The sequence below is a fragment of the Procambarus clarkii genome, chromosome 20 (genome assembly GCF_040958095.1).
Source record: "Procambarus clarkii isolate CNS0578487 chromosome 20, FALCON_Pclarkii_2.0, whole genome shotgun sequence".
NCBI lineage: Eukaryota > Metazoa > Arthropoda > Malacostraca > Decapoda > Cambaridae > Procambarus > Procambarus clarkii.
Genome location: NC_091169.1, coordinates 18,456,117 through 18,528,205, shown reverse-complemented (window position 1 = coordinate 18,528,205; position 72,089 = coordinate 18,456,117). Strand labels below are relative to the sequence as shown.

The 72,089-nt window shown below is 39.7% G+C and overlaps 2 protein-coding genes and 1 long non-coding RNA gene across 6 annotated transcripts in view; all 3 read left to right on the top strand.

Annotated features, from left to right (window-relative positions):
- LOC123755259 (kynurenine/alpha-aminoadipate aminotransferase, mitochondrial) overlaps positions 1-10,133 on the top strand; it is a 14,942-nt gene extending 4,809 nt beyond the window's left edge. Inside the window, exons 4-11 of one of the 2 annotated variants that reach the window (XM_045737710.2) lie at positions 1-32; positions 2,271-2,402; positions 3,508-3,657; positions 4,181-4,360; positions 4,472-4,598; positions 5,845-5,894; positions 7,071-7,229; positions 9,450-10,133. The exon at positions 1-32 is cut by the window's left edge and continues 158 nt beyond it. In XM_045737710.2, coding sequence (XP_045593666.2) covers positions 1-32; positions 2,271-2,402; positions 3,508-3,657; positions 4,181-4,360; positions 4,472-4,598; positions 5,845-5,894; positions 7,071-7,229; positions 9,450-9,527 — 908 coding nt within the window. In that variant the 3' untranslated portion in view covers positions 9,528-10,133. Of the gene's footprint in view, positions 33-2,270; positions 2,403-3,507; positions 3,658-4,180; positions 4,365-4,471; positions 4,599-5,844; positions 5,895-7,070; positions 7,230-9,449 lie in introns of both variants that reach the window. The other variant, XM_069327636.1, reaches the window with a different exon arrangement.
- A 5,720-nt stretch (positions 10,134-15,853) lies between these two features.
- LOC123755368 (probable methylmalonate-semialdehyde/malonate-semialdehyde dehydrogenase [acylating], mitochondrial) lies at positions 15,854-39,417 on the top strand. 3 transcript variants are annotated; one of them, XM_045737925.2, is made up of 11 exons: positions 15,854-15,978; positions 19,865-19,996; positions 22,024-22,173; positions 24,611-24,689; positions 26,016-26,170; positions 30,308-30,520; positions 30,873-31,024; positions 32,574-32,850; positions 34,152-34,331; positions 36,141-36,239; positions 39,050-39,417. In XM_045737925.2, the coding sequence occupies exons 1-11, from the start codon at positions 15,946-15,948 to the stop codon at positions 39,149-39,151; spliced, it is 1,572 nt and encodes a 523-aa protein (XP_045593881.2). In that variant the 5' UTR covers positions 15,854-15,945; the 3' UTR covers positions 39,152-39,417. The 3 variants fall into 3 exon arrangements, with proteins under 3 accessions (XP_045593881.2, XP_069183736.1, XP_045593882.2); XM_069327635.1 differs by lacking the exon at positions 15,854-15,978 and having other exon boundaries at positions 19,929-20,052; XM_045737926.2 differs by lacking the exons at positions 15,854-15,978; positions 19,865-19,996 and adding an exon at positions 20,084-20,108.
- An 11,127-nt stretch (positions 39,418-50,544) lies between these two features.
- Positions 50,545-54,272, top strand: LOC138366892 (uncharacterized). Its single transcript, XR_011229228.1, has 4 exons — positions 50,545-52,614; positions 53,518-53,674; positions 53,790-53,888; positions 54,100-54,272. It is a non-coding gene; the product is annotated as an uncharacterized lncRNA (long non-coding RNA).
- The last annotated feature ends 17,817 nt before the right edge of the window (positions 54,273-72,089 follow it).

The window sequence follows — 72,089 nt, the reverse complement described above, 5'->3', positions numbered from 1 at the left end:
AAAATCCCGTCTACAGTGGCGTAATTTCTTTGGTGAGTTCAACTCTAGGTTCCACTTGTGATGGACGGTAGAGCGACGGTAGAGCTTCATGCAGGTCGGTGTTCAACCCCCTCGAACGGCCACAAGTGGGTTGGGTAGCATTCATTCCCCCCCCCCCCGTCCCATCTCAAATCCGTATCCTGATCCTTTACGATTGATATATAGGCGTAATGGCTTGGTGCTTCCTCCTCGTAGTTCCCCTTCCATTCTGTGTTCTGAGCTGTGGCTTGGGCTTAAGCTCTGCAAATTTATTTAAATTCAGGGTATAATTTCATGGTGTAAGTTTGTTTTTTGGGGGAATATAAGCCTCACCGCTTCGTTTCTTTTTATGTTCTGGCTGCAATGGTGTACGCAGGCGATGAGTCACAATAACGTGGCTAAAGTATGTTGACCAGACCACACACTAGAAGGTGAAGGGACGACGACTTTTCGGTCCGTCCTGGACTATTCTCAAGTCGATTGTGAGAATGGTCCAGGACGGACCGAAACGTCGTCGTCCCTTCACCTTCTAGTGTGTGGTCTGGTCAACAATGGTGTACATATTACTAGTACGTACTAGCTTCCAGTAGATAAAATGCTAGTAAGTATTGCAACCATTTGGTGCAATCTACCAATCTGTACTGTTGAATCCACCCAAAAAATTACTTATTGTACTATTAATTTTGTAGGAGGTGGAAACAAATCCAAACCAAAACATTCCTAGGCCTAATGTAGTACACAAATGTACTATTATGGTCCTAAGATTAAGGACTAATATTTGGTCTTAAGATATTAGGCTTAGGATTGCTTGGACAAGCTAGGTATTTTATGTACTTTTTAAAATTAATCGAATTCCTTATGGGATAATTCAATCGTTTGACCAACTGTCTGCAATGATGAACACTACAATTTTAGGAGGATCAATTGCATGACTCACCATGGCAAATGGGAGGAACCTTTGACAAGCCGCCGGCTTCCTGTCCTCGTCGAGGCCACTAGGGTTAGTGACCCCTCAGGTAAATCAGGTTTAAGGATGTGATAGAGGAAATTAAGATGGAGCTACTAGTGCCAGTATCAATATTAGTGACGTCAGTACTAGTAATTGATTTTGATTTTGAAATAAATTAATTTGTATTTATTGATGTTGAAGTCGAGTGGCCACTATCAGGTCATTCTTGCAGCCTATCTTATTGCTATTCTCTGCACTTTCTCTTAAAAATTCTTATCTGCAAACTCCACAACAGGATTAATCTTCCAATGAAGGTTTGTACACGTTTCAAACCAACACGATTCTCAGTACTGACCCTTGAGGGACGCTGCTTGTTGCTCTTACCTCACCACACACAGAAATCACACTTGTGGATTTGTTCAATTGATGCATCACGTTAGTGTGATCTCTGTGTGTGATGATGTAAGGGCGAAGAGGGAGAACGGCCTATTGACATAGCTCGGGTGCAGGGGGGAGTTGTGTAAAAGCCTGGTTTGTGCCTCGGAGAGGCTACGGGATCCAGTAAGTTCAGTAGAACTTCGGTTTCAACCCTTTTAACCCTGTCGTAGCTCAGTCGATTAAGGCAGTGTCTGGGATGCTCCCGGACGCAGGTTCGAATCCTCATCACGGCCCTTGTGGATTTGTTCGTTAGCAAATTGTTCAGTATTTTGGAGGACATTGATCCAGACAATTTCTTCAAAAGACCTTTATTAACTTTGCTTTCTCCCTACCTCTTGAGGGGTTTCTTTTTTCCCAGTTTATTTCTTGCTGGTTGAAGTTACCCATTATTAACATTATGTTATTTTTGGGATGTTGTTACTATTGTATAAAGCTAACGTCAACACTCCTGTTGTTATTACCACTTGAGTTACAGCCAGAAAATCCATGACCGTATGAGGTATCCACTTTTCATTTCTCCTTCATTAGGAGTGCTTTTCCACGTCCATATATTTCAGGCCTGTTGCTTCGTATCACTTGGTATCCTCTTGATTATATTGCCTCCATTATTAATGCCATTATTTTATTGGTACCATGATCACTAATTATGTCAAAAGGCTGGAATACTTTACACTTTCATTAAATTCATTTGTATTGTTGCTGATTCCATCTTCATTTATGTCAACTTGAAGAGTAACTTTAGAATTCTTGCGTGGGAGCTCGCACTTCTGATCATTGGTGAATAGATTGCTGTCAGTAGTAAATGATGGAGTGGGAAGGTTAAGGGGGCAAAAGTAGGTGTAAAATAATTTAGTGCGGCGTATAGTTTCAGCCATACCTCCCGAAGTGGCTGACTGTTGAGAGCGACAATGATGGCATGATTCCCGACTCCCTGAGAAGTGCTCTCTCTCGCTGGAAGCCGGAAGATATGTACCACAACGATGATGGATTACCAAAGGTTAGATGTAGTGCTGATGGTGACCTGTGCTACTTGAAAAGTACCTGTACTGTACCTTTTGTTACATTAACGTTAAAAACCATAAAATTATTGTAAGCATCTATGGAACTTTCTCCGTAAGAACATAAACAGAACCAAAACAGATGAAATGCGGCGACGCTGCAATTTACCTTACGACCCTTACGGATTGTAACCGGGATTTACGAAGCATTTGTACAATGACTTACGAAACCTACGTATCTTTCGTTAATCGTGGTGGCTTCGTTTACATTTATTAGTTTGTGCTCTGAAACTAAAAGGAGGCTGTTAATAATAACCTCGAATTGTGAGGTTCCGAAGCTCGTAAACTGTTTAATAAATGTAAACAAAGTTTAAGGCGTGATTAAGGAAAGATAGGCTTCGGAAAAAATGTAAACAAATATGATGTGATTAAGGAGAGATAGGCTTCAGAAAAATGTAAACAAAGCTGGCGTGACTAAGGAAAAATAGAAAGATAGGATAGGAAAGATGTATAGGCTTCGTAAGTGGTTGTGTAAACGCTTAATGAATCCTAGCCCCTGAGCGGAAATGGGTCGGTTCTGTTGCATATGAGTGGGTTGTGCTCTTTGTTTCAGCCACGATATTGTGTCTTAATTATTCTCTGCATAAAAGAATGGTACGTTATTCAGCATCTAGAATCATTATACTTCCTCTGCCTCATTTTCTCCCACTTGTGAGTACTTTATACCTCACAGTTAATGAGGACTATCAAATAACATAATTTGGTAATTATTCTTGTTTTAAAATCTATAATTTTATTGCAGTGGAATTCATTATAATTTAACAGCAGTTTTTTTTTTTTAAGATTTTTGTCTCAAACTTGTCTTGATAGAAAGGTTTAAAAAGATCTTAATCACTTTTTTGTAATCCAGTAACACTATGCACAGAGTGGTGTGTGTTGCAGGATCAAGCAAGCCTCCATCAACTATCAGGTTGTGTTGTACCATAGCTTACATACGCTACAGAGGCTACAGACAAGCCTACGATAAATACGAAATTGTGTTGCTAACTGAACCTACGTCCACTACCAGATTGAGTTGCTGCCCAAAGTCACGTTCTCTTACAGTTGCTCTACATAACGCCAACTGGCTCCAACCCGACCGGTACTGTGGTCAGCGAGACGAGAAGAAGAGAAATCTACGCCATTGCCTGCCAGTACAACCTGCTTATTCTCGAGGACGACCCTTACTACTTCTTAAACTTTGCTGATGATCAGGCGAGTCGTGCTAGTGCCCTTGTGTGCGGTGGTAGAGTAGGTAATGGTGGTGGTGGTTGTGGGAGTGGTGGGGGTGGTTATGGGTGCTGTAAGCATAGGGGGTTATGGTGATTGAGGGAAGTTGGGCACCAACCAACGCATAGAAAATATGGATGTTTGTGAGCCGCAACTTTTCATAGTACTCCTTATTTTGTCCGTTGGAGAATCATACCGTGCACAATGAGGTGCAGTATTTGAGAAGAGAGACTGGAATAGTGGTTAAGGTGGTGGGTGGTTTAATGGTGGTTGTGGGATGTGGTGGTGGTGGTAGTTAGCAACGGTGTGTGTTAATGACAGGCAGAGCAGAAGGTGGTGATGGGGTAGTTTTGGTGGTGCTGGTGGTAGTATAGATAGTGAAGATAGAGATGACGAATGATGTATTCCAGTGCTTACCTATCAGTGACTAGGGAGAATGAAGTCTAGTTCATTAGACAGACAGACAGACAGAGATGCAGCCTTCAACGAGATGTGTTTGTTTTCCTAGGTGGCGCCACCCTCGTACCTGAGCTTGGACACGGAGGGACGCGTGGTGCGCTTCGACTCCATGTCCAAGATCCTGGGGCCTGGCTACCGTGTGGGGTACGTCACGGGCCCCAACTTCCTCGTCGACAAACTCCTCAACCATCAGCAGACCTCCACCTTCCATGCCTCTGTCTTGGCCCAGGTGTGTTGATGTCGGATGTCTGGGTAGTGGTTTGATCGTCGTGTTGCTTGGGTGCTGAAGGTGTCATCAAGGTGTTGCAGGTGTGATACAAATGTTTCTGGTGTTGCACAGGTAGTGTTGAGCGAGGTGCTGAGGACATGGGGAGAGGAAGGGTTTCTTGCTCACGGCCAGAGAACGATGAAGTTTTACCGTGCCCAGAGGGACGTTATTCTCAAGGCGGTCGAGAAGCACCTCAAGGGTGAGTCGTGCTTGAGCAGTAACTGTGTTTGGTGTTACATGGGCTTAAGGACTATTAGCCTCTGGAGGGTTATTGAAGCCTATCACCCTTTTGATAGGGTATTATGGCCTATCATCCTCTGGAGGGTTATTATTAATGCCACCTCAATAGCTTACTGACCAAAAAAGAAGTATACTTTAATCTTAAACATAGCCCAGGACTAAAGAAAATTTTCAGTGAATATACACCAAGAAGGGAGTATAAGTGTATACTGTATATCCCTTAAGTAATTCCATTCATAATTATTGGTATATTTGGAATTTATTTACAAATTCAAGTACATTATTCATTTAAACAAGTGAAAATTAGCAAATATAGTCAGTTTTTTTTAATACATTCTCTTGTTAATAATTCTGCCTGATTTCGTAATTCGTGTAAATGATTTTTTACAATATAAATATATGCTTGCGTTAGTATTATCAGATATTATCTTGATAAGCATAGTTGTGTTTTATATCAGTCTCTACATAAAAATGAAAATATTTTAATATATATATATACAAATATATATATATATATATATATATATATATATATATATATATATATATATATATATATATATATATATATATATATCCCCCTGAAGGATTCGAACCCTGACAGCCTGGGCTCCATGCCCCTTGGCGTGTCCAGTACTGTTACCACTAGGCTCCCTGACTGTACAAAAGAATTGGAAGTCATCTGACCCTTAACCCAATTCCCGACAGCACTCAGTGACCAATTGGGCACAGATATTTCATCAAATCACTTCATCATGCTGGGCATGGTTCAAGCTTGACGCACAAATGATATTCGAGTGGCCCAAGGATGAAGATGTGATATGATGAAATATCTGTGCTCAAAAAATCATCTAGCATGTTGGGGCAACGTGAGTAACACACATGTGAACAAACTTGAATGGTCCCCAAGCCAATATGCAACCGAAAACTCCTCACCTCTGAAGGATTTGAATCCAGACAGCCAGGGTAGGGTGTCTGGGTTACTCACGTGGCCCCAACGTGTAAGGTGATTCGGTGAAATCTGTCCCCAAATTGATCAACGAGTGCTGTCGGGAATTAGATTAAGGGTCTGACGACTTCCAATTATTTTAACATTTGTTGCGGCCTAGTGGTGAAAGTACTTGACACGCTAAGGTGTATGGAGCCCCTGGCTGTCTGGGTTCGAATCCTTCAGTTCGAATAACTATCTTATTTGCTGTTGACAGATTTATGTGAATGGGAGGTGCCGAAGGGCGGCATGTTTCTATGGGTCAAGGTTAGTACTTTGGGGAAGCAAGCTGAAGGCCAGTTAAGGTTAGTAATACTGAGACGCAATTAACAAAAGTTCAAAGTAGGTAGTTTGCTAGTTCCATGGAGGCAATTTGCTAGCACACGCCTTATATATTACCGGGCAATTTGTTCCTTGAATCATTTCAGTTCAAATAATTTATTCATAAATGTTTGTACTTTCACATTTAATAAATATTTGTACAGTCTTATTTCATAAATGTTTATACATTCATATTTCATAAATGTTTATACATTCATATTTCATAAATGTTTGTACGTTCATATTTCATAAATGTTTGTACGTTCATATTTCATAAATGTTTATACATTCATATTTCATAAATGTTTGTACGTTCATATTTCATAAATGTTTATACATTCATATTTCATAAATGTTTATACATTCATATTTCATAAATGTTTGTACGTTCATATTTCATAAATGTTTATACATTCATATTTCATAAATGTTTATACATTCATATTTCATAAATGTTTGTACGTTCATATTTCATAAATGTTTGTACGTTCATATTTTATAAATGTTTATACATTTCTATGTCATAAATAGTTGTACATTCTTGTTCACAGTCCGGTATTTATCAGAATTACATTTAAATTATAATGATTTTTCATTTCAATAATTAAGTTTATCAAGACTGCGTTTTAGTAATAGTTGCACCTCTAGTTCTTAGTTTTTATTGGTGAAAATAAAGTGTTTGTATTAAACAATTGATTAAAACGCCCTAAAAAATCCCTTTTTAACGCCAAAAACTTATCTATAATCCATCATAATATTAGTAAATGATGCTCTTAGATCCGTCAAATTGAATCTGATTTTCCAGAAATGGCGAAATTTTACGCTCTTGGATTTTACCACGTATCTTATATTCCTCCACATACGTCAATGTGGAATGCTCTAAGTTCTCCTTAACTTGTCCATGAACCTTTACTGACGTCAGTAAAGGCAGCTCTCAGATCATGCAACGTTTTTATAATCCTCACCAACACCAGAAACCAATGCTCCTTAAATTTGGGAGGGTAGAAATAGCCTGAGCCAATGAGATGCATTTTATTGTCTCAATAAACGTACTTGTACTTGAATGTTCCTTAATCCCACAAGGTATCTATGATCCTCCACTAACGTGAATGCTTGAAACAGGTGAAGGGCGTCTCAGACACGACAGAGATGACCCTCAAGCGCGCTCTGGCCAGACAGGTCTCCGTGATGCCTGGGTCGGCCTTTATGGCTGACCGTACCAAGCCTTGTCCCTACATCAGGATCTCTTTCTCGTCTGCTACGCACCAGGAACTGGAAGAGGTAGGATATTTTATTGACATCAGGGGGTCTCGTAATACAGTTGGCTTGGTTCTCGATTCACAGCCGCGGGTCCTGGGTTCGAGTCGCCTCCCCCACAACTACTTGTCTTAGAAATGGTTGTGTCCTTTCACCTAATGCTTTGTTCACTTAGCAGTAAATAGGTTCCTGGAAGTTAGGCAACTGTTGTGGGACATTATCCTGGGAGAAGTCAGTAGTTCGACCTTAGAGGGAACTCGATACAAGCCTAAACTATATATATACACAGGATTCCTATCTCCACAATGAATTAATTTAAAAAAAAAACTAAATGAGTTTTTGCCTAACCAGAGTGATTCAATTAGGTCGTATTACAGTGCGAATGATGTTTTATAACCAGTGCTGCAGGGTAGAATATAATTCATAAAAGGCAAAGAGTCTAATGTGGAGATAAGAACACATGTCTTTCATTTGGTTACACTCTACAACATCAGGTATCGTGCATGTTTTAATTTACGAATTTGTAAATAGTTGTGTGCTTTACTGCACAGAACTGTCAGAAAAGGCATAGAACTCAGTTGATTTGAGATTCTGAATATGACTGTCATGAGCTTCTAGTGTTATACATCTCAAAGTCACAGTGTTACAGGTTTGTATTAAACTGATGGGTGTATAATGTATAATACACGTCTTTCCCCAAGAGAAATGCAGTTCACAATTTTATCAGGATTAAGAGAGACATTAATTATATCAGGATTAAGAGAGACATTCAGTTTCGTAAGATTATTGGCATAACAACTGAGCCACACACTGTAAAGAGTTATTATTTTTGTAGAGGATTGAGAGAAGAATCAGAGCTGTTTACAATGGATCTCAATTTAATTTGGGGGGGGGCATTATTTTTCACAGTTTGGGCACAAAAGTTAGTATTAAATAGAATTGTTCTCTCATAAATAGAAGGTAGTCTTAGTTCCTTTCTCATGTTAAATTTTTTTTAGTTGTAGGAGAACCTAGGCATCATTTTGCACTATATCTAGGTCTTGTAATTGTTTAGGAAAAACTACAAGGCCTAAATGTAGGACTTGTAATGTAGGCCTAGATGCATATAATAATTATATCAAGTTAATGCTAAATCCTTTGCCTACGAGAGTCTTGATATAACATATGATCCATATAATATAATACTGGAAGCATATAGGGTGTTTTAGCAAAGTAGTCTACACTTCCCCGGCTCACAATCGAGGTATCTGAGTTCAATCCCCGGGCAGGACAGAAACGGTTGTGCCCGTTTCCTTTCGTTTGGTGCCTTTGTTCACCGTACTGTTAAACAGGTACCCGAGTGTCAAGCAACTGTTGTGGGGTTGCATCCTGGGGGAGTTCAGTAATTGAGTTATTGTGATCTCAATAAGCCTAAGTACAGGCTTCCTGTCCTCCGACAGTAATAATATTTATTATTAAATGCCTCCTATGGGCCAATAGGCTTTGTTTAGTTTACGCCTTGTTCTTATGTACTACAACTTGGTTTGTTACCATCATAGGACTGGCTTCCTGCAGGGTCGGAGTTCGATTCCCAGAGGCCCGAGTCACTGCTCCTTCACTCTGGCTACCTTCCCATTTGTGGGTAGCTGTGGAAATCTTTTTTTTTACACTATCGCCCTCCACCCTGGGTTTGGGAAAGAGGGAACCCAATAAAATATCCACCTAAAATAATATATTAGGTTTCTTAAAGGCAGAAATCTAAAAAAAAAAAAAAAAAAAAAACTGCGGGGTTTAAAGCGATTAACTTGTCAAAGTGTCCTTTATTTGTTTGCACGAGGAAATATGATCGTTTTTTCCCCATCGTCGAGAATGTACTTAGGCTTATCGAGCATGTACTTAGGCTTATCGAAGTACTCTCTTCCCCCTTGGATAACTGTACTGACCCAGGATGCCATCCACAACAGTTGCCTAACTCCCGGGTGCATATTTACTGTTAAGTGAATAGTCGTGAAGTGAAAGGACGCTTGCCCAACCGTTTATGTCCCTCTCAGAGATTGCAGAACCCGGGTCCCGCGAGTGGGAGTCGAGGACCTAGACCACTGTGCTAACTCACTACCCTCTCCTCTCTTGGATAGTATTTGCATTCATTTGGACACTAATATAAATAAAATGTTGATTTTTTTAAGAAGTAAAATTGCGCGTTTTCGCAAATTTTTTACATTTCTTCATTAAACTCGTGTTATTTTACACTTTCTCTTTCCACAGGGGATTCGGAGACTCGCTCTGGTCATTAGAGACGAGCTGAAACTACAGAGCACTTACGAGCAGGGAAAACAGCAGTAAAGCCAAGTTCAAGTATGTTTATTGAGACAAGAAAGAAATGCATCTCAAAGGGATAGAGTAGCTTAGGCTATTTCTACCCCCCACCCTCCATTAGCAGTAAAGCCACTTCTGGTTCCTCCCAACTCGTTCTTCGGGATGTGCTCGTTCCAACTCCAGCCGATCACAAGGAATCAATGGTTTTGTTTTTACGGAATCGACAAAGACTGTTTCCTCAAACATAAATGAATATATCAGAGTTTAGTATATAGTCGGGACTATGATTAGGTGTTTTGATTCCGTTGGTAATTATTTTGTCCTCAGGCTATGTTCATTCCATCCAGCGGCCGATCCCAAGGACATATTCATCAACTTTAACATGCTGTTCATGCAAATTAAAAAATTTCCCACATATAAATTTGTATTATTATATAATGGAAAATTGTGTATGTTTAAGTTAAGTTAGGAGTTTAGGGTCTGTTGGCAATTAATTGTATTTGTAATACGTGGTTGATGCATTTACCAACCCGTCCTCAGACCAAGTCAATTCCATCCAGTGGTCGACCCCAAAACCCAATCATCAATTTGAACATGTTGTTCCTTCACAATAAAAATTTTCTCAAATATAAATTAATATTGTATAATTTTAGCATACTATGCATATTTAGGCACTGGTTTGGTTAGGTTAGGTGATTAGGTTCTGTTGGCGATTATTTGTGTTGCAACCCATCCTCGACTCAAGTCCATTACATCCAGCGGTCGACCCCACAGACGCATTCATTTTTACATGCTGTTCATTCAAAACGGGAATCTTCTCATATATAAATTAATAATATAATATATTAGCATATTGTGCATATATAGGCATAGGTTAGGTGTTTAGGTTCTGTTGGCGATTATTTGTATTTGTAGTACGTGGGTGAAGCATTTATAGCGTTGTGATTCGAACAAAATTCGTCAGTGAAACACTTGTTCCGGATATGTTCGAACGTCAGCAGTTGTGAGTCGTGTGTAAACCGCTTTTCATTCATAAACAGGGGGTTTGGCGGGTGCATGGAATCACTTTTGGATCTTTGTTTGGAGGACGGGCTGTTTATAGCGTTGTGGTTCGAACAAAATTCGTCAGTGAAGCACTTGTTCCGGAAGTGTTCGAACGTCATCAGTTGTGAGTCGTGTGTAAACCGTTTTTCATTCATAAACAGGGGGTTTGGCGGGTGCATGGAATGGACTTTGCCCATTGTTTATGTTCATGTTCATGTTTTTGCAAATGTCACTCCTATTTTCAAAAACGGCGGAAAGAGCTAGGCAGAAACTACCGTCCGGTCAGCTTGACATCACACACCTGTAAGTTCATGGAGAGAATCCTAAAGGAAGGAATCATTCAACATCTCACAGAGAACAATCTTGTAAACTCAACGCAACATGGGGTTGTTAAAAATAGATCCTGCAATACTAACCTGCTCACATTTCTGGAAACGGATACCGTCTATTCAGACAAAGGACTTCCGGTAGATGTAGCTTACGTGGACATTGCTGAATCTTTTGATACGTACCACATGAAAGACTAGCAAGTAAATTACAGGTACATGAAATAAATGGGAGAATACTGGAATGGGTAAAACAACGATTAAAACAAAGACAACAAAGGGTTGTGCTAAATGGGAATGAATCTGATTGGGGGAAATGTGGTGAGTGGGGTGCCACAGGGGTCCGTTTTGGGGCCAACCCATTTTGTCATATACATCAATGACATAGATGAGAATATTACAAACTATATCATCAAATTTGCAGATGACACTTAAGATCTATGGTAAAGTGGGAAGGGAAAATGATATTGAGACCTTACAGAGAGATTTATATGAATTCGACAAATGGTAAGAGGAATTTCAAATGCTTTTTAATGTCGATAAATGCAAAATCTTTCATGTGGGGCAAAACAATCCACGTCACACCTACCAAATTAACAGCACTACCCTACAACAGATTGATGAATAAAAGGACCATGGAGTCAGAGTCCATCATTCATTGAAAATTGCACAAGTGACAGCGGCAGTAAAAGAAAAAAGCTAACCAAACCCTGGAAATAATCAAGCGAATCTTTACCTTTGGGGAAAAGAAAATAATCATTCAATATAAATCTCTGGTGCGCCCCACCTGGATTATTGCATACAGGCATGGAGACCTTATCTTCAGAAAGACACAACTACTCTGGAGAAGGTGCAACACCGGGCAACAAAAATCATTCCAGAGCTAAGTAATCTCTCGTATCAGGAGAGGTTGAAGACCACAGGGCTAACAACACTGCAAACCAGGCATGACAGGGCGGATCTCATCGAACCGTAAATATACTGAACAATTTAGAGAATGTTGTTCCGGAAAATTTATTCAAAAGGTGAGATGTAACACGAACGAGGAGCAACGGTTTCAAGCTCAACAAGCCACAATGTAGGACTGAGAACAGGAGATGCTTTTTCAGGGGTATAAACCCATGGAACCGCCTACCCGCCGAAGCTGTAAACACCAAGCTTCTGTTTGGTTTTAAAATACAGCTTGAAAAGATTCTCAGGGCAATTGAGGGGGGGGGGGGGACCTTAGACAAGCCACCGGCTTCCTGTCCTCATCGAGGTCACTAATATTAGTAACTATCAGGTAAATTCACATGGGCTCTAGGAAACTAGAACCGCGAACCCCACGAGTGTGAGGCCGAAGATCTATCGACTGGGTTATATTGAGTAGTTTTTATAAAGATAAAAATAAATAATAACAATAATATTAATTTCATTTTCCTGGGCCCTAGAGTGCAGGCGTGCTGGGCCCTAGAGTGGCCCAGGAGAGTGGGCCCTAGAGTGCAGGAGTGCTGGGCCCTAGAGTGGCCCAGGAGAACATTTTCCTAGAGTGGAGTACTGCTGCACAATGACAGCCCATTTCAAAGCTGGAGAAATTGCTGACCTGGAGAGCGTGCAGAGATCCTTTACTGCTAGAATCCACTCAGTAAAACATCTAAACTATTGGGATCGACTAAAGAGCCTAAATCTGTACTCCCTTGAGCGCAGGCGGGAGAGATACATAATAATTTACACGTGGAAAATATTAGATGGTCTGGTCCCAAACCTGCACACAGAAATAACATCACATGAGACCAGAAGACATGGCAGGATGTGCAGAATACCCCCGTTGAAAAGCAGAGGTGCAACAGGTACTCTGAGAGAGAACTCTATCAACATCAGAGGCCCGAGACTGTTCAACACGCTTCCGCTACACATAAGGGGCATAACTGGCAATCCCCTCACAGTGTTCAAGAGAGAACTGGATAAGCACCTCCAAAGGATACCTGATCAACCAGGCTGTGACTCATACGTCAGGCTGCGAGCAGCCGCGTCCAACAGCCTGGTTGATCAGTCCAGCAACCAGGAGGCATGGTCGACAACTGGGCCGCGGGGACGCTAAGCCCCGGAAGCACCTCAAGGTAAGGTAGGGCCCTAGGAGATTCGAACCACGGATCCCACGCGTGTTAGGCAGAGGCTCCATCCATTCAGCTATGAGTAGTCTTAATAAAAATAGATTCCAAAAGCAACTACGACTGCCCAGCTGGAATTTTCAGCTTTCCTTGACTACTACTGAATCTCAGAGGAATTAGTGAACTACTCCCGCGTCACCTGGAAATACACATTTAATGTTTATTTTCACGGAAGTGTGGATCACAATTTAATAATAATAATAATAATAATAATAATAATAATAATTATTATTATTATTATTTATTTATTTATTTATTTATTTATTTATTTATTTATTTATTTATTTATTTATTTATTTATTTATTTATTTATTTATTTATTTATATACAAGAAGGTACATTGGGTTTGTGAGAATACATTGGATAGTACAGTAATTGCACTCTTGTAAAGCCACTAGTACGTGCAGCGTTTCGGGCAGGTCCTTAATCTAACAGATAATTTTAAGTAGGTAAATTCTATCAGAATTAATAAAATGATAACAAATACATTGCAAGAAAAAAAATGAGATGAGAGATATTAATAAGTATATTAAAGCACATTGGTATATTAAAGCTCTGATTGATTACATTGACAGCTTGATTGGTAATTTAAACAAGATTAATAGACACCATACAGCAGATTGACAGCACATATAAAAAGACAGCAATGATCGCAATGATAAAGATGTTCAGATTGGGTACATAAAGATTGGGAGATTGGGTAGCAATAGATACAGTGCAGTTTTAAAGCAAAAGGTAAAAAACTATTAAGATGAAATTAGGTACTTTTTAGTATTGTTTTTGAATGATGCAAAAGTTGGACAGCTTTTCAATTCAATAGGGAGTGAGTTCCATGGACTGGGTCCCTTTATTTGCATAGAGTGTTTACACAAATTAAGTTTGACTCTGGGGATATCAAAGAGATATTTATTTTTGGTGTGGTGATAATGGGTCCTATTACATCTGTCCAGGGAGAGTTTCAGAGCAGGATTTGCATTTAAGAACAGGGTTTTGTAAATGTAGTTGACACAAGAGAATTTGTGGAGTGAGATTATGTTTAGCATGTTTAGGGAGTTAAACAAGGAGGCTGAGTGTTGTCTGAAAGCAGAATTTGTTATTATTACACTCGCCTGGCGTTCCGCGAGCGCTATGTCATGGGTTCGTATCCTGGCCGGGGAGGATTTACTGGGCGCAATTCCTTAACTGTAGCCTCTGTTTAACGCAACAGTAAAATGTGTACTTGGATGAAAAAACAATTCTTCGCGGCAGGGGATCGTATTCCAGGGACCATAGGATTAAGGACTTGCCCGAAACGCTACGCGTACTAGTGGCTGTACAAGAATGTAACAACTCTTGTATATATCTCAAAAAAAAAAAAAAAATTATTCTGATAGCAGATTTTTGCTGGGTAATGATGGACTTGAGGTGGTTTGCAGTGGTTGAACCCCATGCACAGATACCATAATAAAGATAGGGATAGATTAGTGCATAATATAGAGAGATGAGAGCAGAGTTAGGTACATAATATCTGATTTTGGAGAGTATACCAACTGTTTTAGAGACTTTCTTAGTTATGTGTTGTATGTGGGTACTGAAGTTGAGTCTCTTGTCTAGGAATAGGCCAAGAAACTTTCCATCATTTTTATTGCTAATGTTTACATTGTCTATCTGAAGTTGAATTGCATTTGTAGATTTGCTTCCAAATAAGATGTAGTAGGTCTTTTCTATGTTAAGTGTTAGTTTGTTGGTTGACATCCATAAGTGGACTTTTTTTAGTTCATTACTAACAACATTATTTAGTGTATGTGGGTTGGGGTTAGAGTAGATGAGAGTAGTATTATCAGCAAACAAAATAGGTTTCAGAATGTTAGAGACGTTAGACAGATCAGTGATGTAAATAAGAAATAAGAGAGGTCTCAAAATGCTGCCCTGTGGCACTCCAACGGTTATTGGTAGAGTGGGAGAGGTTATATTATTGATGGCTACACATTGGTGTCTATCACTAAGATAGGATTGGATATAGTCCAGTGTATGGCCTCGAATTCCATAATGATGGAGTTTACGTAAGAGGTAATTATGATTAACAGTATCAAAGGCCTTTCTCAGGTCAATGAAGAGTCCAATCGGAAACTCATTTTTGTCAAGGGCTGAGTAAATTATATCAAGGAGACTAATAATTGCATCGTTGGTACTCTTTTGGGAGCGGAAGCCAAACTGACAGGGGCTAAGAATGTCAAATTTTACGAGGTAGACGTAAAGCTGTTTGTAGATAATTTTTTCAAATATTTTTGATAGTATGGGTAGGTTAGATAATGGTCTATAATTGTTTATGTCTGCCGGATTACCACCTTTATGAACTGGTGTTACTCTATAATAATAATAATAATAATAATAATAATAATAATAATAATAATAATAATAATAATAATAATAATAATAATAATGCCGAAACATTGCTGCAGTTTAAAATCCAGCTCAGTAAAATCATTAGGACTTTGACAAGCCACCGGCTTCCTGTCCTCGTCGAGACCACTAGTGACATTGTGGGCCACTCGAGTAAATTCAGGAAAAATCAGGTTGAATTTAGCGGGTAAAGGGTTGGGCGAGGACACACCTCCTTCTCCACCAATCACTTCGCAGCATTGCTTGCCAAGGGGCCTCCGCTGCTGCTGTGCCAAACGTAAGTATTATATAAAGCTTTTGCCTTATTTCTTTTCACAAATAATATTAATACCTAACCTTTGGTATATAAAATATAGTATAAAAGATTTACAACACATTAAATTATATTATAAAGATATGAAAAAGATAAAATATTATGATAATTTTTTGATGTGACTTTAATTGTTTACAGTGCGTTCTACAGCAGGCACCCTGAGAATCAGCTGTTGTCGGCGGGAGGCGGAGGCACTTACTGGCACTTACTGGCACTCACTACTTGTTGCAATGGCGACCACACGGCTTCTTCAGTCCTTTAAGGTACTGTGAATACTAAATGCATCACTTTGTTATTATTCATTTTTATTCTGCAATGTAGTCGAGGTGAAGAGGCATCCTGTAGCTCAGTAGTTTACGTCCTCGGCTTACACTCGAGCGAGCCGGGTTCAACAGGACAGAAGTGGTTAGGCACGTTCTCTTTCACCTGATACCTCTGTTCACCTAGCAGTCAACAGGTACCAGGGAGTTAGGCAATTGTTGGCATCCTGAGGGAAGGTCTGTAGTTGGCTTGACCCTGACATTAAAAATCATTAAAATCTCTTCTGTGATAGGCCTATATAATGTGTTTCAACAATCTATGGTAATAACCTTTTGCTATTAAAGAAAATGTGTTGGATATCTGTGGTAAGTCTTCTTGGTAATACTGTATATATATTCTTTTTTGCTTAATTTAATCTCGTCAAGATTTTGTAATTTAGTGTCGTTTAAGAGTAGGGGTCTAATACCTGAGAAACGTTTGAAATTTCTCTTTATCATCACAAAACCCAACTCAACCTTCAATCCCCCAACCTAACTCAACCTTCGATCCCCCAACCCAACTAAACCTCCAATACCCAACCCAGTCATAAAACCCACACCTAATCCAGCTTCCATCACCCAATCTCTAACCCTTAATCTCCAGCCATATATCTTCACACCCAACTCATCCCCTACAACCTCCAAACTCAAACTTGCACCAAAACTATCCTAACCAAGTTGAACAGCATAAAATGGATAGAATACAACGAATAAAAGTTGTTGTTTTAATTTTAGTGTGTATGAGGTGCGTGTGATGTCATAATTGTATTGCCAGCACAGGCTTTGGTTCCTGCTGGTTCAAGGATATCAAGGGTAGTTGTGCTGCGTCATTAATACTCTTGAAAACCACCCTATGCTAGGCAATCCCAGGGCCAAGCAAAACTAATAGAAATGATTTTATTTTATAGATCTACTGCATTGAGGTGTGTGATAGTACTAACGTAACTAGGTGGCATCTTGGAATCTATTTTGGAAACTGCAACATGTAGTTTTGGAAAGCTAACTATAGATAATGCACTACATAATGATAAGTAGGGGAAAAGAGAGAGAGAGAGAGAGGGATAGTGTGTGTGAGAGAGACAGAGAATGTGAGAGTTCTCACAGAGTGAGAATGTGCTAGAGTGAGAGACTGTGTGAGAGAATGAGAGAGAATGTGCAAGAGAATGTATGAGAGTGAGCGAGTGTGTGCAATAGAATGTGCAAGAGTGTGAGTGAGAGAATGTTGAACGAGAGAATATTGAGCAAGAGAATGTGAGAGTGAGTGTGTATGGGTGTGAGCGAGAGTGATTGAGTATGAGAGAGTATATGAGAATGAGTATTTACTATTTTTGCTATTAGCTCTTGGACCCCACCTTTTTAACCAATCTATTTTCCCCTATTATTCCTACTACATATATTTCTCTCTAACACACTCATGCGCACTCACACACATCCCCAGGAAGCAGCCCAGAGCAGCTGTCTTAACTCCCAGGTATTAATTTACTGCTAGGTGAACAGGGTATCATGGTGAAAGAAACTGCTCATTTGTTTCTGCCTTGGCCAGGAATTGAACCCGAGCCCTTAGGACTATGACCTCTGAGCTCTATCCATTCAGCTGTGTTGCCCCCTAGTGTGAGAGACGGAGGGAGGGAGGGAGGCTGGGCTGGGCTGGGCTGGGCTGGGCTGGCTTGGCTTCAAATAATTGAGGTTGGATAATAGCTCTTGCTTGTACAGTACCTATTCCTAATATGATAATTGTTTAGTTTCAAATAATAATTTCACGAAATAAATGTGTCTAGGGGCAGGTTTCAGATGAGCTGATGTAGGATAACAGCTCATCCTTGCAGTTTCACTAATGAATGAATCCTGGTAATAGGCAAAAAAAAAAGTGACTGCAATTGGGGGAGAGATAGAGTAAGATAGTTTGATAAGGTGAGAGAGTAGGTGTAATAGGGAAAAATATGCTTAAGTGGGTGTGAGAGACCAGTTATAAAAGAGAGTTAGTCATGAGCTGTGTGTGTGTGTGTGCATGAGCTGTGTGGAACAATGTTGCCTTGTTGATGCGGCTAGTGACTCAAGGTCATGTGGTGCTTCAGGATGTTAGGAGGTGGTGATCATACCTTCAATTTTGGGGGATCTGATATTCATATTTCATATATACAAACAGATTTCCAGGGTCTGGCTATAGTGTACATTATCATGCAAAGCAAAATGATATATTAGTCACTAAAATAGGGGTTATTAGGGCCTTCTTGTCAGGCCAGTGGGGGAAGTTTTGCAACTGATGGGTATTTTTTCTGTTTATTCTTGTTTATGCTCTTGATATCTTGAGTTATGCTTATGTGTCTTGTATTCATCATACTTAATTTCTCTTAAGATTGGCTGGATTGTAGTGGGTATGTCGGCCACTGGGCTGCCTCAAGCTGCAGCTTTTTAGATCAAGTTCTTACAAGACAAGCCTGGCAACAGGCCAGGGAGGGAAGAACTCGAGAACCCACTCCAGGTGTACTCCTAGATATAAGAAACATTGTCTATACATAAGTTGCCGAGATACAATAACATTAAGTTGTATGGTATAAGTCAAAATTGTACTACTTGGCACAGTCAAATTTAGTTTATGATGTTTCTATTAAGCAACATGAGCTAACTTGGCTTAAGTGATATTGTGGGATTTGAGCGTTCAGTATATAGGACCAAATTAAGTTTTTTTTTTTCTAATTGTGGAATCATTTGAAAAAATGCATTTCACTGGCTTTTGTAGCATGGCTAGTGATATATCCAGTCCTGCACCGGACCCAATTTATAATGCATAATCAAAACAAAAAACATGCAAAACCTTATGTTTATCTCATCCTGCTTGTCTTGCATGCAATTTCTTTTAAGAGAGAAATATTTATATATTTATTTATAGTATGTTTTTGTCCAGTTGCTGAAGAGCATACATGTAGAAAAATGATATTACGTGTTTACCAGTGGTTGCTATTTTCTACTGCCCGGGCTTGTCCTAGAGCCATGCTCGGCTGATGATAATTGAATCTCTGAGACCGTTTCTTGCATTGGGCAGTAGGTGCATGTATCTTTTATATCCCGGATGACTCGGCACTTCGTGTTAGGATAATTAACAAATTATTGGTTTAGTTATATGTTACTTTTACCTTAATAATAATAATAATAATTTTTATTATTATTTAGAAATACAGTATACACAAGAGCATATTACAGTGATTAACACGGACAGAAATTGTTTATTACATAAAGCCACTATTATACAAAATATTTCAGTTATGTCAACTTTGATTTATGCCGTGCCACAATAAGGGTGATGGCTTCTTGAAGTAAAAGATGTACATGATTGTACCCTATAAATATTTTTCTTTTCAAGTCGTGTTAGTGTATATCACTGTGAAGCTTATGATTGATTCTCCTGCACATAAACACTTTAACTTTTTGTATTTTCCTGTACCCTGTATAAGTAAATACTGTATCATGTTAACTACATTATCATATGACCATACAGTACTTTTATGTACTTTCGAGCCTGGCCCTAGGCCGGGCTCGGAGAGTAGAAGAACTCCCAAAACCCTCTCCAGGTATGCTCCTGGTATATACAGCACTATATATATTAATTATGAGACATACCTGCTTGTTACTTTTAGGATTTGCCAAAAACACTGTGATTATTGACCGTAATAAAAATATTGATGCATTGCTGTATCATGTAGGTATACAATATAAATTAACATATATATGTTTTTTAGAAATATATATTAATTTTTGTTTTTATTATTAAGGTTTATGATACAGCAGCACTATAGTTAGAATAGACTATTAATATGTAATACATGTACTGATGATGATTTTTTTTTTTCAGGCTATCCCAAGACTGAGTTTGTATAGGAATTATAATGCTGGTGCGGAAACCACAAAACTCTTCATTAATGGGCAATTTGTTGAAAGTATAACTAAAGACTTTATTGATGTCCACAATCCAGCAACGAATGAGGTGAGCAATGCTGTCGCGTATTGTATATTGATGTCCATAATCCAGCAATGAATCAGGTAAGCAATACTGTCGAGTATTGTATATGGATGTCCATAATCCAGCAACGAATGAGGTGAACAATGCTGCTGAGTATTGTATTTGTTAACAAATACAAATATAAATAATGATGCTTAGTTTAGTTTAGCATTACTTATTTTTTTTAGAAGCTTTCATGATTTTATAGCTAAATTTATTGTGGCTCAAACTTCTTGTTAATTATGTTAAAAAAAAAGAGAATAAAAGACATATAATATCATAATTTTATTATGCGGGTATTTTAAATTTCCATATTTTTGACACCCCTCAAGATTGTTTCAGATGTTCTTACTGTACCCAGCAAGTGACTTGGCATAGTAGCGCAGTGGTCTATGTCCCCAGCTCGCAACTGAGGGACCCGGGTTCAATCCCTGGGTGGCACAAAAATGGTTGGACATGTTTCCCTTTCACTTGATACCTCTGTTTGCCTAGCGGTAAAATAAGTCCATGGGAGTTAGGTGGTAGTTGTGAGTAGCATCCTAGGGGAAGGTCAGTAGTTTGCCTAGAGGGGATATCAATAAGACGAAGTACAGGCTTATTTGTGTCTTCATGGTTGCTCTTAAAATATTTTAGTCAACTTTTTATGTTTAAAGTTTGATGATTTTTTGTTGATAGTTCCAAATATTGTACAGTAGATAATAATAGAAATAATAATAATTTATTCATAAGAAAGTACAAGGGGTTGATGAGATTACATAAGATTGGTATGTGTACATTCCTGCAAAGCCACTAACACGTATTGCATTTTGGGCAGGTCCTTAATATAACATATCAGGTAAGACGAAAAGATACATTGTAGCTAGGTTTTATATCTACAAATAACTACAATATAAATTGACCGAGGTGATTACACTGGTAAAGATATAGGTCTTAAGTACTAATATTGGAGGAAGTGGGTGGTACAAGATAGTGTGAGTTTGAAGCACAAGGTTGGAAACTGAGTATGAAATTAGGTCCTGTTTTTCCATTTGAATAGGGCATATGCTAGACAATTGTTTAATTTGTCAGGGAGCAAGTTCCAAAAACTGGATCCTTTTATTAGCATGGAGTGTTTGTACAGATTTAGTCTGATTCTGGGGATATCAAAGATATATTTATTTCTGGTGTGGTTCTCATGGGTTCTATTACACCTATCAAGGAAAAGTTTCAGGTCAAGATTAGCCTTTAGGAACAAGATTTTGTACATGTAAATAGCACATGAGAATGTGTGGAGTGAGTTTATATTTAGCATGTGAAGGACTTAAACAGAAGGGCTGTGTGTTGTCTGAAGACAGAGTTTGTTATAGAAAGTGTTAAAATGTTGTTTCACTGTTAGAGAAAGAAAGTTAAGAAGCATTGTTCATAATACATTAAGCAGCATACTACAAGGGAAATTGACCACGACATTTCAGAGAATTGCAAGACATATTGAACTTGGATTGAGATTGATGTAATTGTTAAAAACAAGAAGTTTGTAGGAAAAATTTGAAATAACCTGCATTGAAATATTGTATTATTTGGCTATTGAATACACCGATAAATGTTTGCTTGTAACGTTAACATAACATATAACGCATTGCTAGATATACCTGAATATCTAGCAATTGTATAACGGTATATCTATATACCTGTATATTTAGCAAAAGTATAACTATATACCTGTATATCTAGCAAAGTATATCTAAATACAGGTACCTGTATATATAGCAATAGTATATCTATCAATGTATGCCTGTATACATAATGTGAAGAGAAATATGAATCTAGAATATATGCATTAGTTTAGAAGTTGAATAATAGTGAAGAAATTAAAAGGGTAGATGAAGTTGATGGTTGTAAGGAGAGTTTATAAGCATCAAGAGTTGAGTGCAGTGTGAGATATTAGTGGGACTCCTCTGTTGTATTAGGATATGACACGTAAGGCTTTGAACTGAGAAGAGATGACATTTATACTGTAACATTTATCCCCGTAGATTGTTACACGAGTGCCTAAAGCAACTCAAGGTGAGATGCAGGCTGCTGTTGATGCTGCTAAAGCAGCCTTCAAGACTTGGTCGGAAACCTCAGTTCTCACTCGCCAGCAAGTGATGTTCAAGTACCAGCAGATCATTAAGAACAATATTGTAAGTCAAAATCTGGTTCCTTTCAAAACTTTCTTTTAGAGAGCAATGTGTTACTCCCTCCCCCAACCCTCTCTCTCACTCTAACCCTTCCCCTCTCTCCCTCCCTCCATCCATATTTCTCTTTTTATCTTTAACTCTTAAAACTGCAGTTAACATTATGTATTATGGGCCAAGTTGACAATATTGAATATTATGGCATTGATGATGCTTTTCACCTTTGTATCACTGTTTATTTATTTATTTATATACAAGAAGGGTGAGAGTACATAACATTGGTGTTTGCGCTTTGCATTCTTGCAAAGCCACTTAACATGCATAGCATTTCGGGCAGGTCTTTAAGCTAGCTGATAAACGTAAAAGTAATAATAGGTACAGTACATTGTCTGAATGTTGTACACTGACTGTTGAGGGGTTTACCCGAATTTACCTGAGGGCCACTAATACTAGTGGCCTCAATGACGACAGGAAGCTGGCAACTTGTCAAAGGTTCTCCCATTTGCCCTGATTTGCCCTGATGCAATACCATTTTTGTAAGTGTTCATGGTATTGCCCAGTAGTTATGAGAGATCACTGCACGTCCTTCAACTTCTTGGTCATCTGACGGTGTGCTTTTGATAAAAATAAATTTTCTATATACTGTACAGGTGCACCTTCAAAGTGTAGCACTTTGCAATTCCAAACCCATTTTTGGCTATTTATCATCAGATTTTCTGTATTTTCATGTAAAACTCAAAATGAAAATTAAACAGGATTTTGTTTTAAATATGCTTAATAGCATTGTCAAGGCATCAACTCTTTCTCCTAATGTTGTATTAAAAATGTGATCAATGCCTTTTTAAAAGATTAAAAAATGAGTTCCCTGTCTTTTTTATTTTTTGCACTCTTTATGTGCAAATTTCACAACAAAATTTTTATTTCATCTGTTTCATATGATGAACTACTACCAGGCGTACCTGTCTGTAGAGAGATTTCTCCCTCAGTGCCTGTAAATCTCAAGATCCAGCCGCCTTAAATCTTTTTTGAAGAGTAGACCTTGACACCAATGAGCCAGACACACTGACTTTCCACCATCTACAACTCTTTCTTTAGCTCTAGATTTTGTGTAAAATATCTTTGGAACTTATTTTAATAAATAATTAAAGATGTATATCATAATCACTTTCAGAATAATATTTCTGGCACTTTCTCAGGCCTAAACTCTGACCCCTCCCCTACTGAACAACATAAAATTTCAAGAATGTAAAAAATGTAGAATATGATCTGCAGGAAATTACTTTGCCTAATGATCCTGCAGAAAAATCAATATTTTTTTATATTTTTAATTTGAAATTTGGAGGGAAGCTCCAGTGGCCGAATTTGGTCCATTGTTACAGGGAGGTCTGGATTTGAGAGGTCGTGCTATAAATGATCTATCCGAAGGGATGTAGAATCATTTGAACATGTTTATAGATGGTACTAACCTCTGGGCATAGAAGAACTCTTGAAACCCTCTCCAGGTATGCCATCTGCAGGTATCCCTCTCCAGGTTTGAATAAGTTACCCAGACAGAATAAATCTGGGCATAGAGAAGCCCAGCATAAGCCCATAAACATTAGCATAGAGACACAAATGGTAACTAACATGTAATGGGAGTGCAAAATAAGTGAAACTACATATTATGTGAAAAAGATGTTAATGAACTCGGTTTAAGAATAATTTAGGAGTGTTACTGGATAGTAACTTGTCACCAAGGAGGCTCATTAAATGCCAAACAAGAAAGGCCTACTTTACAGAATTTTTGGATGTAGAAATGCTTAAAAATCACAACATATTGAATTAGAGATCTAAATTAGAATTTGCAACAGTTATGTGGTGTCCATTTCTCAAAACAAATAAATAAGGTAGAAAGATGACTCCTGAACTTAAAAGACAAGTGCTATGATGAGACATTAAAATAAATTAAATATGCCAAACCTAATAGACAAGAAAATGAGGTCATATTGTTACTACATTAAAAAATCATGACAAATTATCAAAATTTATAAATATAAAGTTTGTAATTCCACCACATGGAGAACCATGGGTCTTTGGATTCAAGCGAAGAAAGCAATGGTACTAAAAAAAACATACAAAAATGTTCTTCTACAGAGTGGTAGGTGAATGAACTATATTAAACGAGAATGTAGCATGTGCCAAAACCATAGGCAGCGTTTTTAGTGTCGTATGACAAAATTCTAGGGAAGCTGGGACATGGCTATAGCTCTCAGCAACTATTCACTCACCCAAACACTCACATGTATGGTTCATGGAGAAGACAGTGAAGTAACAAACATAACTCATGCATTAAGGCCTTAGTACTGCTAATTTAGTATGGCGATAAAATACAACTTTTGTATTTTCTGCATTTCCCCCTTTTAATTGAGTTTTCCATGTAATTGTGTCGTAACATTTCTTACAGCATGATATAGCCAACACCATTACACTGGAGCAAGGGAAAACCTTGATTGATGCTGAAGGAGACGTGATGAGAGGCCTCCGTAAGTATTGTAGTAATTTACTAAAATTTTTGTAATTTTCTGGTACAAAAAAAAATCCGGTTTATGATGCCTTTAGTAGTTGTACTCGTAATAATACTGATGATACTTCTTATGGCTCTTACTGATTTTCTCAATACTGATGATTATTATCAGAATACAGTATTTTTTCATTCATATTTCTTATCTATAGTTTGCACTCTTTACTAAGTGTCATTTGGTCTTCTGAAGAGGGTTTCCAGCAAATTTTTATATGTTTGATTTTCTTCACCTCAGGAACAGGTTTTGTTCAGGTTTCACCTCAGGAACAGGTTTCTTCACCTCAAGTCTTGCAGGAATATTAGTCAGGGTGAAGTGGTAATGAAGAAAATATGAGATGTTATTTGTTTATGAAAAGGGGAAATTTGTGATGAAACTTGAGTGAACTTGCAATGGAATATGCCATTGATTCCAACACTATTTCTGATGCATACAGTATGGAAAGATATGGAGCTTAACTTTAAAGATACTGTATATACATTTAAAATAATTGTTTTCTTACAATACTTTATCATGTTTAAGTTTGATTGTACAGCTGTTTTACAACATCGTTTGGTTATAATTATGTTAAAATTGGAATTAATGCATGTTGTATTATTTCTGATAAAAGAAAAACTCAAATGGTTGAGCATGTTTACCCAAATTTACCTGAGAGCCACTAACACTAGTGACCTCGACGAGGACAGGAGGCCGGCGGCTTGTCGAAGGCCCCCCTTCCTATTTGCTTTGATGATCTTTTTCAGCTGTACTCTAAAAGTTAAGAGTTTTGGCATTTACGGCTTCGGCGGGAAGGCGGTTCCATGAGTTTATACCTCTGTGGGTAAAAAAGCATCTCCCGTTCTCAGTCCTACTTTGTGGCTTGTTGAGGTCGAAACCGTTGCTCCTTGCTTGTGTTACAGCTGTTACATCTATACATAAACATGTATATACATATACATCTTGTGTTACATCTATACATATAAATGTATAGATGCCAGATGCAGTGGAAGCTTAGATGGAACAAAAGTGGGTCCAGTCTTGTGAGTCTGTTTACATGGAAATATGGAGCATTTGTAAGAATTATATTAATATCACTAGATTTAACATTCTCACTTATTTGAAGAGGATGTTGACCTCTGCTTGAATATGCATTTCTTTTTTTTTTTTTATCTTCCATTCAGTTGAGTAAATATTCTTTGATGATATCTTGGCCTATTATATTTTTATTCAATATCTTACAATATTTGAAAACATTAACTGAGTTCAGTTTTGAGAGAGAATTTGTTGTTTTATTATCTATACATTTTTCAGAGGTGGTAGAGCATTGTTGCAGCATCACCAGCTTACAACTAGGAGAGACGCTGCCATGCATTGCACGCGACATGGATGCTCATTCATATCGTGTACCACTTGGGGTGTGCTCAGGGGTTGCTCCATTTAATTTCCCGGCAATGATACCTCTCTGGGTAAGTTAGCTCTTGCTTTTATACCTGGTTTGGATAATGGACATTTGGCCAGGTGACCTTCTCTCTCTCTGAAACTCTTAGACTGCTTCAACCACTATTTGCGATTTCCTCTTGTAGGTAAATTGTCGTGTGTGAACCTTACGGGTTTTCAGCACTTTCCTTTCTGGCACACCACATGGTATGACTTTTAAATAGATGTGCCCTTTAAGGATTAAGTGAGTACTAAAATTTAATATGCATGGTTGTAAGACCGTAAGATATTTATAGGCCTAAATAAATAAATACAAAATTAGAGCAATATAGATAATTTGCAAAGTGTTTTAAATGAGAAACACTAACTTAGAGTGGAGATGGTAAAGATAATGGCATGAAAAGAAGTCAGTCCTGAATTTATCAATCTTTGCACTCGTTGTAATCATCTACCTGGCCTAATGTTCACACCCACACTTGAGGAAATAATTTACAAACGAATGATATTTTGTCTGGAAGGACTCGCTGATCCAGCAAACTCGGTCAACTCTCTCCTTTTTTTTTTCTGGCACTTGCTTATCACTGGTCATTCCAAGTTTTCCAGAAATATGTGGTTAAAATGTCTTTAAAAGAGACCATACCACACATACGGCATTTCCAGAATGCCATATGTGTAATGGAAATATCTTTAGAGGGAGGCCTGTCAAGATGATTCAACCTGCGCTCACTCCTAAAATGTCGCATTTTTAATGGAATTGACATACTGTAATGTATTTGTCAGACTTGTTGAGTTTTGTAAAAAAGTATTGCACTCTAATACTGGTATTAATGTTATCTGTCCTGAGCCCCTCCGGCTCCTTGGAGCTATACTGGGCTGATATGTATATATAAGACCATGGCATCAGTCAATTTGATTGTAGTTCTAGCCTACCGGGGACCACCATCCAGAACCTAGCCTCCTCAGAGAGGCACGAGGAGCAATGACATATAGAAACCCCCATATGGTTGGAAGCATTCTATGTCTGCCATCTACTGGGTTAGGCACCCAGAAAGGTAGGCATCCCAAAACAAACTCCACCTGGTTAAAATTGCTACCGAAAACCGAATTGTAAAGTAGAATTCCACAATCTGAAAACAAGCAAACAAGTATGACGTCACAACCGCTGCCATGTCGCAGACAGCGGCATGGCGCTGTTTCCTTCCCTGCTGTCTTTCCCTTCCCCTTCCACAGGAGGGGAAAGGGGGAGCCCCAGATCTTTTGCACCGGCTACCCAACGTCAGTTCTGAGGCTGATGTGTTGCATGGTGGTTGTTTGACTCTGGCTCTTGTCTCTGAGCAGTACTGTTCCTTTGTGGTGTTGTTCTGCTGTGTGGTGGTGTGCGAGCCAGTTGTTGTTCTTCTGTGTGGTGGTGTATGAGCCAGGAGTAATTCACGGAGTACTGGGGCTGCATGCGCCTAGGGCACCTTCCTTAAGTGCCCTGTAAGTAAAGCACTACCCTTGCGGCTTGGGGTTGCCTTCCACAAGTCGTTCGAGAACTACCTCCATAGGGTTATTTTGCTGCTCGGTGATTGCCCGCCTCTGATGTCAGCTAGGGTTTTCATTTCCATTGTTTCACCTTGGGTAGGAGATAGTATCGTCGCTGGTAGGGGGCGCAAGATACTGTGCAGCTTGTCACCTATTACACAGCGGCCGGTTCTGTTCCTCCTGGAGATGTACTTTTGTGTTTCATTTATTTAATATTTTGTTTTCATTTTTTGTTTATTGTCTGGTGGGGGGTCTGCCCCTTGGTTATTGTCCACCCTTTGTTATTCTGGTGGCCCCCCCACTTGGTCCCCGTGATTGTACACGTCACAGGGGTTCAGCTTTTCATAGATCTCTCGGTAGTTGGGCCAACCGGTTAGCAGTACTTTGCCTGGGCTTCATTAAGTAGTCAGCCTAAGGGCCTTGGAAAACCCCATTGGGGCTCATTGGTTCAGTGGATGCATCCTCTGGGGTCCCATCTCGCCTTGTGCGAGTTTGAAGCTTGCTCGGTCCCCTTATCTCAGGGTGACATTTACCTGTTTTACCTTCATCATGCTGTCTGTGGGTCATCTTGAGGTTATCTTGAGATGATTTCGGGGCTTTTTTTAGTGTCCCCGCGGCCCGGTCCTCGACCAGGCCTCCACCCCCAGGAAGCAGGGTCGGTGACACTTTTGACCCAGAGTCCTGCGAGTGGTGTTCCTTGCTGGTTCTCCAATTCACCCAGTTCACTAATACTGATACTAGGGTGCAGGGGGCATCGGCGTTGCATACACGGTTTCGGTTGCTGCAATGCACTAGGTTGGTTCCATCCGCACTCCCTCATCCTTCCCCTGCAGTGGTTTGTCCTGCTCCCACCCCCCACTGCCGCCTTCCAAATATCTGAGGGTTTCGGAGTCAGGGTAAGGTCTAGATGGTGGTGAGACTCGGGCGGTCTCGGGGGCTGTCCCTTCAGGTTTGGTGATAGAGGCATTCGAGACCTGCTCCTCTGGCTGGGGCTTTAGGGTCTGACTAGCGGACCACCCTGTTTCCCAGCTTTTCCGGTTGACTCTGCCTTTGCTTTTGGGGCAGAGGATTTTGCCTCGATAATAGACTCTTCCTCGTTTGAGCTCGATTCTCCTTTTCCCTATTGGGGTGTGTTACAAGGTCCTGGAGTCATCCTGGCTAGCAGACTGTCCTTTCTTTTTGTTGGGGGCGTGGCATTCGTTCTGTTGAACCTGCACACTTGAGTGGCAGGAAACTTCTACTGTGGTTCGGGTTTACTTGGGGGCGAGTTGGAGCACCTCAATACATGCTTGTTTGGCCCCGTTTTTCCTAAGGATATTGATCAGGTGCAGCTCCATGTGCAGGTTCCCACCCTTTCGTCATCCCTGGTAGCTGAGGATTTGCGTGCAAGGAAGCAATGGGCCATGGTTTTGCTTTTCTTTTTCCTACTCGAGTTGTCTTCAGACTGGCTTGAGAAGGATGTGGAGGCGCTGGGGACTGGGCCTGTGTCTGGTGCACTTGCCTCGGCGGTTCTGGCATCAGCTGCATTGTAGAAGTTGTATGCGCTGATTCTGAAGGAGGCGGTATCTCTGTTCTTTGCTTCCCACCTCGTGTGCCGGCAGGCTATGCTTGCTCATTTTCTGGAATCTGAGTGGGCTTTGGCTCTTGGATGTTCTAATTTTTGTCTGTTGTTGTTTGCGGATTCTGCAGATATGCAGTACCTGCAAGCGGTAACTTCTAGCTGTTGCCCTATGTCGGAGTTGTTGGTTCTCCGGGGTGGATGTGGGGGTCGCTCCCGGAGGGGGCCGTGCCAGGGTTCAGGGTTCCTCCAGTCGTGGTGCCAGTTTTGGAACCGGCGCTTCTTTCGGAACCGACGGCATCTGGTCGGCACTTCTTTCGGAACTGAAGACGTCTAGTCGGTACTGCTTTCGGAACTGACAGCGTCTGATCAACACTTCTTTTGGAACTGATGGCGTCTGGTCGGCGCAGTGATTGCTCTGTGCATCGTTTGGGTTCTCTTAAGGGCGTCGGCCCTTTTGCGGTTTGCACTGTTGACGGGGAGGATCAGTAGTTAAGCCATGAAGGGTGAAGGTGTGGGGTGGGGGGGGCATGATGTAAGTACTTACTGTAATGTATACTATATAAATATGGCCAGTATGCCTGTTCTCGAAAAAAATTATCATTATTTATAATTATATCAGCTATAGGTATTTCATTGTCGGGGATATGGAGTGCTACTCTTACCGAGATTCCCTATGTCAAGGGAGAAAGTATTTGGCCAGATCCAGTAGATCTTAATCTGATTAATTGATTGGCGTTCACATCACTCACTACGTATTGTAAAAGTAATTTGTTTGAGAAGATATGAATGAATGACGACATAGGCCTCAATTAGTTTAATCTACCTATTGTACAGCAAATATGGCAAAGCATTTCAACTGTGTGGAATTTTTCTTCATAGTGATATGTACTGTAATAGACTGCATTGTACTTTACTATTTTGTACTTTGTTAGTTTTTACCAGTAAGTGATAGTAAGTGATTTTACCAGTTTAGCTAAACACATGATGACTCAAGGATAAGAGCATAATACAAAATTATTACTTGGTGTATTCAATCAATTTAATGAATACGTAACTTTCGTCACATTGCTTCCCCTCACAGATGTTTCCCGTTGCGTTGGTCTGTGGAAATACCTATGTATTTAAGCCGTCTGAACGAGTACCTGGTGCAACCATGATGCTGGTTGAAATGTTGAAGGAAGCTGGCTGCCCTGATGGTGTTGTCAATGTCATCCATGGTCAGCATGAAGCTGTCAACTTTATCTGTGACAATCCTGACATCCGGGCTATTTCCTTTGTGGGTTCGGATGCTGCTGTGAGTATTTTGTATCTAAGGAAAGTAGAGTAATGATTATTTGGTAAATTTTACAAACACTATGCATATTAATCAAATGCAAGTTTTGGATGACATCTTATGATTTTTAATGGGATAATATTGGAGTGTTTCCTAAAACTTGCTAAAGGTGGCTTTAGTAATTGGGGAAATAATCTGAATTTTAAAGATGCGGAAAAGTTATAGAGTTGATGCTGGAAGGATATGCAGGAGAGGTTTTAGTCACTGTTGCTGATGCAAACTGCCATCATGGCTTTTGTGTATCTTAAAACTCTTCCTGTACACATATTTACTCATAATCTCAATTATGTAACTAATATTCTTATTTCAACAGGGTCGATATATTTATGAAAGGGGATCCATGAATGGAAAGAGAGTACAGTCCAATATGGGGGCCAAGAACCATGGAGTGATTATGCCTGATGCTAACAAGGATAGTACCTTAACTCAGCTGGTTGGAGCAGCTTTTGGTGCAGCTGGTCAGAGGTGAGGGTATGGAATTGAAGTGTGTATGCGTGCTGTGCTTGGAGCGAGTCAGTGAGATCAACTTCTCAGAACCCTTTCCAGGTATTCTCCAGGTATTGCACCGTGGAATGATACAAGAGAGAAACAAAGGGAAACACACCCAAAATTGTTCCTTTTCAAAGCAATTCAAACTGACTTCTTTTATTTTTGACAACATACAAGACATATACAAAACAAAACTGTCATAGAGGGCCAAAATTCCATGTGTAATTCTATGAAATACACAAATACTCTACCTACATTGTAATTGATCTTTTGTATATCTTATGAATAAAATATTCTTATTATTATTATAAATAGCCTATTAAGAGGCAAATGCTGTCTGAAGAATTCACAGAAACCCATAATAGAATTAACAATGGCAGTTAAGTTTGAAGGCTATAATAACAGCATTTATAAGTGTGATCGTGTAAATAGGCAATCTGTCATCCTACAGAGAACACTACTTTTCGCTCGTTTGCATTACATAAGGCCAAAGATTGTTGTATTGGATAATGGAAGCAGCTGGCGAAAATGACATATGGTCCCGTTTTCTGTTTTGGGGTCTTCGGTTTGGTTAGGAGAGGATACTTTAAACTGACCGTTTTCTTGACATTAAGAAGACTTAAGAGGATGTGCTGAGATAGGAATAGTATTTAATCTTTCAAGATCCTATGTTTATCTGGTGAAGGCTTAAGATACTGCCTAGTTCCAGCTGATGTTTAGTTTAGCTAATTTATTATGCACCCCATACCTATCCTGTGGGCGGTAGTGGAAAGGATTACAGAGGCACAAATTGGGCTTAAGGACTGAACCCCCACAATTCATTTAGCTAAGCAAATTACAACCTTGATGAGCTAGTTACAAAATTCATTGCACATTGTCCTATCAACAATGGGCTCAAGACCAACCACAAGATACAGTTTCTGAATTACACAACTGACATGTGTGGAGTGCTAGTGTCACAATTGATATGTTTATCCTGCACACCGCTCCCCATCCAGTGGGCAGTGGTGGATAGGTTACAATCACTTAGTTACTACCTACAGTTAGCAAACTGGGAATATTTGGCTAAGCTGATGAATGTCTTGCAATTCTTATTATGTCTTTGCTCTAGTATTGACATCCTGAGTAATTTTTAGGGTGTTTTTCATATCCCACTGCATGAATGGTGCTAAATAGTCTTCGCTGCTTGCTGCTGCAGTTTGATTGCAACTCTGCTTGCAACTCAGATGGTAATGTTAACCAAGAGAGAAATTCCGATCAATATGTTGACCAAATCTCACATCAGAAGATGGAGAAACGACGACGTTTCAGTCCGATCTGCACCATTAACAAGTCGTATGAGTCATACTGATCCCTTCTGATCAATATGACTCCCTGGCTTTTTGAAGTTTTAATAATTATAATAATTGTTGTAATTTTATAATTTCTATAATTTAATTTTAGGGTAATATGTATTCATTTTTATAATTTATTTTTAATTACTGTACAATATTTAGATTTTCTGGAGCATTGCATATTATTCCAGATGTATGGCTCTAAGTACAGCAGTGTTTGTCGGAGAGTCCAAAAATTGGCTACCAGAGTTGATTGAAAAGTCCAAGAAGCTTAGAGTGAATGCTGGCCACGTTGCAGATGCGGACTTGGGTCCGGTAATCTCCCCAGCTGCTCGGCAACGTATATGCAGCTTGGTGCAGTCGGGCATTGATGAAGGAGCAACATGTGTACTGGATGGACGTAATATTGTTGTAAAAGGATACGAAAATGGAAACTTTGTTGGGCCAACTATTCTGACAAATGTCACGGTAATATAATCTTCCAAGTTTTCACAATTTTACTAGTACATAGTACAAAACATTGTGACTTTTATTTTATAATATTCATCTTATCAGTGATATTAGCTATAAACATTTGGGAAAGATTTCAATGCTCTGAAGAATGATCAGGGTCTTCAAGCTTTTGACTGCAGTCTCTAAGTGAAGGAGGGATATGTATCAACAGAGGAGATATGAGCAAGTTCTTGAAACTCTTGGAACTTATCAAAACCCACAATAGCATATAAGCTGGAGAAGTTCAGACTCAGGAAGGGTATGGAGAAATATTTAGTTGGCAACAGGATGGTAGATGACTGGAATAGGTTGCTGATCAACATCATTCAGGCAAATGGTATTGCTAGTTTTTTAAACAGGCTTCATAGATACATGGGGAAGATGGGTGGGTCCAGATTGGTTCTGGCCAAAATCTCTACTATGCTTACTGTAGCTTCCAGTAAACAGACTGAGAGGGCGAGCATAGTGGTTTTGTGCCCAGTCCTGCTGGAAACAAAGTTTTTAGAGCTTTGGAAAAAAACTGTTCACTTGCCACAATGGTTAGTGCAGTCAGCTTACGATTGATTGTACCCTAATTTAATTTCTGAACAGGGCAAGACGTTAAGACATGTTTTCTTACACCCGATGCCTCTATTCACCTAGCAGTAAATAATCACATGGGAGTTGGGGGACTTTTGGATTGCATCCTGGGAATGATCAGGTCTCAATGAGCCTACCAAGTTTCCTGTTTCCGACAGTAAGAAACTATGACTAAAAATCGATATCTGTAATTATCAACTTTCCACACTTATTACTTCTTGGCCAACGTACCAAGATGAAACAAATAGATGGCCACAGTAAATGTGGTCAAGTTACTTAAACCTGGTAACCGCATTTCTCATGATTGTCTACTCGTTTGATCTTGCTGCATTAAGTGCCAAAAAAGAGATTTATGCAAAATCAGGATAATTTAAGAGGTGTGCAAGTTCAGGTGTACTGTGGTGGCTATCGCAGTATTTGACTGTAAAAAAAATATACAAATTCTTTTGCACCTTCATAATGTTTTAAAATGTATTCCATATTTTAATGCAAGAAATATCCTTGGCATCATATCAAGTGACTTGTACAGTACTGTAATTATGTAAAACCGCTCCTTTTAGCAAAAATTAATACAAAAAAGTTATTTTACATTCGTCATAAACTGTGAAATTATGCCCGCTAGAAAAATGTTATTGATTAAATTAACAAACATATTGATAGTGTACTCTGAAATAACTAATATTAAAATGTCCTTTTAGCCAAACATGACTTGCTACAGTGAGGAGATCTTTGGGCCTGTATTGGTTACTTTGTCGGTGGACACCTTGGATGAGGCTATTGAGATCATCAACACCAACAAATATGGTAATGGAACAGCCATATTCACCACCAATGGAGCTACGGCCAGGAAATTTACAAATGACATTGATGTTGGGCAGGTAAGACTACACATACTGTACTTGGAATGATTTTTTCCATGTTGTCACTAAATTGCAATTGTTATATAGGATGATGGGGGGATCTGGAAAGGAAGATACAGTAATATGAAAAAGGATCTTTTCGAAGATTCTCCTTAAGTTAATATCCCAAGTTACTTGATCTAATAAGGTGAGACAGGGGAGGGAGCCTTTGTTATTTTAAGCCCAAATTTCAGTTTATCATATAGGATTTCCTTAAATTATTTTTCTTTACCAAACTTATGTGAAGTTTTCAGTATAGTACAAATTATATACAGTACCACCAATGGAGCTGTGTTTACTGTATACTGTATTTACAATTTTGTAATGCACACATGAACATTTATAAATATTACCAAACTGATGTATGTCCTTAACAAGTTTACAATCATTTGGATATTGGGTGATCTTAAAAACTAAGAATAGAGACATAAATTAGTTATAATTTATTTAAATGTAAAAGTTTAAAGTGGTAATTGAACATAGCTTCACAGATTTGCAAAATGTGGATTGGTAGTTTGATCAATGTTTTAGTGTAGAAAATGTTAAACACACAGCATTGGAGGCACAAATAAGTTTACCCACAGTTAAAGGCTTTAAGGATAGAGTAAAATTTTCAGTGCATTTCTAACATGTCCCATATTTAACCACTGCACTGCTCAGAGTGCCTTGAGGCGCTAGATCAGGGATGTGCAGAGCGCCTCAGTGTGCTCGTAGGTATAGCGTAGGAGTCAAAACTCCCACGGCTACACGTGGTTCACATCAGCTTCCTTAGGGCTCTAGTTCTGAAAAAAATTGTGGGCAACATTCCGGATGTGAGAGTCTCAGTACTGAGTGAGCAACCATGGCTGGTGCACGCAACATGAGCTAACAGCACTGCTGTTCAGCTTATGACCACAGCATCGCCTAAAAATGTCAAAATATAAATGTAACTGGTATTATTTAGCCATGATAGTATTATAGAAGAGCCTGACTGTGATAAAGATTGTGTGCAATGTTCTGATATCAGTGAAAACAATGCTGTTCAAGATGTTTACAGTGTTAGCCACAGCACACTGTCATTGTTTGGTCCATCTAAGAATCTTGAAACGACTTCTCCCTTTTCCTTTACAAAATAAATTTGTTGAAAATTATTAATTTAAAGGATTTAGTGACCAAGATTCTGATCATAGCAGGATTGCTGTGATAATTAACAATGTGCGTAGTACTGTATAGAGGGAGGAGAAATCTTGGTGAGGAGGAAAGGTGGTAGTGTTAGCTGGCTGGTGTGTGGCAGCCACTCTTGTTTGGACTCACCATACCAGCTTAGTGTAAATACAAATTTAGATACTTATATATAACGTTTGTGTGTATATAGTATAATAACAGCAAAAGGAGTACGTTGGGAAGCACCATTTTGGTGAGGGAGGGAGTGAGGCTGTCATCTGCTAGCTGCTGTGTCACTTGTTGTGTAGTTTTTTGTGGCCACTATGTTGTTTGGACACCATACCAGCTAAGCTGTACAGTTATGGTGAACAATACATGTAGATACTTATATATAATGTGTGTTAATAGTTTAATAAAAACAATAACAATATGGTGGGAGGAGGAATGTTGGCAAGTGAGAGGTGTTGAAGGAGGGAGGCAGGTGGCGTCTGTTAGCTGCTGTGTCATGGCCACTCTTGTTGTTTTGACTCGCCATACCAACTTAGTGGTTCGTTATGGTGAACACATAACACGCTGAGACACACTTTCTTCACTATTTACATCATTAGTATTGGTTGCCAAGCATCATTATATTTTGATCAACAGGTTGGGATCAACGTACCAATTCCTGTACCTCTGCCAATGTTCTCCTTTACCGGGTCACGAGGATCATTCCTGGGCGATACCAACTTCTACGGTAAAGCTGTAAGTAAAACTTTTGGTTATGTGTTTGGGGTTGCCCCCTACACCAGGGTGGTGTGAGATCAGGATCTTAGTACACTCTTCCTATCCCTGTAACAACCAAGGAAATTACCGTTATCACTTTCCTGTTTAGTCTACCTCTCTCCCCCCTCTCTCCTCTCCTGCTCCCAGGCTTCTCAGTTTACAACAGAATAGAGAGGCCTTTCTCTGTTGTGTGTGATCAGAGAAGTTATTAGCCAGGTATCTCCTTGGCCTCCTGTCTACCTTTTTAACCTCCAGGGGTCCATACTAGGCCTTTACCCTTGTGGAGGTTTCCCTTATAATGTACTCCTTTACTTCTGTGTATTTATAACACTTTATTTTCCTTATTTCACCATCTATAACAGCACCCATCTGGCTATCAAGCGAGTTGTTACAAATTATGACTTGACTAAAAGTTAAGTTAATCTACTTGATGATGCCACCATCTTCACCTTTGATGAACATTAGTATTTTACAGTGACCGGCGGTGAAGGATACCAGCCACTGGGAGAGTTAAAGATGGCACAGGGGGAGGGGAGGAGAACACGGTTCAAATGGAGAACATTTGTTCCTTTTTCATGAATAAATGTTATATAGTGAGGTATAAGTAATTTATCAAATTACTTATACACTTAAAGAGTGCTTCCTGAAGAGAAGAGGAAGCACTTGAAAGAGTGCTTCCTGCTGCTTGTGTGTGATATGGAGTGAACAAGTTTTCTTGTCTAGGTTTTAAAGAGACTCAAACAATTGCTTATGGAGATTTGCATTGTATTTGGCTTTTCTCTAAACAGATGCAATAACAGGAGGGTGGTCTGTCAATTTTACAGGATCTGACATGGTACCCAACTGTAACCTACAATGTTTTGCTCCCTTTTCTGCTGATAAGCTATATGTAAATATTCTCAAAGTGTCCATACCCATGAGTATATTCCCAGGAAAGTATAGATTGTCCACCACTGTACAACCATGGGGTTGGATTTTATTATTCTCCAATTCAAAATTCAAGGGGCATTGTCCCACAATATCAATCTTTTGGCCGTTGACTGCAGTAAGTTGTTTATTACACAAATTAAGGCACACCTGACTGAAGGGCATAAATGCTTCTGATTTAATTAAGGTTACCTGACTTCCAGTGTTTAGAAAAACAGCCAACCTTTCCCCATTGACCCCTCACTTCGAAAGTAGGTCTGCCATCCTGTTTGGGGGTTCCTAATCTCATTTGGGAACTATCTGGCTTGGTCACTTTACTCTGACTTGGCCCATACCTCCACAATTCCAGCACTTCATATTGTTAGAATATGGTGTTTCCTCTTCTGTGGCTGAATAACATACTTCAGGGCCTTTCACCTTTCTACTAAAATATGCTACAGGGTGTGGGTTATTCTCAGTCACACTGAATTAAGCAGCCACCTATGGCAATGCCACTTGCATCAGTATGCACTTTCCACTCCTCCTCAAAATCTGGAACCGCTAACACTGGAGTCGTTATCAACTGAGCCTTTATTTTTGTGTATGCTTCGTCATGTTCATTAGTCCATACAAATTTTGCATTTTTCTTTGTGAGGTTCATCAGTGAGGCTGACGTCCTTGCTAAACCCTTTATGGCGACGGAAATACCCCGTTGTACCCAGAAATCTGCGTACGTCCTTCGCTGTTCGGGAGTTGGCATTTCAGCGATAGCATGACAGGAAACTGGATCAGGGTGTATTCCATCTGTGCTCACCTGGAACCCCAGACATTTGAATTTTTGAGATGCCAGAGTGCACTTCTGAGCATTCAACTTAAACTAAGCCTTATATAACAGCGACAATGTCTCGGTCAAATCACTGAGGTGCTCATCAAAGGTCCTAGAGTAGAGAACTATGTCATCCAGGTAGGCTAATGAGGGTTTACCTAGGACTGGACCAAGTATATAATTAATAGCCCTTTGAACAGATGAAACGGCCGTTTTCAAGCCGGATGGCATACATTTGAATTGGTATGTATGGATGCCATCCATGAATGCTGTCTTCTTTGTCCCTCTCATCTACAGGTATAGTCCAATAAGCTGATTTTGCAACAAGAGTGGAGAAGTACAGTACTTGACTGTACCAAAATTATCGAGAATTTCTTGAATTAACGGCAAGGGATATACATCATCTATCATTATCTCATTTATTTTTCGATAATCAACACAGAACCTATAGCTATCGTCCGGTTTACGTACAGGTACCACCGGAGACAACCAAGGTGACGTACTTGTCTCTATCACATCTTGCCTCAGCATCTTTCAACATTTGTCCCTAATAATTTGTTTTTCCTACTCCGGAAGTCACGACTGCCGCATATGAACAGGAAGGTGGTCACCTTTTGGAATTGTACGTTCTATTTGAGGCAACAGTTCTATCTCATCGTCTATTGTTGCAAACCATTTTGGAACCTTCCTCAATACCTCTCGTACTTGTTTCTTCTCAGCTGGTGGTATATGCTGTAAATAAAGGGCCACAATCAACTTACCTAGATCGCCCTTTTTCTGGAAGAACTAATACGGAATTGGTATTACTCTGGAATGGTTGACATACATTTACAAGGACCATAGTGCCCTCACTAGCCTGGGTTTGTTATCTTGAGAGGTGACGGGCACTAGGCATTCTCGTGGGAATTGGGTGTCCCTATATCTTAGGCCATGCCCAGCAGTTAGGCTTAGGTTCTGTGACTGGTCCTTGGGCCAATCACAGCACCTCCCTTTCCCCATTGTATTACTATTATTTGTATCTAACCTGATTATACAATTCATTAATTGTTGTTTCCAGGGCATCAACTTTTACACACAGCTCAAGACAGTAACACAAATGTGGAGAGAAGCCGATGTTACTCCTACTCAGTCTGCTACAGCAATGCCAGTTATGCGCTGATCACCATGTCGACTCCTCAGATGGGGTTTTGTATGCAGGGTGCTTGGCCACGAAATTTACTAGTTTTCCTGAGTACTGATTGCCTTCATATGCTGAAATGAAGACCATAAATGTTTTTACCAATTTCTATGTATTCTACATTACAAAAACTAAAAAAAAAAGTTTTGTACAAATTTAGCCTGTTCCACAAAATGGCATAGCTTAAATCAATTTCAGTAAAAATCATTGTAACATCAAATGTTTAAAAAAATATATGGTATTTACTCTATAGTGTATGATTACACATGATACCCTAATAAACTGAAAATTTACTTAACTCCAATGGCCTTAATGGGGACAGGAAGTTGTAGTTTCTTAAAGTTCCTCCCGTTATTCTCTAGGATTTTGCTTTAGACTGTTAAATGTCTTCTGAGAAAAAACAAATGGCAGTATTTACATCAGCAAAAGTTCAGAAAAAGTAATAATACAAATTGTGGGGAAATGATGGGGTATAATGCAAAAGTTTAATATTTACTTCAGGATGTCATTTCAATGAATGGGTTTATGAGTCATGGTTTTACATGTTTTTACAATTGTTAAATCTGCATTATATACGGGCAAATGTCGGGTAAAGAATATAAGTTATTACTGTTAAATATGGTATCATTGCCTTGAAATTTATTTAGCCATGTCATGTTGCAGGAGTTTCAAAACATTGTAAAATCACTCGGAATGCCAGTACAATAGAGAAAACTAATGGACGAGTCATGTCAAAGCCAGGTAAGGAACATTAACGTGTGTACACGAGTGCGGTTCAGGTATAAAGCAGTTGGAAGGTGGCAAGAGGGTTGTTAAGGAGCCAGGGAAAGGTCACCAGAAGGGAAGTGAACTATCAGGAGAAAGCTCCAAGCCATTACAACTATATAGTACTAGGAAGGGATCAGGATAAGGATTTGGGATGGGACAGGAGAAGGAATGGTGCCCATCCACTTGAATGGCAGGGGATTGAACACTGACCTGCATAAAGTTAGACCGTCGCTCTACCGTCTAGCCCAAGTGGTTGGACTAAAAAGGTCACAAGAAACATAGGCAGAAGGGTCATAAAGGGGGCTAGTAGGTAGAGGAAGGCTGTGAGGCAAATGGAGATTTAATGGTATTAGTGTGTACAATGTATTCGCCTAACTGTTGTTGGAGATCAGAGCACCTATTAAAGAGGGAGTACTGTGCAACCTATCAAAAATGATAGTCCATGTTGTATATACTATGAACTATACAGAATATTAACTGCTGTACACACAAAGTTAATACAGTAAATTTTAAAAGGGCATAAAAACCAAAAGGCTTAACCATAAACCTATCTTATCCTATTATATCCTATCCTAGCACGCAGTCTTTCATATTAGGCCTATGTAGTTAGTTTTGGATGTTAGTTTACTTCTCAGGGCCTCTTAAAAAAAAAAAACAGTGTAAACTTTTGAATGTAACCATATACTGTATGTACAGTTTATCCATAATAGCTACAGCTAATGTAGCTTTGGAAGAGAGGTTCGTGTATGTGTATATGTTCACTTGCTGGGATAGATTAACACGAGCCAATAATTAGTTGTTTTGCATATTGGCATAGTTGTTGGCATCATTTATCACTAGCAAGTTATATAAAATTCACTCGTCAATTCATACAAAATGGTTCTGAATTTAATTAATTTTGTGACCGTTGCAATGAATCTATTATCAACCGAAAATTGCTGCGCTTTGAAGTTTAATGGTGCATTATTATTATTTTTAAACAAAATACACATGCTGATTCAATACACTGTTGGGAAAAGGCAAATCCATGCCTCGGTGAAATGAGGAACGATCTGCACTTCAGGTGGAAGGAGTATTTGGACTGAGGATCTGAATACTGTACTTTTGGATAGATATATTCGTTACAGGTTCTAAAGATTATAGAACCTATGACTAATGGATGTTATGTATGATATATAGTCTGTTGTTCCCAAGAACATTCACATTTTGAATTCTAAAAGAAAATGAAATGACATTACCTGTTCTCATTCTAGGCAAATAATCTAGGCCTAATTTTGTACATATTTACTATCCTAGTACTAAGAAAAGTTAGGGTTGGTCATTTCCACCCTTCTCTACATTCTGTGTACAGAAGATGACAAATTATATTTAAACAATTGTGAACAAAGAATATGCATCTATATTCACGTTCAAGGCTGATCATACAAGAGTCTAAGTAAGTACTGTATTGCCTTTGATGACCAGACCACACACTAGAAAGTGAAGGGACGAAGACGTTTCGATCCGTCGTGGACCATTCTCAAGTCGATTGTCTTGAGAATGCCTTTGAATGAAATGATGCCTTTGAGTTCTTGGGTGCAGAAGTCTACATCCTCTTCTCACAACTGAGGATCCCAGGTTTGACCCGAGTTGGAGGAACTGTTGGGACATTTAATTTAATTTTTGATGCCTCTGTTTACACAGAAGTAAATCAGGTTCCTGGGATTTATGCAACCCACAATAATTGCCCTCTAGGAAAGGTCATCAGTAGTTTATGATCTAGGGTGACCTCAGTAAGCTTCCTGTCCCCATCTATGGGAAACAATGTTGAACCATACAAGACTGAGACGTGCATCTCTCCGAATTCATGTACCATCACTATGTATTTGTTGAAAACAAGTTAGGATTTGAAAATTTAGTCTCTCACAGTTAATTATTCATCTGTGAGAGTTGAAATAATTCACAGTTATTCCAAATAGCAGCTTGGTTAGATTAATTCATTTGTTATGCACACCATTCCCATCTTGCAAGGAAGAGGAGTGGACAAGGTTACAGAAGCACAAAATGCAACCTGTCTTTTTAAAATTACATCACTTTGTCACATCCTGTAGGTTAGAGAACTGGCGAAAGCCTAGCAGTAGTAATGTCTAGACATCTGTTAATCATATTGTAATGTCCCAGAGATATTTGGCTCTTCCTGCATTGATGGAACAACTTAAGTTTTATTGGTATTCTCTTTGTTACTGCCCTGAGACCACTCAAAAGCAATCCAAGGAGGTAACCAATTATTTAATTCCATATATTTTGCCTAACTTATGAAGTTCAACCATGCATTCTGAGGCCAGTATGGGATTAAATTAAACTACAGATTCCATTATTGACATTATTGAATTTTTAACATACCTGTATGTGTGTGTGTTCAGACAAAGATGTTATACTTATGTGCTTCGTTATGTGCACTCAGACATGACCACAGAGTACTATGGGGTCCCTTTGTCTCGGCACCCACTGAAAAACAGAATTATGATCTCATTATTGAGGACAGGAGGAAACTAGGTTTCCTCCTGTCTAGATTTAGACAGGAGGAAACCTGTCTAAACAGGAAAATCTGTTTTCCTGTTTAATCTAGGGAAAACCTGAAAAAGCCTAAGATTTATTTTCCCCAAGCTGCAAACCATATTAGTTGCCCAACACCTAGGTACCTAATTAGTGCTAGAAAAAAAAGAGAGAGGTACAGTATTAGAAAGTGGTCAAATGTCTTCCTGTCTGGGTATCTAGCCAATCTTATTTGTGATATTAGATCACATCATGTCGAGTTACTTTAATTTAACTTGGAAATTGACTTATTCTGAATAAAATGCCCTCACTAAATAATACTGAATTAGTATTTTGGATATATTTTATTTATGCAAAAATAGAGGATTAGATTATATTAGTTACATATGTACAGTATTCAACGGGTGTGGGGTCCACTAACACCCACATGATTGGTGTGGGGTCGACTACCACCCACATTATAGGTATGGTGTCCGCTACCACCCACAAGATGGATATGGGGTTTGCAGGATGGGTACACATTCCATAATCACCCACAGGATGGGTATAGAGTCCACTACTACCTGCAGGATTTGTATGGGGTCTGTTACTACATACAGGATGGGTGTGGGGTCCACCACCCAAAGGAGTGTAAGGGGTCCACAATCACCCACAAGATTGTTATGGGGTCGAATATCACCCCACAGGATGGGCATGGGGTCCACAGGATGGGTACGGAGTTCTCTACCACCAACAGGATGGGCATGGGGTCCACTACTATGCACAGCATGGGATTGGGGTTCACTACCACCCACAGGATGGGTTTGGGGTTCACTACACCCACAGGATTGGTTTGGGGTGCACTACCACCTACAGGATGGGTTTGGGGTACACTACCACCCACAGGATGGGTTTGGGGTGCACTACTACCATCTGCATGGGTGAAGGGTCAACTACCGCCCACAGGATGGGTATTAGGTCCACTATGGCACTCAGGATGCAACCTGTCTTCAGGATACATTAGTACTTATGTGACATAATGCTCATAGTTGCTATGCTGCTAATGTTCACAGTTTACCTGCGGTCCGTCTAATTACCACAAACTACACAAACTTCAGAAAGCTTCCTGGCAATACATTAGTAATGAATAAATATGATATATTTACTCATTATAATGTTGGTGCTGAATGTACAACACGAAAAAACATAATTTTAATCTGAAAAAGTATCTTTTTATAAAGAAATTAGACGAAAATAAAAAGCTGGTGACGCCAAATCAAGTCGACGATCCAAGCTTCGGTTAGGTTAGGTTAGGTTTGGTTAAGTTAGGTTAGGTTAGGTTAGGATAGGTTAGGATAGGTTAGGATAGGTTAGGTTAGGTCAGCCTAACTTAATATATCATATTTATTCATTACTAACGTATTGCCAGGAAGCTTTCTGAAGTTTGTGTAGTTTGTGGTAGCTTGTGGTAATTAGACGGACCCTTTACCTGTGGTAGATTTACAGTTATTACAGCCGCAAGACACCAACCCTTCCTCACGTCCCATAGTACCCGTCCCATCGCCGTGGACACCAGAATAGTCGGTTTAATCAAATTTGAACGATACTTGTGATTTTCCATTCCCTCTTCTGGTGTACTCACCTAGTTGTGCTTGCGGGGGTTGAGCTCTGGTTTTTTGGTCCCGCCTCTCAACTATTAATCAACTGATGTACAGAGTCCTGAGCCTACTGGGTTCTATCATATCTACATTTGAAACTGTATGGAGTCAGCCTCCACCACATCACTTCCTGCAACTCCTAATGCATTCCATCTGTTAACTATTTTGACATTGAAAACGTTTGTAACGTCCCTGTGGCTCATTTGGGTACTAGGTTTCCACCTGTGTCCATTTGTTTGTGTCCCGCTCGTGCAAAACAGTTTATTTTTATCTACCCTCTGAGAATTTTATAGGTAGTGATCATGTCTCCCCTAAATCTTCTGTCATCCAGTGTCGTGAGGTTCAGTTCCAGCAATCTTTCCTTGTAGCTCATACCTCTTAGCTCGTGGACTAGCCTGGTTGCATACCTCTAAACCTTTTTTAATTTCGTTTTGCGTTTGATTAGATGTGGACTCCAGGCTGGAGCCGCATATTCCAGTATTGATTTAACATGAGGCATACAAGGTTCTGAATGATTCCTTACACAAGTTTCTGAAGCAGAAATTTGCGTAATATTTTCCATCCTATTCGAATATCATGGATCAGCTACATTTAAATTTTGCCCCGAGGGGCGAGTTTATTGGGCAGCGCCACTCATCTTGTGAGTGAACATACCGCCATAGCAGAATGTACAACACTCCCCAATAGGAAGAAAACCCGCTGGGTTGTTCATCCTGTCACTTGTACCCAGACACAGCTGGGACTTGCTTAACTGTCTCAAGTGAACAGCTCCTCAAACAAGAAGATTAACATTTATCAACCCTTAAAAGCTTACGTTATCTTGCGGGTGCAAAATGGGGAAATCTTTTAAGAACAGTATCAATATTTGACAAATAGTGTTTTCCTAACTCAAACAATGTGGGGTTTATTATTCTACAGTTATTCCTAATGTCTCTCAGGTGTTCACATTCACGTAGATAGTGGTCAAGGCGGTGTCCATCACTCTCACCACAGATTCTGCAACTTCGCTGATCAACTGTTGTTTCCATTCCAAATCTCCATGGATATTTGTATCCAAGACGGATTCTCGCTATTACAGATTCTCTCACTCGTCGTCCTCCTCTTCGGCCATACTGATTGGGATTGCCAGCTGCAACCATGTTGTACCATCGTACAGATTCACTGGTTTGTGCTTCTATCCTCCTTTCCTCAGTTACCTTGTCACGGTGATGTTGCCTGATAATACCTCTAATTTGTAGTTGAGTCTTGGGTATGAAGTATTCAATATGGTCTCCTTCAGCGCCTTCAGCAGCCAGCACATCTGCTCGTTCATTCCCACATATTCCAACATGGGAGGGGATCCACAGAAACTTGATGACTCTTCCCTGATTGGTAAGTACTCTCACAGCTCTCTTGATTTCAGCGACTATTGCAAGATTTTCTGCCTGATTTTTACTTAGGCTTTGCAGTGCTGCTTTTGAATCGGTGCAAATCACTGCACCATTAGTGTTCCGTTCAAGAAACCTTAACGCCATAACAATGGCAGTTAGCTCTGCTTGCGTTGAAGAGGCATAGTTCTCAATACGTGCTTTTTCTTCATTTCTGCGTTGGAAGGTATTATCCTTGATTACCGTGTATGCTGCACCAGCCCTGCCATTGATAGGATTAGATGACCCGTCAGTGTAGATTTGATCTAGTTCATCTCCGGCTTCTTTATAAATGTCCTCGAGATACTTGTGCCTCATTTCTTGTGGTATCATGTTGGATTTTTTCATTGCCATTTCATTGATGATGATCTTGCATGAGTCATCCTCCCAGGGAGGTAACCTCTCTACAGGCAGGAGCTCACGGGCTTGCTCAAGCAGGTGAAGCTCTTCAAGGTAGCAGACTGCTCTGTGATGCCATTTTTTGCTTCTCCTGTTTCCCCCTGAAAGTAGCACAGAGCTCAGTTTTTTCTTGGCAATATCATTGTAATGGGGATCTCTGGCTATCCTAATTGCAAGCTTAGCATTCAGCTCCTGAATTCTGTTTTTAATACTGGGAAGGGACAACAACTCTCGTAGATTAGACGTTTTGGCAGTTCTTGGGACTCCAAGAATGATTGTCATGGCTTCATTTTGAATGCTTTCAAGCCTTTTCATATCGGTTTGGGAGTAGGTGCACAGTACTGGTGCGGCATAGTCTATGACGGAGCGCACATAGGCTGTGTACATCATTTTGAGCACGGCAATTGAGGCTCCATGTCCATTCCAGGTCATAGCTTTCAGTGCCTTGAGTCGACTTTTGCATGTTCCTATGAGTTGATTGAGCTCCTCTTTCTTTCCCTTGTTAGAGCCGACAGTGACGCCAAGGTACCGGTAGTGGTCAACCCATTCAAGTGTTACACCATTAATTTGCAGTTCTTCATTTGCTCTCCGCTTGTGATGGGAGTATGCCTTCGTCTTGTTTGTGGAGAGAGTGAAACCGAGCTCAATACATTTCCTTCCGAGGAGTTCAATGGACTGTTCAATTTTTCCCAAGGTGGGAGCTTGTATTAGGACATCATCTGCATATCCCACTTGTTGTGTTCCTTCCGGAAAATCAATATTTGCAATGGCGTTCATAAGTACATTGAATAGTGTAGGGCTTAAGACTCCGCCTTGGGGGGTCCCGAGTTCCATACTCATTGTTCTGGACACTGCTCCATTGAAGCAAACCTTGGCTTCCCTTCCTGTGAGGTAGTCTTCAACCCATTTCATGAGTCTCCCCTTGACACCCATGCATGCAAGCTCGTCCAGGATCGCAATCCCCTGTGCTTTGTCGAAGGCTCCTTTGATGTCAACAAATACAGAGTACCTAGCCGTGTCATTAACCAAGTAATTAACTATACAATTTGCTGTGCTCCGTCCTTTAACAAATCCATTGACCCCCTCCCCTAACCTGCCTATTTTGTGCAACAGTCGGTTTAGGATGATCCTTTCAAGCATCTTGCAAGTGCATGACACGAGGCTGATAGGTCTGTAATTACCAGGGTCATTAGGCTTCGGTATGGGAATAATTATTGCGTGTTTCCATTGTGTGGGCAACACTCCACTTAGGAATGACTTGTTAAACAGGTGGAGTAGTGGATTCCCAGACACTGCACACAGTGCATTGAGTATGTCGTAGGTGACGCCATCTTCACCAGGTGCCGTACTTTTACCCTTTTTCATAGCGCCCCTTACTTCTTGGGCTGTGATTGGTTCCCCATACTCGTCATCACTAGACAGTGCTCTTGTTATCCTAATTCTTCTGTCATCATGTCGCAGGAGCTGTTCCCTGCTGATTTCTGCAGGGAGGGAGGAGGAGGATGCTGCATCACTCCACTTGTGAATTAGTTCCTCAGCCTTACCCTGGGGGTCTTTGTGAGCCGCAGGCCGGGCTCTGCCCCCCTTAGCTATCTGAATTTTTGCCCACACTTGTCTTGCAGATGTTTCCCGTCCAATAGAGCTAGTGAACTCAAGCCATTGTCTTTCCCGCTCTTTAATCTTCTCTTCCCTGGCTACTTGACACACTGTCTTAAACAACTCTTGGTTACTTTCAGTGGGATGTCTCCGGTACTCTCTACTCATGTCTCGCACATTTGCGTTAAGCATCTTTATGTAATCATTCTCATACCATTTTATTTTCTTCCTCTGAGGGTTACTTCGCCCAGGCGTACGGCGCGGAACTCTTAGACAGCTCTCAATTTGGTGGTTAAGGTCATCAACAAATGTGTTAATGTCTTCTGGGATTTGGTATTCCGTGAACCAGTCACTCATCCTGTTTATGAAGTGCGGCCTCATATCTGGTCCGAGTGATAACCTTTTTCTTTTATTTGTCTCTTTCCTTCTCTTGCTCATGTCGACGGTGGTAATCAGTGCCCAATGGTCACTACATAAACTGTGCACAATGTGTGTACTGGCATCCGTGTCCTGTGCATTCAGCAGGAGAGCATAATCTAATCTTCCTCCTCTGAGGTGAGTTGGCTGTTCATCACCCAGGACCCTAAGGTTTTCACTTCCCCTGACAAAGAGTGACAGTTTCCGTCCATTGACATTGGGCTGATGACAGTTGGCACCAAAGTGTGGGTGTCTGGCATTCAGGTCACCAACCAGCAGGGTAGGTTCTTCATTAACAAACTCAGGCAGTGTGTCAAGGTCAAGTTTACTCTGTGGCACATATAGGTTGATTATATGTAGGGCATTATTGTTTAAGTAAAGGGTTACTCCCAGTGATTCAAACTCATCCCCCATTTGCAGGTCATCAATAATCTTATTGATGGCTCATTTTGTAGTTTTGAGAAACCTTGGTAGTTCTCAGTAACTTAGATAAAAATTCATAGAATAATTATAATAAGTATTTCCTTTGGCGCCTTTGGCTTCCTATCTCCCGACATAGAGTATTATTATTATATAATAATGCGTTCGCTAAACAACATTATATACAGTAGTGTGCGCTTTGAACATTTTACAGAGAATGGTTTGTAAGAACGTCAACAGAAAACGATGTGACGTTGGAATGTTATATGGGATACATTACTGCAAACAGGAGAGAAAAAGCGTCCCCAATAAGTCATACGATGTTTGTGGTTCATTACCACCCGAAAGGATCGGTATGGGGTCCACTACCTCCTGTTGGATGGGTATTGGGTCCACTACCGCTCACTAGACGGGTATGGGCTCGTTACCACCTGATGGATGGGTATGGGGTCCACTACCATCCACAGGGTGGGTATATATGGTCCATTACTGCCAAGAGGATGTGTTTATGATTCACAACCGCTCGCAGAATGGGTATGAGGCCCATTACCACCCATAGGGTAGGTATGGGGATCCACTACTATTCACAAGATGGGTAAGGGGTCCGCTACCACCTGTAGGATGGGTATGGGGCCTAGACAACCGTTTATAGGATGAGTACGGGATCCACTACCACCCAAAGAATTGGTATGGGGTCTACTACCGCACACAGGTGGGCGGTAGTCGACCCCATACCCATCCTGTGGGCGGTAGTGTACCCCATACTCATCCAACAATTGGTAGTGGACCCCATACCCATCCTACGGGTGGCAGTGGATCCCTTACCCATCCTACGGGTGGTAGTGGACGCCATTCACATAGAGTGACTAGTTGCGGACCCTATATCCATCCTGAGGATACACTGGCAGTGTTGAAGAGAGCAATGTCCAGTGTACTGGTTCCCAAGTAGGAAGACTTGAGAGGCAATTAAGACCGACGAGAGGCATCAACATCAGAGGTTGGTGTCACGTGACAGACTTAACACGACATTGCCCCTCACCACGTTATGTTAACCCGTCGTTGTAGATGTTCTTTAGTACCCCGAGACGGTCTTAATTGCCTTCCTTACTGTCTGGCTGTGGTCGTCTGAGGTGGAGGTTACGATAAGACAGTTATAAACTTATAAATCTCAAGGTAAACATGCAGCTCTAACAGGAAGGAATGAAGAGGTTGGAGCTGTAGAGGACGTGTAGGAAGGAGCTGGGAACCGCTTGACATCCTATAAGGCTCGTCTTGAGACTTATACTCCAGGCGCTCAAGGAGTACCTTGGGAAGACGGAGACAGGAAGAGCGAGGAAGGTGACGGGAAATCTAGTTTTGAAGACGAGAGGAGCGCCTTAAGGACCCATCCAGTGACACGAATGATAGTCAAGAACGCTACTTGTGCAGACTAATATTCTGAACAATGTCATCCTGGACGTTAATTGTTATTATAAAGCATAAATATTCACACTTCACTAAGGTAAAATCACTTAACTTGTCATTAACGAGCAATATCTAAAGTTAATTGAAAGCAAATATTTAACATCATCCAGTGTTGTGTCTGGAACTTTGGGTTGTTGGGTTTCTTAGTCTGTTATTGCATAAATTGTATATTATATTGGTCGAGCGGCCATTAACACTTCTTGACTGATTGGCGATTACTACTTCACTGCCGATTCTATTGCAAATGTTGCTCTGTTATACCTGTTGTTCTGTTGCAACATTTACAACAGAATGTTGTATTTGGTTTGTGAATTAGATTTTGAAATTATCAACTTCAGACATTCAAGCAGGGAATTATTATTGGTTCATTAGAAATTCGTTCGTATTTGGAGAAGTGAAGGAGTGGCTGTTGACCATTGATAATTGACACTTCAGACTCGCAAAATGTTACCCAATAGGGTGAGGTTTAGGGTGAATGTCAACCAATCAGGGACCGTTTTTGGTTGGCTGCTGGTTATAAAAGGAACGATGAGACTAAAAGGACTTCAGTGTGTTTTACCTCACTTTTGGTATACAGTTCCAGCTTCGTCTCTTGAAGGTGAGCTGTATGTGGTGGATCACCGCCCTCCCCTCCCCTCCCCTCCCCTGTCCCTCTTTTATCGGGGGACAACTACCATTATTTCATATTTCATCAGATATTTCACTCATATTTCATAGCCTTGACGAATCGAAGGTTGGGTTAAGTGAGGATAATGCTGCGTGTGGCACTATAGTAGACCCAAACTGTTCTGTGACACTCCTCTACCCCACTTTGATCATGCGAGAGGCTAGCCCTTAACGTATGGTTTCAACCTTAACTTTCGTTAAAGATTACAAATTTTACACAATAGGGATATTGGTTGAAACGTTAAAAGTAAAAATTTAACGAATAATTTTTTTTTTTACTACGTTTGAGTCGGGACTACTTTAAAATTCGGCATGCTAGATGTAATTTTATAAAATTTTACTAATGATGAACTGATATTAATCTTTAGGCTGTCCATCCATGCTTATTTTTTACACCATCGACATTAATTTTTTAACCTGTCATATATAGTAATCGTGAGATTGCCTTTAAGAGTAGAATTTCTGATTTGTATTATTCATGCTTTCAGTTACTGCAGTTGTGTAAATACTTCATCATTATAACAAGTTAACGTAATAATTCGTCCTGACCATTCCACCTGCACGATAGTTAACTACGGGTTCGTAGTGGTGAAACTAAACTCGCCCGGGATCTACAAAAGGATTGATAAACTTGCATAGATTAAGCAGTGTGCTAATAGCTGGACAAGTCCCCTCAGTTCATTGCTCTAGCAGTTAAAAACTTTTGGTCACAAGAGTGGTAGCAAAGCATTGGCAAAGAATTAAAAGACCAGTTGTACTAACGTCCCACATAATAAAAGTATTTGAGAGTGATAAAGAGTCAGGTCACTAGATTCGTGGAAAAAAATGACCTCCACAATCCAGGCCAACATGGATTTAGAGTAGCAAGATCATTCCTCTCACAGCTACTTGACCACTATGACAAAATCACTGAGGCATTAGAGGAAAAACATAATGCAGATGTCGTATACACAGATTTTGCTAAGGCATTCGACAAATGTGACCATGGAGTGATTGCACACAAAATGAGGTCAATGGGTATAACTGGTAAAGTAGGACGCTGGATACTCAATTTCCTGTCGAACAGAACACAGTAACAGTCAATAAAGTAAAATAGTCCAAGCGCAGTTAAAAGCTCTGTACCTCAAGGTATAGTCCTTGCACCACTGCTGTTCCTTATTCTCATATCAGATATAGACAAACAAGTCACAGCTTAGTGTCATCCTTTGCAGTTGATACAAAAATCAGCATGAAAATTACCTCTGCTGAAGACATTGATAAACTACAAACGGATATTAACAAGTTTTAGATTGGGCAACAGAAAATAACATGTTGAACGGGGATAAATTCCAGGTACTCAGATACGGCAAAAATGAGGATCTTAAACATAATACAGGGTACAAAACACAATCGAATCTGCCCATAGTAGGAAAACAGCATGTCAAGGAATTGGGAATAATGTCCAACGACCTAACGTTTAGGGAGCATAACCAAGAAAGTATTGCGTCAGCCAGAAAAATGATAGGATGGATTACGAGAACCTTCAAGTCCAGAGATCCCATCACAATGGTTGTACTCGACAAATCACTTTTGTCCCGTCTTGAGTACTACTCAGTACTCGCTTCCCCCTTTAGAGCAGGAGAGATTGCTGAAATTGAGGGAACACAGAGAACATGTACGGCACGCATAGACGAGATAAAGCACCTAAGTTATTGGGATAGTCTCAAAGCTCTCCAAATGTACTCGCTAGAAAGATACCAAATAATACACACGGAAAATACTGGAGGGACAGGTCCCTAATCTGCACAGTAAAATAACGTACTGGAGTGAACGACATGGAAGAAAATGCAGAATAGAACCAGTGAAGAGCAGAGGTGCCATAGGCACAGAACACTGTATGAACATCAGAGGTCCACGGTTGTTCGACGTCCTACCAGCGAGCGTCAGAAATATTACAGGAACAACCGTGGACATCTTAAAGAGGAAACTAGATTGTTTCCTTCAAGGAGTGCCGGACCAACCTGACTGTGGTGGGTATGTGGGCCTGCGGGCCGCTCAAAGCAACAGCCTGGTGGACCAAACTCTCAAAAGTAAAGTCTGGCCTCGGGCCGGGCTTGGAGAACTACTCCCAGAACCCCATCAACCATGTATCAACCAGGTAATGTTCAGTATAGCCATACACGTTTGTCATAGAAATATACAGTTTTGATATTCCTAGAGTACGACTTAATCAAACCAGAAATGCTCTACAAATCAAGGGGCCCAGAATGTGGAATGACCTTCCCAACCATGTTAAAGACTGTACCTCTCTCAACCAGTTTAAGTTAAAAACGAAGCTATACCTAAAATTCCCTGTAACCTACCTTACCCCTCTGTTGTCAACCCATTTTTTTTTTTTTTTTTTTTTTTTTTTTTTTTCAAATCAACGCTGTTTGAATGTAATTTTCTATAATAATTTGTAATTGTATTTGTGCTGCTTTTTCAACAATGTTCCCCCCTCTTTTACCTCTATTTTTAATTGTTCTCAACACATTTTATTCTTTTTACCCATTAGTTTTAAGCTTTAGTCATTAATGTTTTTCCTGCCCGAAACTCTTTGCGTAATAGTGGCTTTAGGCATTGTATGTACTAGCTCTTATCTATAAAGCCAACAAACTTTGTAAAATCTCTATGTACCTTACCTAAATAAAAATTATTATTATTATAACTGGAATAAAATGTTAACTTAGTCAAACGTACACGGTTTGAACTTTAACAATAAATAAATGACTGTTAGCAAACTTACTACGGTGTAGCATTAGTCTTGCATAGTTTTTTTTTTTTTGCTTCGCAAAATCCTACATTTAAGATGCCCCAGCATCCGTTAGTCCCTCAGCCTTAAAGACTACAGCAAACTAGCTACTCCATCCTATGGAATACCTAGTAAGTACAATGTTCTAGTTTGATTTGGTTAAACTGTACTAGTTTGATATGGGATCCAAAGTGCTTAGAATACCCAAAATGCAGATTAGAATCCTCACTCTTATTGTCCCTTTTTAGTAAATTTAAATCTAATTTTCAGATGCACGAAACCAGAACTAGTAAGACTTCCCATTTCTCATGGTGCGTGAATACTAATACCTGCAGCTGGGATCAAGCCAACTCTTACCGCTAGTCTTGGTGGAGGCTTCCAGCTACTTAGTATTAGTCAAGGATAAGGAAGACTCCAGTTATGAGAAGTGAGTTTACTAGTTAAACATGATTAAATCACATTTAAATAATTTATAAACTATGGGTATGGTAATCCTACTAGACTAATTGACAATTTGTCTAAAACTACCTATTATTTGTTAGGTGGTATCCAGGTCATGTGGACAAGGAGCGAGGCAGGACGACCTGGAGGTGGTCAGCTGGGTCCACTTTGTCCTACACCAACTGGTCTCACACTGGCGGGTCAGTATGGCTTGTTTTACTCTAGTACTTTGTCATAACTGAAATTGTCATAACGTACGGGGTGTTTGGTAGACTTTTTAAAAGTGCCGGTTACTCATAAGGGCTTCAACGGCTGTAAAGTGGTCTGTAGAAGTTAATATTAACTTATCAAAAGATGTAAAATCTTTATTTTAAAGAATATATTGTGATAACTCTCCTCTCCCGTCCCCAGGCTCGGGCGACCACAGCCAGACAACAGGGAAGGCGACGAGGACTCTTTGGGTACTGAAGAACATCTATAACGACGGCATAAAGTGGCACCACATTGCCTGTCACCACGTAAAGTCTGTCATCTGAGAGACCATTGTGATATTTTTGCCAGTAAATGGCCTGGTTTCCTGAATGCTGTTGTAAAATATTATAATTTACCTAGCGCGTCTTCTTGAATACCTTAACCAGGAGGTCTCTTAATGCTTCGTGTCTACACAACTTGCCACACAGGATCTGAAGAGTCGTTGGGGTAATATATATTTTAGTTTTTGAAGAGAAACTACCACCCACAAGAAGGGGGTTATGGGGGTCCACTACCACCCACAGGAGGGGGGGGGGGGTTATTGGGGGTCCACTACCACCCACAGGAGGGGGATTATTGGGGTCCACTACCTGCCACAGGAAGGAAGGGGGGTTATGGGGGGCCACTACCACCAACAGGAGGAGGGGGGGGGGGTTATTGGGGGTACACTACCACCCACAAGAGGTGGGGTTATGGGGGGTCCACTACCACCAACAGGAGGGGGGGGGGTTATTGGGGGTCCACTACCACCCACAGGAGCTGGGGTTATGGGGTCCACTGCCACCCACAGGAGGGAGGGGGGGGTTATGAGGGGTCGTTTTCCTCAATATAAATATTAGACAAGTATGGACTGGAGACTTAAACTCCAGTCCATATATTCTGGAGTTCATACATCTGCGAGTTCATTAATAATGCTGAACTCTATTACAGTTCAGTAGCTAATATTAATAAGCAAATATTTGAGAATTAAAGATTAATTGATAATTAGCAAATTTATAAACTTATGAAACTGACAAATTAAGTTTAAGCTATATAAAAAAAAATTTAAGTTTATGTAGTAACAAATTGGCAAGTCTTAAATATTTTAAGTTAAGAATCTGTGTGAAACCCTTGTTAAGGTTAAGGGGCAGGTAACCTTAGACGTTATTTGGTTAACAAAGGGGGGGGGGGGGGGGTTGAAGGTGGGGATCAAACCCATCTCCCAACATTTGTCTATATATATTTAACCCAAATTCTATGGTTGAAGACAGACGTTAAGGGCTAGTCTCTCGCATGATACAAGTAGGGTACAGGAGCGTCACAGGACAGTTTAGGTCTGCTATAGTGCCACACGCAGCATTATGCGCACTTAACCCAACCTTCGATTCGTCAAGGCTAAGATATGATAAGAAATGAGTGAAATATCTGAAATATACAAATATTTCATCAAATATTTCAAAAGAAATAATGGTAGTTTCCCCCGATAAAAAAGGGACAGGGGAGGGTGACGCAACAAGGGGTGGGGAAAGGGAGGGGAGGGGAGGGGGGGGGGAGGGCTCAATACAGCTCAATCGTCGAGCTGTATGTTGGGGGGGGGGGGGGGAATCCCCCACATACAGCTCAATTCCAAGAGACGAGGCTGGAACTGTATACCAAAAGTGAGGTAAAACACACTGAAGTGTGGTTAGTCTCATCGTCACTTTTATAACTAGCAGCCAACCAAACCCGGCCGCTGATTGGTTGACATTCGCCCTGAAGCTCACCCCATTGGTTAACATTTTGCGAGTCTGAAGTGTAAATTATCAATGGTCAACAGCCACTCCTTCACTTCCCTAAATCCGAACGACTCTAATGAACCAATAATGATCCCCAGCTTGAATGTCTGAAGTTGATAATTTCAAAATCTAATTCACGAACATTAAAATAGAATTCATACAACATTCTATTATAAATGTTGTAACAGAACAACAGGTACAACAGAGCAACATTTGCCATAGAATCGGCAGTGAAGTAGTAATCATGCGTCAGTCAAGAACTGTTCATGGCCGCTCGACAACTACAATATACAACATATACAATAACAGACTAAGAAACCCAACAACCCAAAGTTCCAGACACGACACTGGATGATGTTAAATATTTGCTTTCAACTGTCTTAAATTATTTGTCGTTAATGACAAGTTAAGTGATTTTACCTTAGTGAAGTGTGAACATTTATGCTTTATAATAACATTTAACGTCAGGATGACATTGTTCAGAATATTAGTCTGCACAAGTAGCGTTCTTGACTATCATTCGTGTCACTGGATGGGTCCTTAAGGCGCTCCTCTCGTCTTCAAAATTAGACTTCTCTTCACCTTCCTCGCTCTTTCTGTCTCCGTCTTCCCAAGGTCCTCCTTGACTGCCTGGAGTATAAGTCTCAAGAAGTCTTATAGGGTGTCAGGCGGTTCCCAGCTCCTTCCTACACGTCCTCTACAGCTCCAACCTCTTCATTCCTGCCTTTTAGAGCTGCATGTTTACCTTGAAATTTAAAAGCTTATAACTGTCTTAGCGTAGCCTCCACCTCAGACGACCACAGCCAGACAGTAAGGAAGGCAACGACGACCGTCTCGGGGGTACTAAAGAACATCTACAACGACGGGATAACATAACACAAAATTGTCTCTCACCACGTCAAGTCTGTCACGTGACACTAGAGCCTCTGATGTTAATGCCTCTCGTCGGTCTTGTCTCTCAAGTCTTCCTACTTGGGAACCTCTATACTAAACATTGCTGCCTCCAACACTGCCAGTGTATCCTCAGGATGGCAATACGGTCCACAGCTAGTCACTCGATGTATATGGGGTCCACCGCCACTCGTAGGATAGGTAATGGGTCAGTTATCGCTAACAGGATGGATACGGGGTCCTCAGGATGAGTGTGGGGTCGACTATCACAAACAGGAACGGTTTGTGGTCGACAGGAGGGGTAGGGGGGTCCACTACCACTCGAAGGATAGGAATGGGGTCCAATACCACCCACTTGATGGGGTATGCGGTCCACGTCCGCCCACAGAATGGTATATTGGGTCCACTACCACCCACAGGATGAGTATGGAGTCCACTCCATACGGCCCACAAAATAGGTATGGGGTCCACTACCTCCTACAGGATGGGTAGGGGGGTTCACTATTGCCCATAGGATGGGTATGGGGTCCACTACGTTCCTCACGATGGGTATGTGGTCCACTAATACCCACGAGATGGGTGTGGGGTTTACTAACACCCACAGGATGGGTGTGGGGTTTACTAACACCCACAGGATGGGTGTGGGGTTTACTAACACCCACAGGATGGGTGTGGGGTCGACTACCACCCACAGTATATGTTTTTGGTCCTCTACCTCCCACAGGATGGATATGAGGTCTACAGGGTGGGTACGGGATTTACTACCACCCTCAGAATGGGTATTTGATCCTCAGGATGGGAATGGGGTACACAGGATGGGTATGGGGCCTACTGTCATCCGCAAGATGAGGAAAAGGTCCACCACCACCCACGGGATGGGTATGGGGTTGACTACCACCCATAGGATAGTTATGGGGGTCGACTACCACCCACGGGATGGGTATGGGGTCAACTACCACCCTTAGGATTGGTATGGGGTCGACTACCACCCATACGATGGGTATGGGTCGACTACCACCCACAGGATGGGTATGGGGTCAACTACTACCCATAGGATGGGTATGGAGTCGACTACCACCCACAGCATGGGTATGGGGTCGACTTTTCAAATTACTACTTTTTACACCGAAAATATGTCAATTACTGAAAGCGGCGATGGGTCATAATTTGCCCAAACTCCCCTGCAGTTTTCAAAATATTTGAAATGTCGGAAATTTAACTACTAGGCGTGATTTTTGAAACGAATTCTGACTCTGCACCTAGTTATATTTTCAAATTACGACTTTTCATACCAAAAATATGCCAATTACTGAAAACGGCGATGGGTCATATTTTTCCCAAACCCCCCTGCAGTTTTCAAAATATCTGAAATGTCGGAAATTTGACTCCTGAGCGTGATTTTCGAGCCAAATTCTGACTCTTTGCACCTATTTTTATTTTCAAATTACTATTTTTTATACCGAAAATATGCCAATTACTTAAAACAGCGGTGGGTCAAATTTGCCCAAACACCCCTGCAGTTTTCAAAATATCTGAAATGTCGGAAATTTGACTCCAGAGCGTGATTTTTGAGCCGAATTTTGACTCTCTACATCTATTTCATTTTCATATTGCGAATTTTTATACCGAATATATTCAAATTACTAAAAACGGCGATGGGTCATATTTTGCCCAAACCCCCCTGCAGTTCTCAAAATATCTGAAATGTCGGATATATGATTCCAGAGTGTAATTTTTGAGCTGAATTCTGACTCTCTGCACCAATTTTCATTTTCAAATTACGACTTTTTCAACCAAAATATACCAATTACTGAAAACGCCGATGGGTCATAATTTGCCCAAACCCCCCTGCAGTTTTCAAAATATCTGAAATGTCGGAAATTTGACTCCTGAGTGTGATTTTTGAGCCGAATTCTGACACTCTAAACTTATTTTCATTTTCAAATTACGACTTCTTTTTCCGAAAATATGCCAATTACTGAAGACAGCGATGGGTCATATTTTGCCCAAACCCCTCTGCAGTTTTCAAAATATCTGAAATGTCGGAAATTTAACGCCTGAGCGTGATTTTTGAGCCAAATTCTGACTCTCCACACCTATTTACATTTCCAAATTACGAATTTTTAAACCGAAAATATTCCAATTACTGAAAACGGCGATGGGTCATATTTTGCCCAAACCCCCCTGCAGTTTTGAAAATATATTTTTAATGTCGGATATAAAAATCCAGAGCGTGATTTTTGAGCCGAATTCTGACTTTCTGCGCTTATGTTCATTTGCAAATTGCGAATTTTTATACCGAAAATATGCCAATTACTGAAAACGACAATGGGTCATATTTTGCCCAAACCCCCCTGCAGTTTTCAAAATATCTGAAATGTCGGAAATTTGACTCCTGAGCGTAATTTTTGAGCCAAATTCTGACTCTCTGCACCTATTTTTATTTTCAAATTACTTCTTTTTATACAGAAAATACGCCAATTACTGAAAACGGCGATGGGTCATATTTTTCCCAAACCGCCATGGAGTTTTCAAAATATCTAAAATGTCGGAAATTTGACTCCTGAGTGTGATTCTTGACCCGAATTCTGACTCTCTGCACCTATTTTTATTTTCAAATTACGAATTTTTATTCCAAAATATGTCAATTACTGAAAACGGCGATGGGTCATATTTTGCCCAAACCCCCCTGCAGTTTTCAAAATGTCTGAAATGTCGGAAATTTGACTCCTGAGCGTGATTTTTGAGCCGAATTCTGACACTCTAAACCTATTTTCATTTTCAAATTACGACTTTTTATACCGAAAATATGCCAAGTACTGAAGACAGCGATGGGTCATATTTTGCCCAAACCCCTATGCAGTTTTCAAAATATCTGAAATGTCGGAAATTTAACGCCTGAGCGTGATTTTTGAGCCGAATTCTGACTCACTACACCTATTTACATTTCCAAATTACGAATTTTTAAACCGAAAATATTCCAATTACTGAAAACAGCGATGGGTCATATTTTGCCCAAACCCCCCTGCAGTTTTTAAAATATCTGAAATGTCGGATATATGATTCCAGAGCGTAATTTTTGAGCCGAATTCTGACTCTCTGCAACTATTTTCATTTTCAAATTGCGAATTTTTATTCCGAAAATATGCCAATTACTGAAAACGACGATGGGTCATATTTTGCCTAAACCCCCCTGCAGTTTTCAAAATATCTGTAATGTCAGAAATTTGACTCCTGAGCGTGATGTTTGAGCCGAATTCTGACTCTCTGCACCTATTTTCATGTTCAAATTACGATTTTTTCAACCAAAATATACCAATTACTGAAAAAATTGGGTCATAATTTGCCCAAACCCCCTTGCAGTTTTCAAAATATCTGAAATGTCGGAAATTTGACTCCTGAGCGTGATTTTTGAGCCGAATTCTGACTCTCTACACCTATTTACATTTCCAAATTACGAATTTTTAAACCGAAAATATTCCAATTACTGAAAACGGCGATGGGTCATATTTTGCCCAAACCCCCCTGCAGTTTTAAAAATATATTTAATGTCGGTTATAAAAATCCAGAGCGTGATTTTTGAGCCGAATTCTGACTTATTGCACTTATGTTCATTTGCAAATTGCGAATTTTTATACCGAAAATATGCCAATTACTGAAATGACAATGGGTCATATTTTGCCCAAACCCCCCTGCAGTTTTCAAAATATCTGAAATGTCGGAATTTTTACTCCTGAGCGTAATTTTTGAGCCAAATTCTGACTCTTTGCCCCTATTTTTATTTTCAAATTACTTCTTTTTATACAGAAAATATGCCAATTACTGAAAACGGCGATGGGTCGTATTTTGCCCAAACCCCCCTGCAGTTTTCAAAATATATAAAATGTAGAAAATTTGACTCCTGAGCGGGGTTTTTGAGCCGAATTCTGACTCTCTGCACCTATTTTTATTTTCAAGTTACAACTTTTTATACCAAATATATGCCATTTTCTGAAAAAGGCGATGGGTCATATTTTGCCCAAACCCCCCTGCAGTTTTCAAAATATCTGAAATGTCGGAAATTTGACTCCTGAGCGTGATTTTTGAGCCAAATTCTGACTCTTTGCACCTATTTTTATTTTCAAATTACTACTTTTTATACCGAAAATATGTCAATTACTTAAAACAGCGGTGGGTCAAATTTTGCCCAAACACCCCTGCAGTTTTTGAAATATCTGAAATGTCGGAAATTTGACTCCAGAGCGTGATTTTTGAGCCGAATTCTGACTCTCTACATCTATTTCACTTTCATATTACGAATTTTTATACCGAAAATATTCAAATTACTAAAAACGGCGATGGGTCATATTTTGCTGAAACCCCCCTGCAGTTTTCAAAATATCTGAAATGTCGGATATATGATTCCAGAGCATAATTTTTGAGCCGAATTTTGACTCTCTGCAACTATTTTCATTTTCAAATTGCGAATTTTTATACCGAAAATATGCCAATTACTGAAAACGACGATGGGTCATATTTCGCCTAAACCCCCCTGCAGTTTTCAAAATATCTGAAATGTCGGAAATTTGACTCCAGAGCGTGATTTTTGAGCCGAATTTTGACTCTCTACATCTATTTCATTTTCATATTGCGAATTTTTATACCGAATATATTCAAATTACTAAAAACGGCGATGGGTCATATTTTGCCCAAACCCCCCTGCAGTTCTCAAAATATCTGAAATGTCGGATATATGATTCCAGAGTGTAATTTTTGAGCTGAATTCTGACTCTCTGCACCAATTTTCATTTTCAAATTACGACTTTTTCAACCAAAATATACCAATTACTGAAAACGCCGATGGGTCATAATTTGCCCAAACCCCCCTGCAGTTTTCAAAATATCTGAAATGTCGGAAATTTGACTCCTGAGTGTGATTTTTGAGCCGAATTCTGACACTCTAAACTTATTTTCATTTTCAAATTACGACTTCTTTTTCCGAAAATATGCCAATTACTGAAGACAGCGATGGGTCATATTTTGCCCAAACCCCTCTGCAGTTTTCAAAATATCTGAAATGTCGGAAATTTAACGCCTGAGCGTGATTTTTGAGCCAAATTCTGACTCTCCACACCTATTTACATTTCCAAATTACGAATTTTTAAACCGAAAATATTCCAATTACTGAAAACGGCGATGGGTCATATTTTGCCCAAACCCCCCTGCAGTTTTGAAAATATATTTTTAATGTCGGATATAAAAATCCAGAGCGTGATTTTTGAGCCGAATTCTGACTTTCTGCGCTTATGTTCATTTGCAAATTGCGAATTTTTATACCGAAAATATGCCAATTACTGAAAACGACAATGGGTCATATTTTGCCCAAACCCCCCTGCAGTTTTCAAAATATCTGAAATGTCGGAAATTTGACTCCTGAGCGTAATTTTTGAGCCAAATTCTGACTCTCTGCACCTATTTTTATTTTCAAATTACTTCTTTTTATACAGAAAATACGCCAATTACTGAAAACGGCGATGGGTCATATTTTTCCCAAACCGCCATGGAGTTTTCAAAATATCTAAAATGTCGGAAATTTGACTCCTGAGTGTGATTCTTGACCCGAATTCTGACTCTCTGCACCTATTTTTATTTTCAAATTACGAATTTTTATTCCAAAATATGTCAATTACTGAAAACGGCGATGGGTCATATTTTGCCCAAACCCCCCTGCAGTTTTCAAAATGTCTGAAATGTCGGAAATTTGACTCCTGAGCGTGATTTTTGAGCCGAATTCTGACACTCTAAACCTATTTTCATTTTCAAATTACGACTTTTTATACCGAAAATATGCCAAGTACTGAAGACAGCGATGGGTCATATTTTGCCCAAACCCCTATGCAGTTTTCAAAATATCTGAAATGTCGGAAATTTAACGCCTGAGCGTGATTTTTGAGCCGAATTCTGACTCTCTACACCTATTTACATTTCCAAATTACGAATTTTTAAACCGAAAATATTCCAATTACTGAAAACAGCGATGGGTCATATTTTGCCCAAACCCCCCTGCAGTTTTTAAAATATCTGAAATGTCGGATATATGATTCCAGAGCGTAATTTTTGAGCCGAATTCTGACTCTCTGCAACTATTTTCATTTTCAAATTGCGAATTTTTATTCCGAAAATATGCCAATTTCTGAAAACGACGATGGGTCATATTTTGCCTAAACCCCCCTGCAGTTTTCAAAATATCTGTAATGTCAGAAATTTGACTCCTGAGCGTGATGTTTGAGCCGAATTCTGACTCTCTGCACCTATTTTCATGTTCAAATTACGATTTTTTCAACCAAAATATACCAATTACTGAAAAAATTGGGTCATAATTTGCCCAAACCCCCTTGCAGTTTTCAAAATATCTGAAATGTCGGAAATTTGACTCCTGAGCGTGATTTTTGAGCCGAATTCTGACTCTCTACACCTATTTACATTTCCAAATTACGAATTTTTAAACCGAAAATATTCCAATTACTGAAAACGGCGATGGGTCATATTTTGCCCAAACCCCCCTGCAGTTTTGAAAATATATTTAATGTCGGTTATAAAAATCCAGAGCGTGATTTTTGAGCCGAATTCTGACTTTCTGCACTTATGTTCATTTGCAAATTGCGAATTTTTATACCGAAAATATGCCAATTACTGAAATGACAATGGGTCATATTTTGCCCAAACCCCCCTGCAGTTTTCAAAATATCTGAAATGTCGGAATTTTTACTCCTGAGCGTAATTTTTGAGCCAAATTCTGACTCTTTGCCCCTATTTTTATTTTCAAATTACTTCTTTTTATACAGAAAATATGCCAATTACTGAAAACGGCGATGGGTCATATTTTGCCCAAACCCCCCTGCAGTTTTCAAAATATATAAAATGTAGAAAATTTGACTCCTGAGCGGGGTTTTTGAGCCGAATTCTGACTCTCTGCACCTATTTTTATTTTCAAGTTACAACTTTTTATACCAAATATATGCCATTTTCTGAAAAAGGCGATGGGTCATATTTTGCCCAAACCCCCCTGCAGTTTTCAAAATATCTGAAATGTCGGAAATTTGACTCCTGAGCGTGATTTTTGAGCCAAATTCTGACTCTTTGCACCTATTTTTATTTTCAAATTACTACTTTTTATACCGAAAATATGTCAATTACTTAAAACAGCGGTGGGTCAAATTTTGCCCAAACCCCCCTGCAGTTTTTGAAATATCTGAAATGTCGGAAATTTGACTCCAGAGCGTGATTTTTGAGCCGAATTCTGACTCTCTACATCTATTTCACTTTCATATTACGAATTTTTATACCGAAAATATTCAAATTACTAAAAACGGCGATGGGTCATATTTTGCTGAAACCCCCCTGCAGTTTTCAAAATATCTGAATTGTCGGATATATGATTCCAGAGCATAATTTTTGAGCCGAATTCTGACTCTCTGCAACTATTTTCATTTTCAAATTGCGAATTTTTATACCGAAAATATGCCAATTACTGAAAACGACGATGGGTCATATTTTGCCTAAACCCCCCTGCAGTTTTCAAAATATCTGAAATGTCGGAAATTTGACTCCAGAGCGTGATTTTTGAGCCGAATTCTGACTCTCTGCACCTATTTTCATGTTCAAATTACGACTTTTTCTACCAAAATATACCAATTACTGAAAACGCCGATGGGTCATAATTTGCCCAAACCCCCTTGCAGTTTTCAAAATATGTGAAATGTCGGAAATTTGACTCCTGAGCGTGATTTTTGAGCCGAATTCTGACACTCTAAACTTATTTTCATTTTCAAATTACGACTTCTTATACCGAAAATATGCCAATTACTGAAGACAGCAATGGGTCATATTTTGCCCAAACCCCTCTGCAGTTTTCAAAATATCTGAAATGTCGGAAATTTGACGCCTGAGCGTGATTTTTGAGCCGAATTCTGACTCTCTACACCGTTTTTACATTTCCAAATTACGAATTTTTAAACCGAAAATATTCCAATTACTGAAAACGGCGATGGGTCATATTTTGTCCAAACCCCCCTGCAGTTTTGAAAATATATTTAATGTCGGATATAAAAATCCAGAGCGTGATTTTTGAGCCGAATTCTGACTTTCTGCACTTATGTTCATTTGCAAATTGCGAATTTTTATTCCGAAAATATGTCAATTACTGAAAACGACAATGGGTCATATTTTGCCCAAACCCCCCTGCAGTTTTCAAAATATCTGAAATGTCGGAAATTTTACTCCTGAGCGTAATTTTTGAGCCAAATTCTGACTCTTTGCACCTATTTTTATTTTCAAATTACTTCTTTTTATACAGAAAATATGCCAATTACTGAAAACGGCGATGGGTCATATTTTGCCCAAACCCCCCTGCAGTTTTCAAAATATCTGAAATGGTGGAAATTTGACTCCTGAGTGTGATTTTTGACCCGAATTCTGATTCTCTGCACCAATTTTCATTTTCAAATTACAACTTTGTATACCAAAAATATGCCAATTACTGAAAACGGCGATGGGTCATATTTTGCCTAAACCCCCCTGCAGTTTTCAAAATATATAAAATGTAGAAAATTTGACTCCTGAGCGTGATTTTTTAACCAAATTCTGACTCTTTGCACCTATTTTTATTTTCAAATTACTACTTTTTATACCGAAAATATGTCAATTACTTAAAACAGCGGTGGGTCAAATTTTGCCCAAACCCCCCTGCAGTTTTTGAAATATCTGAAATATCGGAAATTTGACTCCAGAGCGTGATTTTTGAGCCGAATTCTGACTCTCTACACCGTTTTTACATTTCCAAATTACGAATTTTTAAACCGAAAATATTCCAATTACTGAAAACGGCGATGGGTCATATTTTGCCCAAACCCCCCTGCAATTTTGAAAATATATTTAATGTCGGATATAAAAATCCAGAGCGTGATTTTTGAGCCGAATTCTGACTTTCTGCACCTATTTTTATTTTCAAATTACGAATTTTTATTCCAAAAATATGCCAATTACTGAAAACGGCGATGGGTCATATTTTGCCCAAACCCCCCTGCAGTTTTCGAAATATCTGAAATGTCGAAAATTTGACTCCTGAGCGTGATTTTTGAGTCGAATTCTGACTCTCTTCACCTATTTTCACTTTTAAATTACGTCTTTTTACACCGAAAATATGCTAATTACATAAAACGGCGATGGGTCATATTTTGCTGAAACCCCCCTGCAGTTTTCGAAATATCTGAAATGTCAGATATTTGACTTTTGAGTGTGATTTTCGATCCGAATTCTGACTCTCTGCACCTATTTTCATTGTCGAATTTCGAATTTTTATACCGAAACTGTATGCCAATTACTGAAAACTAATACTTATAGGATGGGTATTTGTTCGACTACCACTCACTGGTAGTTTGGCATTTTTTTTTTGTTGGATGTTTTTGAATTGTTTTTATTTGATGTTGGGGAGTTTTTTTGTTTGTTTTTTAGCTGCATTATTTGTGTTGGTAGTTTAGATTTTTGTTTGACGTATTTAATTTTTTTTGTTGGGCGTTTGGGAGTTTATTCTTAAGCATTCTGGATTTTGTTTTTGTTTTTGCTCGGCTTGGAATTTTATTGGGCATTTTTTTCTGTTTTGTTTTGGGGAAATATTTTGTCATAAATGCTCTCTCAGATCTAGTATTAAAATAATCCTTTTGAAACTGGAAGAAGAAACAGGGAAGACGTGTTCATTATACACAAAATATTCGAGGGAAAATGTGCAGGGGTGGCTAAAGAAAAACTATTTGGGACTGGTGATGAATAGGGCGACACGGGTGGAAACTAAGTACATGAATGAGCTGCGAATCATTATTAAAAACAAAAATGAATATGCAAATGAGATGCATTCACTGATAAAGTGAAATTTTATACACAGCTTCAAATGTAGCTCCGACAGACCATTAAGAAGCTCTGGATTTTTCATAAATTAATTTGTATTTTCCCAGAGCAGTGTTTTCCCAGAGCAGTGTTTTCCCAGAGCAGTGTTTTCCCAGAGCAGTGTTTTCCCAGAACAGTGTTTTCCTAGAGCAGTGTTTCCCATTTTAAATGAGCAGTGTTACTTTCATACCTTAAAAAGTATGGAAAGTGACAATATTTACCCTCAAACTTTGCTTTCACCGAAGAGTTCTTAGGGCGAACATCTTTAAAGGAACCTGACGACTGGCGAATTATGTATCAGTCACAGTTCTACAGCAGGAGTCGACAGGCTGTAAGTACCTTAAAGAATTCTTCCCTAAGCTGGCTTGGGTAAAGCTCACATCAAAGTAGTTTGAGAGGCGGAATAATAAAGATATCCTTTACTTTTGGAGGCATTAGCCATCACACTCAAACCCAAGACAAAAAATGCTTTACATTGTGGTAAAGATCGATCGAGATCCGGGACCAAAGAGTAAAAGGTCCAATCTCTGTAGGTACAAGTGTATTGAGCACCCATACCCTAACACACCTCTGTACCTCAGCCCACCTTTTTTTTTTGGCACATACCTCCCCCACTCCCCCTCCCCCCCACACTCATAAATCCTCACGCACACTCACACACTACACCTGCCTCCCCTCATGCCATACATCTCCCTACCATTACCCATCCATTACTACTACACGTCAATGTCATCGTTACCTGCAACCCGCTTCCACATTTTTCTCCTCACGCCCACCTCCAGCGCCCACCTCCAGCGCCCACCTCCAGCGCTGTAAACGCTCACACAGTCTTTAAAACCATTTGTTATTAATTTGCAACACCCATTACCTTTCCCTTCTCCCTCCGAGCAAACCTGGAGAAAAATAACGTTTACGAAAAACCAGGACATGGAAGATGTTGTTGTTGTTGTTTAAGATTCGCTACCTGGAACAAAAAGTTCCAAGTAGCACGGGCTATGGTGAGCCCGTAGTTCGTAACTCTAGCATGGATTATCTGCAGGGTTCCCCCATCCCTCTTATCCACCTCTATAAGAAAATTACGAAATTCAGATCAAAAAAATATTTACTGTTAAACATAAATACGAATGGAATACTGCGCTGCGCCATGCGGTTCTCGTGGTGAAGTGGTAAAACACTTGCCCGGCTCTTCGCCAGCGCTTTGGCCTGGGTTCGTATCCTGACCGAGGAGGATTGACTGGGTGCTAATCCTTTACTGTAGCATCTGTTCACCCAGCAATAAATGGGTACCTGGTTGTTGAACGATTTGGCGGGTCGTATTCCGGGGAAAAAATAGAATTAAAGACCTGCCCGACACGCTATGTGTGCTGGTGGCTGTACAAGAATATAAGAACTCTTGTATAAATACCAAAAGAATACACAAACATCTATACTAGCAATGCCATACGTGTTCTTGAAATTTAGTATTCTCTTCCAAAGGCTACTGTATCTATACAACCATTTAAATGCTCTTATGAGATAGATGCTCTTAAAACTAATTTATTTTTGGAAGATTAAACCTTACAGGTTTAGTCGATCAATCAGGCATCAGGCAATCAATCAGGCATCAATCGATCTCAGGAGACTATGGAGTTGCGCTCTGGTTGTCGGTCTGGAGTGGCCTCTCCAGGGCGCAAAGCCAGGGTAGGTTGATACGGGGGAGAAGCTGTCACCCATGCAGCAAGTCTCCCCTCTTGCAAAGCCACCAAATATAAACACTCCCGATAAGTGGTGATGCTGAAGTCTATATGGCTCCAAACAGTAGGAATAACAAAATTAAACATAATTTGGCAGCCTGGACACAATTTGAAGTCTCCACTCACCTGGGCTGTAGGAGTCTCGAACCGTGGACCCCACGCGTGTGAGGTCGAAACTCTATCGACGGGGCTATGAGTAGTCTTAATAAGGAATCCTAAGAAGCACAAGAAATTAGTGAATTCCTATATTGTAAACACCGAATTTGCTTCGTTTACGCTAGCTATTTTACCCCTACTTTACAGTTCGTCTAAACAGCACATTAGCATCACATTCCGTTAAAAATGTATACAACTTATACCTTGGTAAATGGGAGGAGGATGATTATATTGCTGGATGATTGTAGATTGATAATTGATCTATTTATCTGTATATAGAGTTTATCTGATTGTAGAGTGTGGGCAAATTTGAGGGGGCACATTTGACAAGTCACCGGCTTCCTGTCCTCGTCGAGGTCACTAGTATTAGGTTCCTCAGGTAAATTTAGGTAAAAAAAGGTGTTAATGGACCTTGGCGGTTATTTTTACCCTTACAATTTCACCTAATCTGCACACGGGACTGGGTTACTCAATAGACCACGTAATAATAGTATATAATAGTATAATGGTATAATAGGCCAAGTATATCCTAGGGCTCACCAGCACTTTTTTTGTGCCATAAAAACGGACAAAATTGAGTAATTATTTAACACTGGCGGATTATTTTCCGTGTAATTCTTATACTGTTGACGAATTGCGAATTTTCAACGTTTAATACAACTGAAGAAATGTTGCATAGTGCAGAGTATTGATTGTATTATTTATTCACACTTCTCTTTCTTTCCCAGGTGGATACAGGAACAGATGACTCCTGACTCCTGTTAGCAGGTTGAGAGCTTTCCCTTCCCTTAGCTCATGGCAAGTCTTACACTACTAGTTTCCCTGGAATACGACCCGCCAAGTGCTTTTAAGAAGATTTCAATTTAGATTCAACAGAGCAGAAGTTGTTAAACACATGGAGCAAAATCTTACTGAAGCGACCATACGAGTCATAAATGCTTATACTCCGCCTAAGTAAAACAGAAACAAGCAACACTTAGTGGGCCAGCCAGAGGCTTAGGGCCCGCGCAGGAATATCCCTGCAATAAAAAAAAATATATAAATAAACAAAAATTATAGCGTTGTAGCTCGAACAAAAGTCGTCAGCGAAGCACTTGTTTCGAAAGTGTTCGGACGTCATCAGTTGTGAGACGTGTGTAAAGCCATATTCATTCATAAACAGGGGGTTTGGCGGGTTCATGGAATGGACTTTGGCATTTGTTTATGAGGACAGCTGTGAGAAGTGGACACTGCCTCTTGGTGTTTATATACTGATAATTTACTTTAGTCCTGGGCTATGGTGAGGACTAAGATATACTTTCTGGTTGGTTAGTATGCACGTTAATGCCTTAATGACATTTTAAAAGTTGTTAGGGCTTAAGCCCAACACCAAACTAACCTGGTTAGCGATTAGCGACTGATGGGTATATAACAGCCCGTTCTCGCGAGCGTTCTCAATGTCAAGGAACTTTCCTACTAAAGTGCCTTATCCTAACCTACCAGAGAACCCCACGGACAGAAAACAGGACATTACGTCAAATTTACGAGTCACTTCCGTTTTCTAGTACAGCTTTTGGCCTTAGGAAGAATATACGTCAAAATGCGAGGCACAGAAGCAGAGAAGGTGCCCAGCTTGCAACCCAAAGAGGGTGCTCCCCATCGCTAATCAACGTCATTGAGGCATCACGGCCGCTGCTCTAACGAACCAGCCCCTGAGGGCGCGTTGAGGAGAGCCACTGCCAATTTAAGCAGCCTGAATCGCCCACACCGGCGATAAATATTGAATAAAAAACCCCGAAACATGTTAAAAAAAATACTCGGGAAATATGCCAACACTATGGTGCACAAAGTATGGATTTATATACGGTATATTGTACCGTATTTGTTAAAAATCTCTACTGGGCCTACTACATGGGCTGCTGACAGCCCCCGGGCAGCCCATGTGATTTGTATTGGCTTGTGTTTATATATAAAGAATAATGTTATGTGACTATATTTATTTTATGCTCGGTTGGTAACTCCCAATATATCGAGAGCTATGTATTGCGGCAATAAATCTTACCCATTTAATGGTAAACCTCACTTTGTTTTTTACAATATATCACCATTCAAATTGTAAGCTAAATGTGACTCTATGCCTAACATGTAAGCTCTATTTAGATTTATATACACCTATTTAGTCCAATAAGTTGTTGTAATGATTTTGTGTAAGTTGTTACTCAATGTTTCTGATAATGACACCATCTATACGTGTTATGCTGTTATTATAACTTGTAATTAATGCGTTGAACATTTTATGTAAATTTTCACAATTATTAGCAACCCGTCCTCAGGCCAGCGGTCATCCCCCTCCTCCCAAGACGAATTCATAAATTTTTACGCAATGTGTATTAAAAATCACGTTGTTCTCATATATAAATTAACATTATTATATATTTAAGTTCTTTGTATAGTTTGGCGTAGGTTAAGTTCGGTGTTTAGGCTCTTTTGGCGATTATTTGTATTTGTAGTACGTGGGTGAAGCATTTACAGCGTTGCGGTTCGAACAAAAGTCGTCTGGAAAACACTTGTTCCGGAAGTGTTCGGACGTCATCAGTTGTGAGTTATTTGTAAACCGCTTTTCATTCATGAACAGTGGGTTTGGCGGGAGCATGGAATGGATTTTGGCCTTTGTTTATGAGGACGGGCTGGTATTTGTAGTGCTTGCGTGAAGCATTTACATCGTTGTGATTCAAACAGAAGTTGTCAACGAAACGCTCTTCGAGAAATGTTCGAACGGGATCGGTTGTGAGTCGCGTGTAAAACCGTTTTTACATGTGTAAACTGAGTTTGGCGGCTGCATTAATGAGCATTTGTCCTTTATATATATATATATATATATATATATATATATATATATATATATATATATATATATATATATATATATATATATATATATATATAAGCAATTGACGGTCACGAAACACTGATCATTTGTATGCAGAAAATCCACAGAGAAATGGAAAAGGAAGATGAACGTTTCGGCCGATTAAGGCCGCCCGAAACGTTCATCTTCCTTTTCCATTTCTCTGTGGATTTTCCGCATATATATGTATATATATATATATATATATATATATATATATATATATATATATATATATATATATATATATATATATATATATATATATATATATATATTGTGACGGTAACGTGTTGGTGTTCGGCTGTTCAAAGCTAGGGGTATGGCCTCGTCACATAGTATTAAAAAAAATAGAAAATCTGGAACTTCGTCTGTGGTAAGGTAAGGAGAATACACACAAAACACAAGTAAACTTTAACAATGAAATTTTAATTACGTTAAATAAACAAAACATGAATAAAAGGGACAAACAAATTCGTATAATAAAATCAATCAATCAAAATAATAAGAATAATTAAATGACACAATGAAAAGTTACGTTAAGACAAGTGAGCAAAATAACAGGAAGTGCAATATACAAAAAATGAGAGGTGCTGGAATATTGGCTTTAAGCTATCACCTCTCTTAGTACACGTACGCCAAAGCTTACGTCTAGCAGGGAGAAGTGTTAACTGTGTGAAAGCACGGAATATTCTGAGGACTGAGGTCGTGGCGGCCCCAGACATCAAGTAGTATGGGGGGGTGGAGTGCAGTTGCAGCCAGACCGGCGACCAATCAGCGAGGAGCCGGCAGTAAGACAGGTAGTTT

Coding starts and splice junctions, on each gene's coding strand:
- LOC123755368 (XM_045737925.2), top strand. CDS start 15,946: ATGGCGACCACACGGCTTCTTCAGTCCTTTAAG. Junction 26,171..30,307: donor CGGCAATGATACCTCTCTGG/GTAAGTTAGCTC, acceptor TTCCCCTCACAG/ATGTTTCCCGTTGCGTTGGT. Junction 30,521..30,872: donor TTGTGGGTTCGGATGCTGCT/GTGAGTATTTTG, acceptor TTATTTCAACAG/GGTCGATATATTTATGAAAG.